This window comes from Rhipicephalus sanguineus, chromosome 2 (assembly GCF_013339695.2).
Source record: "Rhipicephalus sanguineus isolate Rsan-2018 chromosome 2, BIME_Rsan_1.4, whole genome shotgun sequence".
NCBI lineage: Eukaryota > Metazoa > Arthropoda > Arachnida > Ixodida > Ixodidae > Rhipicephalus > Rhipicephalus sanguineus.
Window position 1 is genome coordinate 161,725,523 of NC_051177.1, and position 72,089 is coordinate 161,797,611.

The window sequence follows — 72,089 nt, forward strand, 5'->3', positions numbered from 1 at the left end:
CACATCTGGTGAAGGAGCTGCAGACGAAAGTAAGACCTAGGCCGCTACCGTACGTCACAAATCGAAGAAACGTTGGGCTGCCATCATTCAGGAGAGAAACGCCATGATTCGAGGCGAAACTTGCCAATCTTCATCCTCTTGCGTTTGTCCTTGTGCGTCCCCACGCCAGATGATGCGCATTAAAATCTCCTATAATTACTCGTGCTGACTTATTGCATTGGACACAGTGATTTCTTAGGCAGGGGCGTAGGCAGAAATTTTTTTGGGAGGGGGGGGGGGGAGGGCATTTCCTTGATCCGACATTGGGTGCGGGCAGATAGTGGGATCGTGTGTCACTTTGTGCTCTGCATCTCATCGCAAAAAAAAAATTCGAGGGGGGGGGAGGGGGCACGGGCCTGTGTGCCGCCACTCCTGGCTACGCTACTGATGCTAGGATAATTTGAAGAGAACATTGTTTTTGTTCACGTGGGAGCCCTCCAAATTTTGCGGAGTGTGGTCTGAGGATTGTTTGTCAGAAAATTTATTCTCATATTAAAGTTTCTCGTTTCAATACCGCATTTGGCTTACAAATTAAAAAATAACGTCTGAGTAACGTGTTAGAGGCTCAACATTATTACTTCAATTTTTCTCCCATATACATCTCCTGAAATTTCCCAAAAATCTACTGTTTCCATTTTTTTTCTTGTAATTATACGCTATGTATGGCTATCTGGGTAATGAATACTCACTCTAGGGGAGGTATATTTCCCGTTAAAAATATTTTGAGACAATTAAAGTTTCTAAATTTTACGAGAAAAATCACAAATTTCAGAAATTTATCAATTTGGCCCACATTCAGACAAAATTGCACCACCTGGGGCTTCAGTTAAATTCAGCTTGATACCTCAATAGAGAGCAAAAAAAGAAGTTCTACTTGTATGGCAAACTTTATGGTAAGATTTTTTTGTCTTATGGAAAGAAAGTAATTTTTGAACCTCCTCATTGATGCTATCTTCCCATTTGATCGCCCCGCCACGGTAGTCTAGTGGTTATGGCGTTCGACTGCTGACCCGAAGGTCGCGGAATCCAATCTCTGCCGCGGCGGCTGCATTTTCGATGGAGGCCAAAATGTTCGAGGCCCGTGTACTTAGATTTAGGTACACGTTAAAGAACCCCCGGCGGTCGAAATTTCCGGAGCCCTCTACTACGGTGTCTCTCGTAATCATATGGTGGTTCTGGGACTTTAAGCCCCAGATATTATTATTCCCATTTGGTCATGCGGGAGCTTGCTCATTGCGGGACCTTGCTCATTGAAGTTACTCTTTCAGGTTTATATGTAAGGGCTCATACAATGAATTCTAGGGCTGTTTATGAAAAGTCGCAGTTTCGCCGCAAAGGCGAAGCAATGAATGCGATAACAACAAATTGGACTGAAACGCGAAGAACGGAAAGCAGCTCGAAACTTCCAGCTCGTCGCTCAAGCGCAAAGCACGCACGAAAGGAAAACAAACAGGACGAGCGCGAACTATCATGCGTCACAGCTCGGCACTTGAAGCGCACTGCTCAAACATAACGCAGGACGCACGAAACGAATGAATAGGTGCACACAGGACGAGCGCGAACTAACTGTCACAATTGATGCTTATTCCTGTTTTGAACAGCGCGCTGCTTTAGCAAACGCGGCCGCTGCAGCGAGCGAAGTGACCTTCGTACGCTCTGTGACTTCAGCGCGGACATCGCGGGGAAAGCACAAGACTTACAACCCCCCGCTCCATCCTCCCCGCCCGCCCCCTTCTTTCTTCGAGAAAAGCACACGATGGCGACCACGCCCTGAATGGCCAAGAGCAACGGCGTTACCCGGCAGCTACTACAGCGCGAGCAGACAGCGGAAGCACAAGGTTCTTCCTGCGCAAATATCGCGCTCCTCGCGCCATCTCGATGGTAATGGAGAAACACTTGTAAGCGCCTACCGTCTCTGAGTACTGAGGTAAAGGGTGTGTATATAACGCTCGCCGTTATCTACATCAAGGATTTGCTTTGGTGGCCTAGTGGTTAGCGCCTCGCACTGTGGGTCGCTGGTTCGATTCCGCGCTTCGAAAGCTATTTTTTTCCGAATTACTTTTCTTTGCGACTTTTACATATGTACATACTTATACATATACGCAGCATGACGGCGGTGGCGGCGACGGCAAAAACCAGCTGAGACTGTCCATATAATTGCTATCGCAATAAAAGAAAAAAAAACATGGCTGATTCCTCTGTCATAGGAATCGGTATAACACGAAAGTGAAACGTGTCTTCACAGATGTAGTTGAGCGTTTGTTGTGTATTCTTCGCCCTAAGTGCGAAGGAATGAATGCTACAGCATCAAATTGTAACGTTACGCGAAGAACGGCAAGCCGCTCGAAACTTGCAATGCACTGCTCAAGCAGAAAGGACGCGCGGAACGAACATACACAGGATGAGCGCGAGCTGTGACAGCTGTAACTTATTTCTCTGTGAGCAGCGCGCTCCTTTCGCAAAAGCGGCCGCTGCAGTGAGCGAGGTGACCTTCGTGCTCTCAACGGAAACTTGCAGGCAGAGCGGAAGACGTACAAACCACCGAGATCACGACACAAGCGCCCGCACGAGCAACCACGCCCTGTCGAGGCGCGCGCTGATCCGCGCGGGCGACGACATTTAAAGCGCGCTCTTCGAGCCCTTCGCGCCATCTCGCGAGTGATAACGAAAACACGCTGTACCACCGATCTCCGAGTGCGGCCACCGGCAAATGATGTACATAAATAGCTTGCCGTTAGCATAGCAGAGAACATGCCGTCCGTGGCGGAGTCGTTTCACGCTGCGCGCTGGCGATCGAGTGGTCGTAAGTTCGACTCGTGGTGACGAAACTTTTCCTTATAGTTTTTTCTTTGCGATATGTTAGACTTTCTAATTTACAACGTCATATCCGTGACGGAAATGCGTCAGTGGAGCCGTGGTGGACCCCGGCACAAAACACTTTAGTGTTAAATATTACCGTGATGGACAGACGATCACTTCTATTTACCTCAAAAGACCGACCATTTCATTGACATCTGAACTAGTTATGCCATTAGAAGTGATTTTCCCAATGTTCTAGGAAAGCTGCTATTGCCTCTTTCAATATTCTTTCAGAAGTGAAAATTCAATTAATGTATCCCCATGCCTGCATTAAGCGAAAACAATTATCGCGCGTAACACTTCTTTTTAGAACAGAAGCCGGTAATCCGTGCTCACCTTATTCAGCGCCATGTTTGCCTTTCTCCTATGCCAATTTTCGTCGGTTTTCCATATGGTTTCCCAACAGAACGCAAATGGGTTTGGAGAACTTCCTTTTATACTTATTCTCCTCTCTTCTTTCTTTAAACTTATTAAAAAGTGAAAGGTTGCGCTGATGCTCGCGAGAAACCGTTAGTGCGCGTGAATTCTGTAGCTTCCCGCACTTCTTTCATCCTTTTAAGGGTCGAAAAGAGGAGCTCTCGGAGATTCAAACGACTGAACCTCTCGCATCAGCGTAACCGCGGAGCTCGTTATTCTCAAAGTTCGTGTTTGAGAAAGCTTGATGAACACCAAAGGTCAAACCGGATCTCAAAGAGGATTTCGAACGCTTGCATTCCTTCAAGGGAGCTCTTGCTTGCGCGCTGAAAGGTCACGCATTTGCAACGGTTCCATTTTGTTTTCAAATCGGAGACAGCAGGAACGCAGTCCTCTTGAATGAAGATGTTTCATGTCCTAACTGGCACAGGAGAAGTCAGGTTGAACTTTGCTTTCGAATCACAACGAGTGCGCACGACTTAACTTTTTCTTTTTTTGCAGGAATTCGTGATGCAAAATTATGTATTTCTGTATTTTATGATACCGAAAACTATCTACAGACTCCTGTATCAAGAATAAAATGTCAATAAGCTTGCATTATGCACATTATTTGGTGCTCATCTTCAAAGTGAAATGGCAACGTTTGCTATAGAGACAGCGGACAGATTAGCTGCGCACTGAAGGGTGGAATACGATGCCGTAATCGGCCCCGGTTCCCATCGTTTCTTCATTCGCTTGCAATGGTTCGCTTTTGGGTGGACACCTCAACCGTGGCTTGAGAAAAGAAACTTGTATACGTGTCACTTTAGCAGTTGTAAACTGCTCTGTAATGCCTACTGCAGGTGTAGTTGCGAGGTGCCCACCACGCCATAATTCATCGTTGTGCTAAGTAACCGTTATGCGTCAATAGGTGTCCCTACGCAGCTGCACACGTTGTTGCATATATATGGCTGATGATGAAGATGATTATTAATTATGACTGAGAGTTTGCAATGGGAGGGCCTTCAAACCACATTCTTGTTGCGATTCATGTGATTTGGCGTCTTGTGCGATTCTAATTTTCTCTCACGCAGAAGAGCAGGCTCACGCAGTTTATTTTGCCATCAAAAAACAAAACATGATAGCCGAGGAGACCGCGGTAAAAACTACCTTTCGACAGCTTGGCGGTATCGACAGCTTTGGCGGTATCGCAACCGCATGAAAAGAAGGCATAAAGAACGTTTCACGCTGTGAAAAGCAGTAATACAATATGTGCTGAACGATACAAGCATATGCAACAATACGTAGCAAAGAAAGGACATTATAGTACAACTCCATGATTTATGTAGCGAATAAAAAATGAATGTAAACAAAGTGAGAATCAGGTACAGCGTAATTAGAGTACATGGTCATCATGTTACAAATATATAACGTAACAACATTGGCTTAACATTTTAACAAAACAAGAAACAAGGCATTATGTAGGAATATTAAGCATCTTGGTGAAGGAAATTTGAAAAACAATTGTTTTTCTAGTGTTTTCTAGAACGATGTTCTAGAAAACACCACAAAAAAGCTTTTGAAAATTTTTCTACAACGACGTTCTAGAAAGCGCAGTCCTAACGGGTGTTTTCACCCTACATGACGCTTGTATATGGTTTTGCCCCGATGATGTTTCAAGCAGTTGCGTGGCTCTGTGGTACAAAACATGACGGCGACGCATGTTTTTATGATAAGCATCAATCGTGATCAGCATCCATCGTGACCCACACCGCCAAAGCCAACCTCCGAGATTCTGCGACACGGGCTGTTTTAGGCTATCGCGTAAATATTTTGATGATTTTGAAAAGAAAAAAATGTTTCAGATCCCACGTACCGTGGGAACCGATGTTACGCGAAGCATGCGCGTTATAGTGACTGTGGCGTAATTTTCCACATTGAGCGAAACGTTACGGAATGATGCTAGAGAAATGTGAAAGTGGTAAACACACGCTCATATGTTGAAGAGTCACATATCTGTTATATAACCAGTCGTTTATAGTTGCGTAACGATGGTAACAGCAACATGGCTGCTACCAACAACAGACGCGGTAAGCTGATATGTAGTGCTTATATTCTTCAATACCGGATAGCGCGAATCCGAACAGGACAAAGAAGGAACACAGATGCGCAGGACAGGCGATGCTGGCAACTAAACTTCATTCAAGAAAGTTCCTCTAGATATATACACAGCCCAGTGGCACGTGCAGGCGCACTGCACGTACGTTACAGTCACAGTTACAGTTGTTATGCTTATAGTTGTCCGTTATGACGGAGAGCGCCCGCACGTTTCACGAACCCGTGTGTATGTGTTGGAAGGGGTTCTTGACAGTTCTTGAACAAGGTCATTATCACCGTGATCAGTGAGCACCAGCAGCTGGACCGGACTTGTTAACCGGGTGAGTTCGTGATCGCGGTTATGAGGAGTCTAAGTGTAGTGAAGTGCGAGGTATGGTGCAGCTGCTGGAAATCCTGGATGCCTCTTACGATAAAATGATCTATGATGCATCCTGTCGTGGACATAGCAACGTGGTCTTTTTATGCCCTCTCCACATCCAATCCCTTTCACACAGTATGAGGACCAAGCGTTGATGGTTCTTGATAAATCAATGTTGAAGTCACCGGTAATGATGAGATGCCTGGTCCTCTCAGCAGATTTATTGTAGGAAGCATTAACGCCGGTTTTCGCGTAATCCACGTCGTGCAAGTTGCGGACCACGTGGACGAGTGGACGGTAGTTGAGCGTCTTCCAGGGGTGTTCTGTCTTCACTTTCCTCACTTTCCTTGCGTCTGCCGCGGTGGTGTAGTGGTTGCGGTGCTCTACTGCTGACTCGAAGGTCGCGGGTTCGAACCCGGCCGCGGCGGTCGCATTTTGATGGAGCCAAAAGCTAGATGCCCGTGTTCTGTGCGATCTCGGTACACGTTAAAGAATACCCGATGGTCAAAATTTCCGGAGCCCTTCGCTAAGGCGTTTCTCATATCGTATCGTGGTTTTCGGGCATAAAACCCCAATAATTGTATTATTATCACTCTCCTTGCGTGTCGATGTGTGTGTTCATGGTTACTGTGTCGGTTGAGACTATGTATCACCTGTGGCGCGTTGATGTGAACGCATCGACAATGCCTATTTGCGGAATATAGTCTATGTTCATTTTAAATAGCTCGTACGTCTCGACACTACGCTTGCACTGAAGTCGTAAAAGCGGCAATGTTGTAGTACCAGCAGAGCGGAAAGATAAATGTGTGGTGTTACGTGGAAGATATCAGTTCATTGCGCGCAATTATGCCGTTATTCTGGTACCGAGGGCAATGACCTTCGTGTCTCGACTTTATCACATTGAAGTAGAAAAACCGCAACAGTGAATACGCTGCAGTGGCGTCGTCTCCTAGCCTACATATCGTGGTACGAGTAGTTTAAGAGGTGGCGTTGGTGACGTCCCGTGCGAGTCAGCATTAGGCAATGGTTAATGAGGCTTACGCATATATTTTGTGAGAGCAGGCAACGGTATTATGCAATTTTCCGTCGTTGTCGCACAGAATTCTCGCTGTAAGTGTTGTATAATTGTTCTGTATTTTTTTCTATATTCAATGAGCAGGAATTTGCATACATCTAAATAGCACCGTCAGTACAAAGGAAACCCTTGAACAAAATTTACCTAACTTTTTTCAAACATCACTGACGTATGCGTGACACGGTTGTATTGCATGCATTACAATGTGGAATGCAATAAAGAACGTGTTTCGAAGAGAACGACTAGCTCGCACAGTTTATTACCCTCCTGTCACCAGCATACCAGCAGTACAGATATTTAAAAAAGCGTCTACTTTGCTTACCTCTCCGCAATAAACGTCACACTGTAATAAAAGAAAATGTTTGTTTGAGTGATGTGCATTTCTTGGAACTGACAGCATTTTCGAAGGCAGCGCTGGCAGCACTGTTTATGCTTGTTTTGTGTTCCCTATATGTTACGACTGCGTAGGGCGCATGCGTAGATTGCTGTTTACGGAGCTCTCCTAGCCCGACCGAGTAAAAATGGTTTGGAGAAGACGGCTTTGTCGTATCCCATCCAGAAACGTGTCCCACTCCTAGGGACAACAAAAAAAATTCATTGAAAGTGACGTGCGAACATTTCTTTCGAACAGGTTGCCAGAGCGAAAACTCGACAACCAAGCGGGTAAGAGAGGGGGCAGACGAAGTCGATGTTGACGGGAAGAAAGCAAGAACGAGAACGAGGTTTAGACAAACCCGTGGGTAACAATAAACTGAGTTTGGAACAGAGAGAACTTTCACTGGAGAGATTGGAGGAAAAAAATTCCGCAAACATTCGCAAAAAAAGCAAATATGATTTCAGGTCAACGAACGAGCGTTTCCAAGGAATACGACGCGCGTGGTTTTTGTTTGATGAAGGCAAAGCTTCACCTTTTGCAGGCGTCGATCCGGATTCCCTTTCAATGAAAGGAAATCGAAATTGATGGAAGTCTTTTTTTTTTCTATTTTAGGCGGGCAGCGCTGCTTATTTTATTTCCTCTTGTCGTCCTCAGCTCAGGCTTTGGTGTGCTTGTTGCACTCCCATTTCTTAATTTGGAGAGTGAAAAAATACGAACACGTTGCCTCAGCTTGAAAGCTCACAGTATTGCATCCGGAGCCAATGCATGTCAATCCAAGCTAACGGCCAGAATTTACAGCAGTGATGTTCCTTGTCTTCCTTGCACAATCTGCGGAGTCCCTGTTTTGTCACTAACTTTCTTTCACTTCTCCAACAGTGCGAACGTAGAGACAGATCAAGAACCAAATGCCTATGGACATTTACGTCTAGGTGTAGAAAAGAAAATTCGCTGCAACGTACGCCTTTAAAAGGCGGAGGGCATGACGTACAAGTATAACTCTGAACTTAGAGGCTCGTTCCGTATAACAACATTACGGAATAGACTCCTATAAATAAAAAAAACGCCAGGCCTGCGCGGAAAGCGCAGCACAGTCACAGTCACAGTAAGCCGTAGCACTGGGCAGTCTAGACAGTGCGTAAACATTGTCGGGGTTATCAAATCGTATTCTGTCGTGCTTGTAGCGGCGCTCGCATTCTGTGCCGTCTCTGCGCATCTCAATTTCAGGGCCCCGATCCGCTCCACCCGCACGGCCGTCCGCGCTGAACCGCAAGAGTGCGAATGTGTGGATTACCAACATGGGTCAAACGTAGACGTAGATCGCGTCATCACTGACAAGCGAGCATACGTCGCTATTATTACCCTGTTATGGCCGGTAAAATGGCACATTTGTTTATGTATAATTACACTAGCGACAGTTTGGACACAGACACACATTCAGAAAGGGTCCAGTAACTGAGTATTTATTAACAGGTTATCGGGAATACAGATTGCTTACGGCTGGTAGATACAGTACTGAAAAACATCTTCGGAGCAGTAGGAACAGCATGGGGTGCGGACTCGACCCACAATGTTCGTGACATATGATCTCGCGTCTTAACCCTACGCCTTTTGAACTGCGTCCTCTGGGTCATTTCCGTGCTTCTTGGAGCAGAGCTGGAGTGTCATTGGTGAGTGGCATCTATATATGGAAAGTGCGTACCGTGCAGTGCTCTTTTTCCGAATACTAAGCCGAAGAGTGGTACGCATATATCGCTCTTGCGAGGTCGTATTATTAGAACAGTATTGATCAAAAGCTACAGCGGACACAGGTTGCGCGAGGCTCTTCACAGCCGGCCCCTGATCATCGCGGGAGCATTCACAGGGACACAATAACAACAGGGACACAACTGGCATATCGCGTTGAGTCATCCGCATTTAGTGATGTGGCGGCATCGTCCTGTCTCTTCTTTCATATACCGCAGGGGTGTCAGTACTTCTTTAAGGCAAATTGCGCTGAAGCTTGCAGAGTCGGCAGTAGATGAAGGCATAAGGCAGCGTACGGTGGGAGTAAAGGTCAAGAGATACTTGAGGTTCCTTAAGTGCAAAGAACGCGAAAGCAGCGGGGAGCGTAGGTAAAGACAAGGAACAGACTGGTGATGCCGGCCATGCCGCAGCCTGTCTGGCCATATCGGCCATATCGGCGTCCATGATATTTTGACGTCGAGGTAATATGGTTCTCATCATCATCATCATCATCATCATCCTCACTACGCCCATTGCCGCTCAAAGGTATCTCCCATGTTTCGTCAATCAACCCGGTCCTGGACAGGCTGTGGCCGCGGTATATCCACGATCTTCTTAATCTCACTCTCTTGGAAAAAAAGGTAGTAACTGGTTAGTAAATGCCTGCATTTAGTAGTTTCGAGCGTATTTTACTACCTTCGCGAAATCTGTTTACTAGCCAGCAGTTAGTAAAGGTCGTAAAGTGCTGCCTTCACTAACCAGAAAGTTCAGTTGGTGTTTTTAAATAAGTAACTACTGACCACCCACGTAGTCAGACCTTTCGTAGAGGCGCAGTATATTTTGCCGTAATCGTGATGGTCTTTCGCAAAATTTAAACGAACGTTGACTTTATTGATTACTATGGAATTAAAGTTTCGTGCTACGTGATGCAAGCATATAAGCCAATTTAAGGGCACACGATAATGTGTAGAAAACATCAATTATTCTTCTAAATTCTATGGTTTCTAACCAGTACACGGTGTGCTCTCCCAAAGTAGGAGCACAAATAGTCTTCAAGCCGCTGCTAGACTAGATATCGGCTACGTAAAAGTCTTGCTATTCTGTGTATACGCTTGCGTGTACACATGAACTCATCCGTGATGAGTTCATGCTTCTATGTAGGTTGCTGTGATGTGTACTTACCATGTTAATTACATGAAGTAATTAGCGGCCATAAGTTAATGTACGAGGACAATGCCACTTCGCTGTTTTTAATATTTTAGGTACTTTTGTAATAGAATCATCTTGATATGGCAATGCACACGCACATAAAAACAAAATAGGCGTAAATCTCTAATTGGCTAAATGTAGTAGAGTTAATACGGTTAGTAAGTTGCTAGCGGGGTTATTAACAACTTAATAATGGACTAGCCATTGGAGCTAGTGCTATTAACTCACTAACTAGGTAGCAAGTTCCATAAACCTGCATTTTACTACCTTCACTTACTAAGAGACTAGTGTATTTTGTGACAAGTAAACGGTTAGTATTTATTAAGAGTGTATCTTCCTACCTAATTTTCTCCTGCAACTTTAGCGCCTGTCTTCTTTTGGAATCGACCTCTGATAATTTTTATCGTTCAAATAAACGTGCGCATCGAGTTCAGCATGCCGTCACGATCAACGATGTCAAATGCGGCAGCGCTACGAGCCCCGGGTGCCCCACAAATTCCATGAAACAATCTCCTCTGCTCTACGTGCCTTTCGGCATTCCTTCTCCCCTCAACGTTCGCCGTGACGTCAATATGTCGTCTGCTCGTCATCTGCAAGACCTGTTTGTCCGCTTACAGGCACGCACGCTTGCTGCTCTTCCTGCTCGCACAGTGAGAAGGAACACTCAGCCAGGAGGAGAGACGAGCCGATGAACGGAGCACAGCGAAGGAATGAGCGAAATGAGCGAGGCCGTCTTTCGTACCTTGAAATGCGTGTAACTGCGCTATTACGGCACCGTTTCGAAAAATTATCACGTCTACGTGTTCGTTGTAGACTCGTGCACAACTGCAACACCACTGCTAAATGTCAACTTCTGTGTGGTTTAGGGGCCCTTTAATGACAAGCGGTGATGTTGCCTTCGCCCTACGTACCCTGCCCATTTCTTCTTGATTTCGACTAAGATGTCGTTGACACCCGTTTGTTGCCTGACCACTCTGCTCTCATGTTGTCCTTTGAGGTTGCACGCCGAGCAGCTAAATATCGCCATTTGTCGCTAACAAGTGGAATATCGTCTCATTTTCTTCGCTTACGTCGTAGCCGGAAATCGCAACAATTGCGTGCTAACTATAAGTGTCGTAGAGCCATCTTTCCGGCTCAAGGTGGCTACACGTTGTACGATATCCGCCTTGACGAGCATGTGTTCAGGGTCGGAATTTGGATAGGATAACACTTTGTCTTTCATTGCAGCAAGCGTCATATTACCGTGCAGGCCTTAGACAACACATACTGAATAACGGCGCATGCGCTACGCAGCTCTAGTTAATGATTGTTCACGTAATGTCTTCCCTGGGGGCCAATTAGGGTCAGGGGCTCGTACGTTGCCTTCTCAAATAGGCAACACGCATTTTTGTACGTCGCTTCATTTGTTTCTCTAGGTTCATGATTCCTTGCATTTAGATAAATATAATTTAACGCTTCTCTATTGCTATCTGTCTGTCCCTAGAGATTCAGATTTTCACTTACTGTGTTGACTCTTGTAGGCAGTTTTTAAATTTATTCGATAATAATGTTCATTCTAATAAGCCTGCCTTAGAAGATATGCTGTGCACGCGGTAAACAGAAGAGAACAGCGAAATGACATTTTATTCTTTTCCATACACTAATGATGTAACAAAACAGATACCCAAAAAACAGAGCGACAGACCTCATTCAAACATATCCACTGCGATTAACATTAGTTTTTAGATTAAGAATATTTATTGGACAATTCCCGTCCACCTAGTGCTTGAGCTGAGGTACTCGGACAGGCAGACAAAAGTTCCACGAAAAAGAAAAGCAATACATGAATGGCATGCAGTACTTTTTGCATGTATTACCGCGACAATGTATCATTTTATTAATTATGTAAATGTAGCCATTTTAGGTGTTTGCTGCAAAGTTTGCAGAGTGTTATCATATGGGACTGATTTTCAAGATGGTATAGTTTCCAAATTCAACGTTTCGGAGAAAATATGTCGGTGGTACCGATATTATTTTCGGCGCCAAGATTCTTAAAATGATGGTGTAATTCAAACGTAAAGAAGCAACCATGCGTTTAAACGTGTACACTTTTTTTCGATTTCGATTTGTACTTTATTGAATCCGGCTACGACTCCTAAATTTCAGCTCTAACGTAAATTAGGATTTAGCTGCTAAGATATGGGTATTATCTTGAATACCCATATTGGGTCCAGCTATTCCATCGGGGTATAGTTCAAGAACGAGAAGTGCATTATCTTCCCCAGGCGGCTTTTCTAGATAAAGACGACTTATCTTCCACGTTATATATATGTATACAAAGTTCAACTGCTATAAAAAGTCAGTTTCACCACAAGGGCGAAGCAATGAATGCGATAGCAACGAATTGTAGCGTTATACGAAGTGAGGATGGCAGCTGACTGTTTTGTATTCGGTCTCACGTAACTACAAAACGCTGGTGTAAGAGAATACGGCTGCTCCAGGGAGAGATGCTCTCCGTAAAGTCACTTCGCGTTGAATGTGCAGCACGTAGAACGGTATACGAGCCGCCCGCTGTGATGGCTTTGGAGATAGCGCGCGCCCCTGCGATCACGACCGCGCCCTTACATTCAAAGTTCAAAGTTGTTCTTCGCCCCCCCCCCCCTCCGGGCGAATGCACCCTCCGAGCGACGGAGGGTGCATACGCCTTTTTATGCTCGTTAAAACGGGCAGGGTGTTTCCTGTCTATTTAGACGGCCGGCCTCCCGAGCAGGGTACTGTAATCACATGCACCCTCCGAGCGACGGAAATGGGCCGGGTGGTTTGAACTCTGCTTCGGCCGCCTTCGTCATCCCCGCTTGCGCGCTTTTACCCGCAGTAGAACATACGATGCGCGGGGGGCACCTTATCAATTTGGACTTCATACGGGAGGGACATGACGGCGACGGCGACGGCAAAAACCCGTCGAAACTGCCCATATAATTGCTATCGCAATAAAATAACCAAGCAAAAGATATCGTGTAGAAGGCACATGTGGCAACATCGTATCGTCGAAGGCTTTGTTCCTTCTAAGTCTGAATATAGGGTGCTTAGATATCTGATCGCACATAAAGAGAGACCATATAAATGTAGTTGTAATGTATTAACAATAGGCTGGTAAATAGGAAGTTTTTATTTATTGAAAACCGAGTATGCAAATTGCTACGTTTGTAAGTGGAGATGTTTCAGAGAAAGAGTGCAATGTCAATGACTACACGGTAATGTTCATTATAGCTCTTGATATTATTGAAGAAAAAAGTCACAATCGCGCCACAAGGGCGAAGCAATGAATACGATAGCAACAAGTCGTAATGTTTTACGAAGTAAGCCTAGCAGCTAACTCTTGTATGCCATCTCGTGTAACTCTAAAAAAACAGTGGTGTAAGGGAATGCGGCCGCTCCACGGAGAGAAGTGCTTTTTATGCATTGTGTCGTCTCAACCTGAAGCGGCATGTAGAAGGGTATACAATCCGCTTGCTGATGTGTGCGGAGAAAGCGCGCTGCAGCTCTCGCAACCGCACCCTTGTGATCATAGTTCTCCGTTGCTGCTTACGCGACACAGCCGCCGCCCCCCCCCCCCCCGCGTCCATTCACACTCCTTCACCCGACGAAAGGCGGGCGGGGCGTTTCCTCTGTGCTTGAGGAACAATCGATGGCTGGCGTCGCACGCGGGGCGATGTCAGCTCATGCGCCCTCCGTGTGACGGAGACCGCCGGCCGCTTTCATCTCCGCTTCAGCTGCGTTCGTCATCAGCCCTGGCGCGCTTTTGGTCGCGAGTAGAACATGCGATGCGCGGAGCGATGTTATCAATTTGGTCTTGATACGGAAGACGAGGGTGTCACAAATTATCTGTTAGCCTATCTGCGGAAACAATTAGCCTATCTGTGGAAATTTCTGCACAGATGCATTCTTGTTAACTAAGCCCTTTCGGTTAGCCTGCACTGTTTAAAAATTTATTTTCCGAGCGTCTGCGCAACTAGAGTAAGGCCACTTTCTGAGTGTAATTTCATATGTGGAAGCTCGACGACAACAACAAAAATTTCAACAGCGCCATAGTTAGTAATGTCGATCTTGTAGTGGTCAACAGCCCCGCGTTTCTCAAGGATATTATTCCACTGCACTTGATTTTAGGGGCGAAGCTCCTTAAGGCGGCACCCGTTCGTCCCTCGTAGTCGTAGTCGTAGTAGTCGTAGTGCGTAACCAGTCTTACGCTTTGACCTCCGGGGTGGTGCCGGTGGGAGATTTTTCCTGTGCGCTGTTGAACAATAAAAAATTCGCAGCGTGCGCGTTAACTAAAAGCCGAATTCTTCTGTCTCTCATTCCCCATTAGCAGCCATTGGCATGTTCCAGTAGGAAACGTTAGTAGAAGTAGAAGTGTAAGTGTTAGCTGAAAGCCGACTTCTTCTGTCTCTCATTCCCATTAGCAGCCATTGTTTACCTCCAAGGTAGTGCCTGGTGAGATTTCTCCTGTGCGTGATTAAACAATAAAAATTTTGTTCAAAACGCCGTTGATTGATGAAATAAACCAACGAAAGACGCCAGATGTTTCGTAAAAGCAAAACGAAAGAACGCCAGATGTTTCTAAAGCAAAACGAAAACACGCCAGCTGCTTAACGAAAGACGCCAGATGTTTTCTAAACAATGAAAATTCACAGCGTACATGTAAAATTAAAGTGAGCTGCAAGTCGTCATAACTCATCGAACCTTTAGTGTAAACGCGCCCGATCTCACGTCGGAGATGATGTACTGGGCAGAATTCACGGAAGATTCACGGTTTACCGATGAACCTCCGCAGGTTCGCCCACTCATCATCATTCACTCCATGGATATGCTGTTTCATTTAGGTCCCTCCTAGAAGGAAACTTACATTTTATCTTGCGCTGTAATCAAAGTGTAATACGGTTAAGATATCTTACCGAACCATTCGTACTGTAAGGCGTTTTCTTGTAATGTAAGCCGCCTAGTTTACTATAACCGAGACTATCACTACATCACTGTACCCACTCATTACATGGCAAGTTCCGTGGCTCCGAAACTCCAAATGCGTAATACAGCAAACTGCTGAAACAAAAATTAACCGAATAATTGGACTGCTTTGATATGAGTAGCAAATGATTCGGAAGATCTATTCTTGGATGCATATCTGAACGCAATCGCGCGTTCCCTACTGAAACGTTCCGTATGCCATTCCAATAATTCCATATGTTTTCATACGGAGTCCATATGTTTTCCGTATATTTTCCATATGTTTTCCATATATTTCCATAAAATTCTTACGGAAACATACGGAATTATTTGAATGGCATACGGAACATTTCAGTAGGGTTGCCACTAATTGAGCGAAAAGGAATTGTCTGCAGCCGAAAAAAAGGACAAATATGAAACAAGGATAGAGGAATAAGCTCCACCTCCACCACTCATATATATGCACGGAACGGCCACTACCAGGTATGCGCAGTGAGAACCTCATAATGACTCAGTTTGTTCACCCTGTTTACAAACTCTTATAACGCAAAGGGGTCTTAGCGACAGCGCCTAACGCTGCATGCTTTTAGGCATATTGGGATATTTGTAATACCATACTGTCTCCAGTCAGTGTTATCCTTAAAACGCTGGTGGTATCTGGTATATAAAATGCAGCATAACGATAATAGTATTTCAATTTCTTCGACAAGGATAACTTTTGTGCTTTTTCTCTAAAAGCATTCGACGTAACTCTAGGTTTTTTTGCAAAAGAGTGTATCAATTCAATTGTTGGAACTTATTGCAGGACGCGTTATCCCATGTTGCTCTGGTTTAGAAGAGGAGGTTATTAATGGGCTAAATAATAATGCTACATTCATAATCTAACTAATTACGTACAAAGATGAACATATATTCATTCCTACGCACATGCAAAAATAAGAACCACTTGATACTCGACATAGGCCCAGGACGTGCGTGTTCGCTAATTCCTTTTCCGCGAATTGTGTAGCAGGATCGAACAAGCTGTCTGAGGAGCCAAAATGGCGATTTATTTGTATCTTTGCTCTAACCAATACACCCCCCCACCCCCCACTGCTGCAACACCCAAGGGCAAAATGAGTTGATTCTCCAGCAAAAATAAAGAATAGCTATTCTTAATTGTACTGATCTGTACGTCGCTTCTGTTCAGTATGGACTGGTTATGGTGATTCGCGAGCTTCTGAAAAAATTTTTGCCGAAGCCATGAGTTGTTACGCACGTGCCATGACGCATGATGTACAGCCGTCAACACATTTAACTCGAACGGTATGCCGCGTGGCCTCCACAGGCTTCGACTGACACCAACGCCGCCAAGCGTTGGACACGGTGTATTTGCTGCAGCTAACGATAGGTGGAGCGCCGGTCGATTTCACTAGTAAATTTTTCTTTCCTTCTGCTAACCGACCGGTGGAATCCACTGACTTGGCAGGTCCATTGCCGTCACGTGTCGCGCGCAGATACGTTCTCACGCGCCCCCGTGAAATTCGTTGGCGTATGCTTATATCGGCAGTGAACCACTGCTTGCGACCGCTCACGCTGTTTTCGAGTTTCCTGCCGCTCGAAAGCAATGATATATTGGAAAAGCAGAGCAAACGCACGTTCATGGCGTTTGTAAAAGTTCCACAGTGAATAAATCTGTAATGCGGTGTGTAGTTCACGCACGCAATGGTTCAATCCCGATATAAGCATACGACAACGAATTTCATGGGGGGGGGGGGGTGAAAACGAAGCCGCGAGCGAAACGAATACGGTCCTGCCAAGTGAACGTATTCTGCTGGCCGGTCACGTGGAAGTTAAACAGAAATTTACAACTGAAATCGACCCGCTCTCCTTATATCGTTAGCTGCAGCAAACATACCGTGTCCATCGCTTGGCGGCGCCGGCGTCAGTCGAAATGGGTCAAGGTCACGTGGCGGAGCGTTCGAGTTAAACGTCGTGCTGACGGCTGTGCATTTCAAAACGTCAAACGGATGATAGTGAAAAGAGACAAAGTTATTCAAACGTTTTTATGTTTTTCTGTTGTAACTGCCCACTAGCTATGGATAACAGATTGGATACAGAGCTCGTAGTTATAAGGTCGAACTCACCTTTCTGACATCTCTCACCCAAGTGGACACAAAAATAATGTCAAAATATTGAAGACATATGTCAAAATCATTTAAATGTTATCGAAATAGTGATGTTAACACCTGCGATATTTCATACACGTGGATATATTTGATGCGACAGCGACGTATAGGAGTCTCAAAATATTCTGTAGAGCTAGCAACGTTTACTCGCCCTGCAGGTACGCAAGTCGTAACCAATATTTACTAACACCGACACGCTGATAGTAATGACGACGTTTTGTACTATCACCCATATATTTCTACTGTCACTCATATTTTTCTACAGTAGTAAAATGCTAGGGACACGTAGGTAAGTTCATAGGGGGGTAGTAAATGCTTCAATTACTATTTTTTATTGCCTTTTCCTGTACTGTACGTATATTTGTATTTCTTTATACATGAACATTGTATGTATCACAGTCATTACCCGACACCTGAAGTAGCAAGCTAGGCTACCATCTCCGGGAACTTCATTCAAGATTTTTGTATGTTCTCGGAGTTTTCAAATGGAAGACGATACGCAGTTACGGACGAGTATGAACCACAGCTTACAAATATAGAAAAAAGGACGTTCCAGCGATAACTGCCGAAAGAAGGAAAATTGTCACTAGGGCGCTGAGCGGTTAAAAGATATTCATATCCCACGATTAAACGAATGAGTCAAGAGACAAGCGCAACGCAAGTGCCTTAAAATTTTAGCGAATCCTAAGGCATTGCGATGCTGTGACAATTGCATTGGTTGCCACGATAACCCAAGAAAACGGACTGAATTCCCAAAACTTTTTTGTATAAAGAGCAGTTGATCATTTTTCAGTCAGCTTCGTTAATTATATGTGCAGGATCAGGACTGGCTCAAATTTTGTCGCACGAACAGTTCTTGCGCAAGACGCTTTTGTGAAAACAGGCCCACACAAAAAATGTAGATTATGGCGCTCGACTGCTGACCCGAAGGTCGCGGGATCGAATCCCGGCCCCGGCGGCTGCATTTTCGATGGAGGCGAAAATGTTTGAGGCCCGTGTACTTAGATTTAGGTGCAGGTTAAGGAACCCCAGGTGGTCGAAATTTCCGGAGCCCTCCACTACGGCGTCTCTCATAATCATATGGTGGTTTTGGGACGTTAAACCCCAGATATTATTGTTATTATTATTACGAAGAAAGGTAGACGAGTAGGTGGCACATGTGTGATGCTGTTTTTTTTTGGATGTCACTACTTACATTATTGCTTTTGTTGCATACTTTGCGAAACTTGTTAATAGATTACAGTCGCTCTGAGCACGGGGTGAATTCCAGGGAACATTTCCAGCGGAATCTCCAAGACTATACAGTGAACTTTCAGTTTAATTCCTTCGTGTATGTGGCATGCGCTCGGCAATCCAGCGGAGCCATGTTCGCTTGTGTCTTAATTAAAAACCTCCTCTGTTGGAAAAAGCACGTGTCTACCGAACTCAGGAAGATGAAGACATGGACTGTCAGCGAGTAGAATCTCTGCAACACGATAAAATAAAGAAATAAATAAAAACGTTAAAGGCTAAACACATATATGGTACATACTCTTCCCGTTCCTGAGTTGTTCCAAGCGTGGCACATAATTTCCGCTCGAAGGCTGCCACTATCTCGAAAAAACATCGTGGGGCTCTGGACCCGCTGTTGCAATGCTTTTCCGTGCCTGTGGTTTCCCGCTGCGCCTCAGGGGGGCGCTTCATCAATTTAATTTCTTTCGCATTGTTTTTTCTTGCTTCCTTTAATCGATGAATAGTTGTCACGGAGTGATGTGTTAATCCCTCACTGGCTTCGAAAAAAAAAATTGCCGTCAAGAACGTAAACTTGTCTTTAATAAAATTTAAAAGTAGGCTACAAAGCTTCTATTAAAGGAGCCACTGCACGAAAAAAAAAGTGGCCGTGCATTGTTCTGCTCGGCAAGATCTCGCGAGTTTCGTTACCTCTGCAGCACCAACAGTCTGATGCGGCCAGATATAAAAAAAATATTAATAATAAAGTCACCATATGCTCCTTTGCACGCACACCAGCAGGCAGGGTTGCCAATGGTGGCTACTTTTCGCCAAATTGGCGAATTTGAGAGGCCCGTGGCGACCTAAAATTATGAGTGGCGACATGGCGAATTTTTGGCGATTTTCGGCTTAGGTCTCCACCGAGTTTTGAATCCTAAGCTCGGTGTCTTCCCAACGAATGAGCAGCAACATTCTCAGTATTTTTCTTGGTTTTAGACCGACGAGTAGAATGCACATTGCGTCATTCGGGATGTCCGTCCTGTAACTCGTGTGTACCTCCTCAATTCATCTAGAGAGATAATAAAACGTTTATTTGATCTTCTGTGAAAAAAAGATCAGTAAGTGGGATCCTTAGTTCGGGATGCCATCTAGATGCAGGAGGTACTGGAACGTCCCCCAGCGACATTCTAGCAAAATGTAAGTCAGCGGACTGCCTTGCAAACCGCGAGGGGGCAGTGATTGACTATAGGTTTATGGCTTCAGGTGCTTTAAGCTTATCTGAAGTTTCGCATCTGAAGGGGCAAGACGACGGGTTGGCCGCGTGTTCCGACCATTTGTTCCGCCAAAGCTCCAACTGCTGTGAATAGCTTGGCGACTTATACACTGTTGCAGTACCCCCAGTTCAGCTCGCAAATACTGTTTTGGAATAGCGAAGAGAGCGGATACGCGGCTATTTCTGCAATAAAAATTATTTATTGAGGCATTTTTCACTGTTCTCTGTGAGCGTGTGAAATAAAAACAATTGCTATATAACATTTTACATTGTTATACAGCAATAACGCATCGGATTGACGCGTGTAGATATAAGTAACTATAAGAAAGGGTCAGTGATGTCCGGTATCATATTAGTTCACACTAAAAAGGTGCAAGACTCACTAATGATCGGTTCCTGTAAGAATTCTGTCGTGTTACCTTCAATAAACCTTTTAATCCTTTTAATTCACGTAAGAGTACGTAAAGGTGTCTACAAATAATGCTTTCACGATTTTCGCCCAAGGTTTATACCACACTTTTAGCTTTGAAACGAGAGGACAGGGATGGAAGGATATCATGAGCGTTTCGTTCATTCACCCTTGCGCCACCATGCACATCTTGCGGCGAGTCGGAGAAGCAGCACCATGCACTCCCATGGTGAAACGGGCGATACGACTGGCATCGAGAAACGTCAATATAATTTAAGGGCCTTGCATGGTACTGTATTCTACGGGGCTATACGTGAGTGGAAATGTTTATTACTGGGTATGCCGCACATATCTAGCATGGCTACTTTTTTGGCGAAATTTGTAAAAAATGGCGACTTTTGGCGACTTTTTGCTCGTCATTTGGCGACATTTACTCGAAAGTCAGTGGCAACCCTGCCAGCAGGCCCCGAATTGTCTGTGTGACCGAAGCTCCTTGCAAAAAATTGCTTTTTTGTTGCATTTTCATGGTGAAAGGTCTAGTGCAATATAAATTGACGTCATAAAATTTGAGAAGCGTGAAAAGCTGGACCAGTTGGTTCGTGTTTAGGTGCAAGAAAACCCAGCGCAAACCCAAAAGGTGTTTAAGTTCCAGCTACGATGTCTGAGTGTGCCTTCTTCTTCGTCCTTGTTTTGCTTTTTGGCTGGTGCGTCTTGCATATAAACGTCATATTATGGTGGGCGGAATAAACAAAAGCGTTTCATAAGACAGAAAGTGAAACAAGAAAAGCATTTATAGGCCACCTAAAACACATATCACGCTAACTATTTTCCTTTGCTCACATTTGTTGATTTAGGATACACGCATCGGAGTCCTTGTTAAGGCATACAGAGCGCCTGAGCAATGACCATTTTCTGCTGATAACTGTTTTCCGAATGTTTCATCTCAGAAGTAACTAGAATCAAACAAAAAATATTTACAGGCATATTTGGGCGTGGGGGGTTTGTTCAATGAATTATCATATAATTATGAGGCGCGTGGTAGACTCCGGAAAAATGGCCACCTGGTGTTTTCAAACATGCACTTAATTAAGTAAACTGGTGTTCTTGCATTTCACGAACATTCAAATGCCATAGCCGTAGCCGGGAATCGAACCCGCGTCTTCGAGGCTCAGCAGCACTATACCTAGTCGCTAAACTGCCACGGCTGGTTAGAGCGAATGCTTTGTAGCTCTATTTTGTGAGGGAGCTAGAAGTATGTGTGAGGAGTCAGCTAGTGTGACAACGACCGGCAGAAGGCACTTGCGTGATGTTTGTCCTTATATTTATACAAATGTGATTTTTGCTTTTGCAAATTGATTACTTCCTGTAAAATGTTGTAGTGAAAATAAATTACTTGAAATAATGCGATAACCACAAGCACAGCACGCATGGCTTCCTATGTTTATGTAGTTTAGGTGCTTGGAAATCCGGTAAGAAAAAATAAGCATAATAATTATCGTCTTACAAGGGTAGTTGCTTGGGCCAGTTTGGTATCTATTCATTGTTACGTTATTGCGCTCCACTTTGACGACGAAGACTCTGTTCGTCTTCGTCGTCAAAGCGCTGCGCAATAAAGTAACAATAATTAACGTAGCAACATTATTAGAAGCCACAGCCATAAATGTTAGAAAAATTGAGGCAGGCAGGCAGGCAGGCAAAGAACTTTATTATTATCCGGAGGCGGCGCTCGACCCCCTTTAGGGGGTGACACCGGTGGGCCACTCCCACGACGGGACGGGGAGGTTAAACTCCACAGCCATGTCGCGGGCCCTCTGGATGGCCCTAAGCTGGTCTCCTTTGTCTTGGCTAGTGAGCAGATGGTTCCAGTCCGCCTCCGTAGAGGGAGACTCGCTGCTCCCGCGCAACGCAGGGCATTGCCACAGCATGTGTGGTAAGGTGCATTTGGGGTGGCCACAGCGCGGGCACCCCGGTTCTATGCCATCCATGTACTTGGAACATTTTAAAGGCGATGCATACGCCTCCGTCTGTAACAAACGTAGAGTGATTGATTGAGCCCTGTTTAAGTGTGGGTGCGGGAGTGGGTACCTCCGCCTCTCCAACTGGTAATGTATGCAGATTTCATTAAATGTTAACAACGGATCTCTGAAGTACCAAGTAACGTCCTCAGCCTCCCATTGGTTCTCCCCGACGTGGAATGTGAGAACTCGCGCCCGGGAGTGAGCCAATTCGTTGGCATTGAGGATGGTTCCGTGTACGTGTCGGCCAACGTGTGCCGGGAACCAGATGATGTGCTTTTTGTCTGACCAATTGGCAGCAGAGAGAACGCGCGCTTCTTCCCGATTGAGGAAGGGATCAACTTTTTCTGCTGCGTTAGTTTTCCATATGGAGCAAAAGCACGGTATATTGATGTCGCAGAACCCTTTACTGCATAGGTATGCCATTCAAAGAGACCTGCTGCGTGGACCATAGATGCACTTCTTTAGGCTTGGCCGCGCGTTATGCTTAAGTCCCGAACGTTGTAGGTGGCGTAGACGAGGTCTTTCTACCCCAAGCAATGTGCATAGGAGATGCCATCATTCGGCTTCCCGCACTGGCACCGGACAGAATGGGCCACTCGAAGCGTTGTCGATGTGGTCTTACTTCTGCCAGATCGATGGCGTGAAATTTGCGCTTACGCAACTATTGACGACTAAGGCCACCCGCGATGTCGTAACCGCGCTGAGGTTTTAAGTTCTCGCGTGGTATACCGAAGGTTTCCTGGCACAGCGAACGATTCCTTACATCCTCGATCGCTGAGAAATCACAGCGCCAAGCGAAATTTCTAGGAAACTAGGCCTGTTTCAGGACCCGCCGTTTCTGTCACTGACTTCGATTCTGAACAGCTTTGAGTGGCGTTCGTGGCACTCAAAACTCCGTTGTTCTGTCCAAACGTCGACGGTGGTCGCCTTTCGAGAAGCGACATACAATGCTAACCTTTCTGTCATTCGCTCATTTTAATCATTTCTCTATGAGAAACCTTGACTGCCGGTCTTGATACAGTGAAATAGCCCGCGACGGTGTCTTTTTTTAAAACTAAGTATCTCTATGTTTCTCCAAAGGTTCTCGTCTGGTACGTTAACGTGGGAAATAATCTGAGACGTCTGAGTGAGCTTTCACGAGGTAGCAACGATACGATAATCAGCAGAAAGTTGCCCGTACTTGCATTTTTTTGTATTTTGACATTTTTTTAGCTTACGTAAGTGCCCTCATTAATTAGACGCTTAGCATGCTCACATTTCTCTCCGACACATTTAATACACATGTACAGCTCAGCCGAGTGCTTCTTAGGCCTATCTCTTCCTCACCCTCCGCCTTTGTTCACCACTAAGAATAATAAAGAGATTGTGTTTAGTGTTTATGGCGAGGAAAACAAGCCTTTATGTACAAACGACAAAGGTGGGCTGCACCCGCATCGACAGTGCGGTCGTGCCTCTAAACACACGGGGGGATCCGTGTTTTGAAAATCCAGGGTTGCCAAGAAGAAATGCCCGATTCGGGCCAAGCGTAGAGCAATGCGAGACATGTAGCGTTGAGAGCCCGTTAAGCGGAAACACTGCATTGACTGGAGCTTGACGACAAAGCATCACGTAGCGTGCGCCTCTCTTTGCGCTCCAAGCAAAGCTCGTCGAAGTCGTTTAAGCAGTGAATACGAGAGATTCTTGCCTCGCTAAGAAAACAAGCACAGAGACAAGGAAACAAGTACGTGGATTATCACGGGAAGCGTAGGAGGAAGGAACTTATGTAAATGGCGGTGGAAGTTCCTCGCGTCTCAAGTTTCCGCATAAACCACCCAAGGCATGAAACTGACTTTTTTGTGGAAGAGAGGGAAAAAATACTATTTATATAGTTGCATGATTACATGCGGAGAAATCGCATTAGAGCATTTAACATGGCGGCTTTCGAGCGATGCTGAAACAAGAGCGCTGAGATGGGAAAATCATGGCGGCGACAATGCGAAGACCAAAATAATGCAAGCGAAATTAGAGCAAGCATACCGTCCGTTTAAACAATAAACAAGAACAATTGACGGTCGAGGTGAATAAGCGACGAAAATTCCGTTGGGGTGGCGAGAGATAACTGTTGTTTTCACTGTCCAACCATTTATTTCTACGTCAGAGAGCATGGCAGACCCCGACAGGGCGTCTCTCACGCCGAGAAAAATGACGGTAAAATATGGGCTTGTGTTGCTTTCCTCTTCAATACCATTTGTGATGAAAAACGTTTCGAGATTCGCCTGTCGCATCTAAGCGGTCTATTTCTGAACCGTATTTTGTGTGCCCGTAATCTTGGACGCTTGTTGCTTTCATTGGAGAGGGGTGCAGTTAAAACAATAGCAGCATGCATTAGAAAGAAAGCTGGGCAACGCTTCACGCTGTGTTGATGAGTCGGATATGAATGACTTCGAGCGTTATATTGACCGTAGTAAGAAAAGTCTCTGTAGTCCATGCTTTGATAAAGAGTCACGACCTATTGTGTATTGTACCCGCCACTGTGGTCTAGTGGTTAGAGTGCTCGGCCGCCGACCCTAAGTTCGCGGGATTTATTCTCGGCCGCGGCGGCCACATTTTCGATGGACGCAAAAATGGTTTAAGTCCGTTTACCAAGGTTTAGGTGCTTTTTAACTCCAGGTGGTCGAAATTTCCGGAGCCCACAACTACGGCGTCCCTCATACTGATATCAGGGTTTGCCGCCCTAAACCCCAACAATTATTATTATTGTGTTTCGTTTGTCTAGCTACGTGCACATTCATGAAAAGCGTTGTGATCATTCACATACATATACTCAATATGTCTATATTTTCTGTATCTTAGATATCGTGACAATTTTCACTGCGGCTCTTCATTCAAATATATACCCTTTTTGATGTATTATGGTTTATCGGCTCGCATTTGACTAGTCTGGGTACACGTCTTCCTGGCGACAACACGCTCTAAGCGGCAAAAGAGACATTCTCGTTTTTTGAGCGCTCATTCCCGAGTACTGTGCAGTGTGAACGCGAAAGGCAGGCAAAGGTAACATTGCTCGACTGCCTGTGGTTTCACTCAAACCTCTCTGCGCTGAGATTCAACGTAGAAACTACCTAGCATAACTTAGCTAAAGCCTAGCAACGACCTAAAAGCAACCTACAGACAACCTGCATCACCTATCTAAGGCCTAGAAACAACCGAGAAGCAACCACATTAGGCTTCAGAAACGTCGAGTTTCGCTGTTCTGAACCTTGCGCGGATTAGTGTAAACTTCGCCTCATAGTTGTTTTTGACATACCTTACTAGCCTCATGGGAAGCATTCGGTAAGTGTAGCATCCATGATAAAAGCCAATACAAGAACCGAGACACGAGAGAAACGATAATTTGCAAAAATGGGCTTGTAGTAGCAACGTTATAAACAGATACAAAAATAAGTACTGTTGCAACTCAGCAAAAAGGTGATTGTAGGAGCTTCGCGAGCTGTCTAGGCAATCAACATGGAGCGGTGTGTTGAGCGCTCGAAGAATATTTGTTGTTACTCCTGGAAATCGCAAGGCGCAGACGAATCGACACAAATTATGTGTGTTTACCAGCAATATAGTGGAGCACTCCTGATTATGTAAGAATGAGGACGAGTTGCTCATCTCATTGTATTTTATACTAATATCTAAGCATACGTGAGCAGCAGATGATGATGTCATGCAGGGCATACAAGGTGTAAATTGTTTATTTTGCAATTTTTAATTGAACTACAGTAATTGCGAGGCAACTGAACATAATTAAACCACACAAGAATAGGGTGCGCTGCCGGTGGAACTGAACTCACAACATGCGAATCACTTGCCCGATGCTTTCTCAATTGATCTACGGCAGCGGCCATCCCACGAAAAATATATTTGGAGCTGGGCGGTTGCCTAGAGACAACTACTGACACACACATATCCCAAACCGGCGATCACTCCCCTCTACTGACAGGCGTTTATCTGTCCTATGAGTGTAAAGCATGCGGAGCCAGAGCAACGCTGCAGCTAATACCGTGGGAGAGCACCGGTAGTGAACAGGAGGAGTACCCTACGAACGGGATAGACATGGCAGTCACGAACCGCGGGACGCAATGGGAGACGGCCCTGCTCATCCACGACTTCGCCGATGAACTGTGGCACGTCGAGACGCCGAGGCCCATGTTCAACGACTCGAGGCCGTCACCTAGGTCGGGGTGCTTGTGGCCCCACCGCACCCAATATGGTCGGACATCTTCGATAAAGTTTTCACTCACTCACCATTTACTTGTAATCTTGCATGTGTTAGCAAGAGCCAGTGGTAGCAGTGGCGGTGAATGTCGGGCATTGCTTTTGCCGTTCACGTGACTTGGCAGCTCACCATGAGCACCCCTGTAGGCTCTTTCTTGTCAAGACCCTCGCTATGAAGTGAACGAATGAAGGGTCGAGGAGACGCTCGACCCTTTGCAGCGCGATGTCGTCTGCGAGTATACGAACGTCAGTTGCAATATGAACTCACGCACAACACACAAAACCCACCACGATAGCTTAACCGCACGTGTATGGCGCTGACACACTTTAGGGTACAGGTTCAACTGCTGGCCTTCCTGGCCACATTAGGATGATACAAATATGCGAAAATATAAAGAACATTGCTGAAGCGAGATTTAGGTTATCGTTGAGACTCCCTAGGTGGTCAAAATTAACTTTGGCGTTTGGTCCCGATTGCGGTTTTGGCAAGTGAAACTCTAGATTTTGAAAAGAAGGAAGCACGCATGATGCTTTTGTAGTGTTCCATATTAGTCTCCGACGAGCTGCCTTTTGTAAGAGTCCTTGCATTTGTATCCTTCGGTACACCACCCTGTTGTATTTAAAAGAATTAGACGCGTCCAGCGACACACGAATCGAAGGCTTCCGACAGCTTTCGGCGCTGCGTGGTAGGGCAATCGCTACGTCTTTGTTAACACCATCGGACGCGTCAGTATTAAGAAGCACAAATTTGAAATGGGAGCGTTCAAGATAATCCCACGTAAAATCTCACGAAGAATCGTCGAAGGTGGAAACGCGATCGCATTACAGACATTTTGAATGAGACCAGCGTCAAACCATAAAGCGAAAGCGTTTCCTAGTTGCAAACGCGTTCGTATTCAGTCCTCGTTGTTGTATACTCACCTTGATGTTAATCGAGCTGTTTTAGAGGTTTCCTATGGGCGTACAGTTTTTTGCTTCTCCCCACGCTTTGCTGCTTCTCATGTTCGCGGCAAAATGAACGCTTGCAATGTCACACCTCTCCTAGTAAATTCACGCGGAGGAGTGTCCGACAGAATGAACCCAACCATAACGCTTACGGTCGTCATTCCTGTATGGGGAAAAAAAAACAACAACCACATCGAGCGCGCAGTCGTCGTGCTTTTTGACTGTTCGCCGTGAAACCCAGGCAACACGTAGCCGTCAGCGAAGTCTGGACGTGACACCGCTGCCATCGCGGATCGGCGTGTCAGGGAAGCTCCCCGCCCATCTACCCTTCATCGATTGCTTCCTGGCCAGACGGTGCCTGTACGCCGTTGGGGCCACTCGTTGAAATATTAATATTTTTTTCCCTATTTCTGGTAGTCAGAGTCAGGAAAAGTTAAAAAAAACCGTATTCGAGAAAAACGAACGAAAAAAAAACTTATGCCTATAACGGCTATGTCATACCCGGACGTGTTCGCTCATCCAGCTAACGGCCCAAAGCTAGGGCTTCTCCTGCGAAGCACGCTCGATGCAGACTATCGACATAAATTGAGAAGTTATATAATAAAAAATACCAGGACAACGCACCGTCACGTTGTGGCGTTTGGCTAGATACGCGAGTCGCAGGCGTTATTCACACATCTAACGCTTATAGTTTCGCAGCTGGGAATTGTCCGTTGAGTGATTATCGCGGTGGATGCGATATTTCAGCTTAATTTAATCACACGTCGAAAAGCGTGCCGCTTCCGCCTTTTTTGCTTGATGCGGGCATACATTTATTTTGCCTGAAAATGACGATGGATGGTGGAAGCGCGGCTATAACATTTCCCGCATGCACCAAACGCTCATTCCAGTGATATATATTTTAGCGCACAGAGTTAAACATTGTTGTTTCGTATTGATGGCGCCGACCGTCGCAGGATCATGCAATTTTATCGACAACCATTTAGATGATGAAAATTGTAATTCGATATATAGCGGCACATCGAAAGCCTGCGTTACACTTTCTGAAAGCATCTCCTTAGTCTCATCACGCCTGCCTACGTCAGTGTCTACGCATACGGCCAGCTTCTGTGCAACATACAAGCAGGCGGCATCCTGGTGTGTTATTTGAAATGGATCGATGACACGGGTTCAATTGCCGGCCATGGTGGCCGCATTTCGATGAGGGGCCAAATGCAAATGAACTCCGCATACTGAACGTCTGAGCCACCCATAGAATGTTGAGATTTGAAACAGATTATACGCGGAGAGCGTCTTATCTACTTCTATAAAAGTAGAAAAGTAGAAAGCTATCAAAGTAGAAAAGCGCGGAAAGCAAAACCAAAGAGCGCTATGTCTCCTGTTCGCTCGTTGTTCGTGTTTTTTATGCTTTACGTGTATGTTATAAGAAAACGTCCCTATATATGCATGGTAAAAGAAACGCAAGGCCATCCAAGTTAATCTAGGCATCCCACTATGACATTGCCTCATAATCGTATCCTGGTTTCACCGCGTAAAACTAAAGAATCTAGTTTCTGCCGTTTCTTCCCAGTTTTGTATGCCTTGCTCTATGTCCTTGCTACAATGACCGCATAAAAAATCACAAAATCTATTGGCTCTAAGGAATAAAATGACCTGCAACGTGGCATGCGACCGCTTATCGTTGGTTTCAGGCCACCTGTATGGAAGAGGACGCATGACTTATGCGCCACAGTATATAATGCATCAAGATCGCTGATATACCGTCATGTTGTCACAATGTCGACGCGCATGCAGGACTCGCGTGTGGAGGAATAGGAGTTCGTAGAAACCTGCAGTGAGTTCCGCTGCTCGAACGACAAATCAACAAACACGAGTCGTCGCAATCGACTCAATCAGGCGTAGTCGCATGTACAGTTCGCGCGTGGAGGTCTAAGGGGTCTTCACAGACACACACTGTGTTAAACTGCTAAGTCACAAAAAATGTACAGTCAACCACAAAAGATTACGGACGAGCCTCTTCGCGACATTTCGGCTACGTCAGCGGCGATCGACAGCAGCGCTACGCCCAGCACGCGTCCATCCCTTCATCAAAGGCCTGGTTATTTTCCCACTGAAGACGCATATTTCCCACCTTTCACTTTTTAACGCGACGCGCTCTTCGTCAGCCGTGGCTGCGTGTTTCTGTCTCGAGAGCAGTCTATCAGCATAAATGCTATCAGTCGCAAGCTTTCTCAAACGCAATGGCAGACCGTTCGAAGCATGCCGTCGCAGCTTTGATTCTGCTATCGAGTAGAAGTGTGACGCTCCTACTGCAGATAAGCGCTTTGCGTGAAAACAACAAACTAACAATGAGCTGCGTGTCATTAGAAAATTGACATGCCAGTGAATAACAAGAAGAGCTTTTCCGACCCAGCTCTTGCTGTCGACGGTAGATGGCGCGCCGCTAGGTGGCGCGGACAGGCAGTATGACACGCACGCGCGTTGTCCGTAAACTTTTCTGGTTGACTATATGTTCTGCTAGGCGCCCCTAAATTCGCGATAAAGGAAGTCGAAGAAAACGTGCGGTACTGCTAAAATAGTTTTCCTAAAGCTTAAGTAATCCGCATAAATTGGTCTTGCCAGATTTCTTTTATATTTGCGGAGTACTCAGAAATGGAACACACTGTACCCCACGCTACTTCTATTCACCAGTAAACGCTGCTTACATTATCACAGGACCTTATATCATCTGGCCGCAGAGAGACGAAAGAAGTTAAATGAGCGAATGCAAAGGCATTAATTGAGCATATATTACCAACAAAACAGCATATGCAAAAGAGTCAATAAATTATGCACCAGAAATCAACACTTTACCATCTGTGCACTCTAAATTCCATCTACACCCGAGTCGTTAAAACACGCTTACTTTGGTTTGAAGTATTATTATTCACGAATATATCCTGGCTTGTCAGAGCTGAATAGCTGACAGTGCTGACGGTGAAAAGTGCGGGATCGAGGGAACCACCGAGAATGTCCTGCGTCATTGTCCTCGCTACAGTTCCCCGAGACAGCGTTGGCAGGCTTCGACGAGCGGCCCCTTCCTGAGCACACAATCTCGGAGTGTCGGCTGATACGGCCTTCACACCAGAACGCAAGAAAGGCGGGACAAAAGTTCATCGGGTCAAGCGGCCTCAGTGAACAACTCTGAGACCCCCGCGTTCCTTTATTCATGTGGTTGTATGTGTACATGTTTTTATAATCTCTTTCTCTGTCATTCGGAGTTTCTTGTTTACTTTTTCATGTCTGGGAGAAGCATAAAGGAAAATGAGATAAAGAGCGAGGCGGAACACACAGGGCGTTTCTCGATTTATTTCGGTGCCTCTTGCACGGCAACCAACGATGATTGACAGCGCTCGTATGGCTGGGTGTGTGCCTTTTTCTGTCCTGGTCATTGCGCTGCTTCTCCTATGATCAACCAACTGGACGACAAGTTCACCCTTCAATGTCAACCGGTTTGCTCAATTCCTTGATCTGTTTCTGATCTTTCCCCTTTCCTTATTCATTCCTAATCTTTGGGTAGTATTACATTGCACCCCTGTACTTCCTGAAACACCTTAATTCAATTCAAGTTCTCTATTTGCTTGACAAGCCAAGATGCAGACGAGTACTAAAGGCCTATGAGCCTGAAAACCGTCCCCGCCCCCACGTACACTTCAGACAAAGGCTAACATTCTTCTTTAGGGTATATTGATCTTGTCCGTTATGCTTACGTAGTACTGTTAAACAGACGGAAAACACTCTTTTAAACTTCATATATCTTATGTGGGCATCAAAAATATATACATATTTGTATAACTTTTCTAACATACCTGCTCATAAAGCACCGAAATATGGATGCGCAACGATCTGGGGTCTCTAACATAAAAGGATATATATAAAATGACGACACTATTGTTCACAAATAATTAAGCCGACAGACAATTAAGCGAAGGAATGCACAGGGGTCATTATTTGTGGTTCTTTCTGTAGCGTAATATTTCTCTTTAAAATTGAAATCAATCACAGTGGGATAAAAATCACTTTTTCCGTCGGTGATGATCTTTCGTTCGGTATAATTCCTCTCAATTTAAATGAGAGCCATTACAGAATAGTTAAGAAACCACTAATAATGCCCCTTGTGCTTTCATTGGTTGAATTATCTGGCGTTTTGATTAGTTATGTATAACACATAAAAACGAGCCCACCGGGCAATTCCCCTTCTTTTTTACACACACGTTGTTGTATCACATAAAACAAACCCTAAACAAAAATGAGAAAAACCAAATACATCATCAGTATACATTTCGTAGTTACCTCTAAAGTTAGTGGAAGGAAAAATGTAATTTATTTGTAATGGTTAGGGATATAATTTGCTTTTCAAAAGCGAGTGAGGAACGTTCACAATTAACATGACCTTATGTTTTTGTTAATAAACAGATACTTTGATGTGCAATTGTTTGCTTCGCGTAGTTCGTTCTCTTTTATGGCACGTGGAGCTGAGAGTGCCGGAAGGATTACCTTACAGAACGATTCTCATTGCTATGGCAATAAAGCTTGGGCTCGTATATACCAGATGTTTCAAGAAATATGTCGAAACTTCCCTAAAATCAGAAAAATCCGCCATTTATTCGCTGCCTTTAAAATGGCCTGTTCTGTAGCGACGGGCATCTTAAGATGGTTCGAGATCTATTGGGATAATAATTGAGAAAATTAAACTATTCCCTTTTTAATTAGTGGATCAGGCGGTTATGTCAAAAGTTCATCATATGAGGAACGCATTGCAAGTTTGAGATTTCGAAAAATGTGGCCTCTAGCAGATATTGTGGCGTAATGAAATTCAACCAAAATAAACGGTGAAATCGACAATTGAAGCACCGATGAGTGCAACAAGTAGACGACGAGAATGACGTCACTATTCAAGACAACGATTGCAGATGTTAGTTATTTCGCGCTCGTGAACGTATGTGCGCCATGCGTGCTATGATTGCAAGCGCAGCCCGCACACCCACACAACGAAGTCGGTTGATGTTTGATATAACGATGCTCACTCATTCTGGACGTCCCACAAGAATATGGCAGCTGCGCTTTTCCACGTTCCGGTTGCGATTTCGCCGCTGAATTTGGGTGAATTTCATTACTTCGTAATTATAACTATATAGAGGTCGCTTTTTGGAAATCTCGAAGCTGCAATGGTTTCTTCGAATGAAGTACTTCAATTCTGCCATTTGACATAACTGCCTGATCCACTAAATAAAAGGGTAATTAACTTTTCTTTCTTTATTATTGTCCCAAATGATGTCTTTAGCAGTCTCAAGATGCCTGTGTCTACAGAAGAAGTAATTGTGAAGGCATGAAACATATATTGCATGTCCCTGCTTTTTGAGGATTTTGAACACATTTCTTGAAACATCTTGTATATTGAATCACTTTGGAATATCATACCTGATCTGCAAAATTAACTGAAAATGTCGGGGATGAGCACGATGAGGATGGGCAGAGCACGATGAGGATGGGGCGGGATGTCGCTATCGCGTTCAACTCTTAAAGGCGAAGCTTAAGCGTCCCCATGTTTTTTTAATGCTTCATTATGAGATGCAGGAATTTACTATTTGCGCTTTCTTGGTCGTAGTTTCTTGGTCGAGCCATGCGTGCAGGATGCCTTCGTGATCCGCTGCAATACGGCTGTCCTCAAATGCCACGTACCTTCGTACATTCCCAACACACGGTGGTCGACACCTGGATCCGCCATGACGGGTTTACCATTAATGCATCGGGCAACAAAGGTGCGTTTCATTTGGCTATTCGCATTTAGCGAAGTTTAAGTTAACGCACGCTTCACGCAATAATCCATGAAACTGAGTGATGCGTATCCAGTCCACCAGTAATACGTACACGATAGACACTGCGCCCATTCTGCATCAGTGGCAACTTTTATTGCAAGTTTGACAATAATTGCTCCTGAAGACTTGTGTTCGGAATCATTCTGTTCTAATGGCTATGCATTCTAGAATGTGTCGCTTCGATAACTTCATTTGAAGTTGATTGAGGAGAAGTTGTAGATTGTTCAATTCTGCACTTGACTTGCCGCACAAGTAATAACTTCTAATTCGACTAATCCTGCTTAGTAAGTAGATATTACTAAGTATATTACAGAGACAGTGTACTTTTTCAGCATAGCATTTCATTTGTTTGTTCGCCTGACACTTTTCTATATTCTTACCGATACATTTTGTGTTAATGGCGGGAATATAAGAAAGCGCACCGACATTATTTAGATGGTGTTCACGTCATACGGCTTCCATATCACCTATATATGTATACGCAAGCCGAATGTGTATGAAGTCTCTGATGCCATGGGAATCTGCATGATGCGAGAAACGTACGCGTTCCAGGTTACTCGCTTTTGTTTAACGTTAACTGCTTTTTATGCTGACTTTTCCACCTTAATAATTCATGTTAATAAGGAGCCTGTAAGGAGTAGTTGTACGCTACCTCCTGTACTTAGTGACATTATGAACTACATTTTGCTCATATTCCCCCTTAGCTATTCAGATACATTCGTAGCGTAAGGCCCATGTTTTTTTTTTTAGAAGCACTCGAAATGATGCAAGTGCAACTCACGATACAGACGGCGCACGCTTTCTGCAAGAATCACATGCGCAAACAATGTTTCAAGAAATTTATCGCTGTTTATGCCTTAACAATTCTGCCGACGACGACAAGCGTAAATTGGACTATAAAAAATATCCGAACAGGAAACGTACACAATATTTGTTTTCGCTGGTCGTCATATGCTGAACAGTAATTCTGAACTTGCGTTTTCGATTTGCGGTAAACTAGTCCCTTGCAAATTGTTTGGGACGTGCGTTGAAGTGAAGCTTCGTGGAACATATACTACGTTAAGCCTCTCACTGAACAACGCCTATTGACATTGCGCTCTTGAAATTGGATCCGCTCATTGAAAGCGTCCGCCGCACCTGCCACGTCTTGTCATTGCTTCGCGTTCTGTGTCTGCGCTTTGCAGCTCCACCGGAAAGCATGCTCTAATGATCTAGAAAACGCGAATGGATCCATGCGTGCATCAAAGTGAAATCTCCAAACACATTTAGCAATTGAGATCGGAGGCACAGGTGTTTTTTCGTGGGAACAAGAATTTACGCAGTTGAGAGCTGCCAAAGTTGTGGCTCTCGGCAGCAGCGGGCGAAAGGGCATCCGACTGGGTTGAAAATTTGGCCCCGCTTTTTGAAAATGTGATGAGGCATTCACGGCACGCCTCGTTAGCCGTGGTTGTTTACAGCTCCAAAGTGGTGACAGAAGCCTCCATTTAGGCCCGTCAGCTGAGGGATGATCCGAGGTCACGTTGAGCCAACACCTGTCAGGATTGAGCGTACTTAATCACTGCGGCTATTCGGACAGACCGTCAAACATGTAGTAGGACCATACGTCTGAGTTAATGATCGCCCTCTGCAGTATTAAAATCCTGCCATCTGATAGAAAAACGGAAATGTAGTAAGAAAGCTGTAAGCTTTGAAACGCAGGTTAGCAATGCCGTTTTCTTATACGAGCGCTCTGATTCAAATCTTCAGGTGAGCAGCGCGCAGATTCAAGAGTAAAGCTTCTCTCGCTCTGCAAGCACTACGCTCACTTTCCAGTTTGTACCCTGCTTTCACTTCTGCACAAATCAACTCAAAGTTTGCAGACGAATATAGCTTCCTGATTGTTGAGGTCAGAGATTATTTCGCACGAATGATATGCAGCTGACAAAAGAACTTTTCATAGATAAAGATAGTTTCTCCGCTTAATTATGTAGCCTTTCTGTTGTGTTCTGTTATAACCTGATTGCTGGGGAGAGATTCAAGTATTTAGCAGAGCAGATACTCTGTTTCTCTATGTTCTGCACAAGATAAAGTTATATGGTTACCAAAATACAGTATGTTGGAAATTTCAGGTTGCATAAACCTGTACTTCGTCCCAGGCTAAATAATTGTCAGTGGCGCAATTATTTGTCTTCGCTATTTACTGAAGCTTCCAATTCGCCGAATTTGCTAGCACCAGCCTCATGCAAGTTAAAAGTACAAATTGTACTGCACTGTCACCGACCGAAGCAGATCTGGCGTACGTACTCTCTTCGTTTTTTTAATCATTACTCGCTTTATTTTTTTACCCAGAGCTGAACGTACACATCTGCCTTTGTATCAACTGCAGTGGTTTCCCGGTCAATTCTAGTATCGACCTTCGTAATATAGCCCGCCTAGTTCGACCACGCCTCGTTTCATCCCGTCATCGTGCCCGCTCTCCGCAAACTCCTGTGTTTACGAACAATTTGCGATGTGGTCGTCGCATAAACATTCCAATCGATATGGCTCTTCGCCATTCATGTGAGGGCCCTATAAACCTAGATCGAGTCAAGGCTGCGTTTCCGATGCTAATGAATCTATCTATGTCAAGCGGCCTGATCGCGATATTTTATTTTTTCTTATAATATTTTTTTTCTTTTCCGTACCTCAACCTCATCAGTGACCTCGTTCAACGTGAAAGTGGTCTTAGAAAAATGACAGGCCATTATAGTAGAAGCAGAATGACAGTAGCCATGGGAAAATATGGCAGAAGCGAGTTATCCCGTGTGTCCAACCTTTCACAGTAGCAGCCGTCAATACTGTATACAGCCAGGCATGAGTGTTCTGGCCAAATGGTACGTGTGCATTGCTACATCTCTTGATATAGCGGCGTTCACCACTGATGCTATGAGGCAGCTTCGTGATTACCTTCGTGACGTCGGAGGGAATGAAAGGAACCTTGTAAGTACGGAAGGTCATTTAAAAAAATGCAGTGAGTCACCTTACTTCAGTTTTGCATAGCCGTTTAAGAAACTAAAGCCATTTAAACCATGGGTCTGATAAAGATTGCTCGACCGTACGTTTCTCTGCGCTAGAAAATTTTTGTTGCCCTTCCGCCACCTTTGTTTCAAACTATTAGTTTTGTATGAAGTTACTAATGTGGCCATGCGATACGTTTACAAGGAACCATGGAATAACCTCATTATCGGTGTCTACTACCTCAAGAATGGCTTGCCGCAAAAGCTTTTTAAAGTCACGCAGCTCCGGGCATAGTTTGCCGGGCAGAGTTACACGGACTTGTCGCACGCTTTAAGCTCCTTTTATAGTATTGCGACCATGCGAGCGTGCTTAAAGCTGCCGGGGGAAGAGGAGGAGGGGGGTAGGGATGGCAAAGGGGCAAGAAAGTTCATCAGCGCATTTGATACCTTTTCGCGTTTTCTCGTCTCGTTTTCTTAGGATATCTTCGCACAGTTCCAATATGTTGTGCGATGCGTTAATGTGTATTTTAGACCACTATTCCCTTACCCCACCCCATAGTATAGGTACCAAGCCAGATGTTATAATTCTGGTTGGTCACCCTGCCTATCCCTGAATATTTAATCTCTCTCTCTCTCTCTCTCTCTGTGGCGGCACACTGTGGCTGCCGTGGTAACTATGCAGCAGCAGAAGCGCTGTGAGCCCTCGTTGCGCACCGGCTTTGTCCTACAGCAGCTTGAACGACTGATGGTAGCAAAATGCAGACAGCGTATTTTGAAGCAAGTTCAACTAGCTGAACACCAAGCCACGTCTGGCAAGGCATCTTCTGCTCGCGAAACGTGGAAAAGAGAGAAAGTGTGGAATGGGAAGCGCACCGTGCTTTAGGATACAACGATGTATTGGTAAGTGCTATTGTAGTCGGCTCAGTACGGGGTAGGTGACCGACTCAGGCACGTGCAGTGTTTTAGAAATCGGGGGTGTAGTACAATAGTACGCGCAGTGAGGCCTAATATGAACGCAGGAGAAAACGAAAGAATAAGGAGACGACCGTTGGTCGAAAAGGGAACTACTCAGATAGTTACGTTTTGTGTGCCTCTTAAGATATATAAAAGATACCTATATTTTCATTTTATGAGCTTTAAAAAACAATCTGTGTTACAGAAAACAAGTGTTACAGAAAACGCTTTCACGATCGTCGGATCACCCAATCCCAGTGTCCTTCCCTCCGGCTACGTAGTTTGCCGTGAGCAGAGCGAGAGATTTAAGGCTGTTTGTGAAAGGAAATTGAAAATTCCCTGCTGCATGCACTGCTACAATACAAGGCTGCCATGTTCATACGAGCACTCGCTACTCTTCCACAGAGTAGTGTGCGTTGTGTGCGTTGCAGAGCCTCTTTAATCCGCACTCAAATCTACATAAGGGCCGAGGAAAGGAAAGAGCCGAGTTCATTCCAGTGCGTTGAACTTATGCAAACACTAACACAGCGATCTATCCTTCTGTTCTCGCAAATACAACTTAAAAAAGCAGATTCGATGTTATGAAGTAATGGATTCTGGAATCGAAAACAGCTCCACTAACGTGAAACCTGTGGAGGGGCGAAGCGTGCAGTGTGCGCCGGTTCTTCGCACAGAAATATCACTGCTAATCGGCAATGAGAGACAGAAGAAAGACTAGACACAGAGACCCGCAGTCCGCTTTTGCTTAACGTGTACACTGGTAATCTGTATCGTTCAATCACGCACAAGAGAAATCTCCCACCGGCACTTCATTGCAGGTCAAGATCCAGTGCCTATATATATACGGGGTAGCCGGTGAACAGTTGTGCAGCGCGCGAAGTCGGTTTTTTCACTAAAGAACTCGCTAGCAGACGCTGCCTGCGTCGGCGTTGTCTCCCGCAGCGGGCGAGGGCGCGTCCTCGCTCCTGACGAGCTGGTAGTTTTGCGTTCATCGCAGAAACAGCGTTTCCGTAGTCCATGCGCGTCGTTCGCTCTCCATCGCCACACGGTGAGTGCTGAGGTGGTGGTGCCCTCTCTTGCGCTCAAGCGAATGGACCGTCACGAAAGCAGACGACGATGCACGCCGTGACAGCAGACGACGACGACGATGCACATCGACACGCCATGACGTTAAGGTGCTTCGTCCCTAAAAACAATAATCTAGCGAGAAGTGGATTTCTACTCGAAATAAATGGTGGCTTCGGCAGCCCCAGTTCGATACCCGTCTACTACAGCGTAGAAAGTTTATTTTGTGGTCGAGAAACGGCAAGGGTGAATTGGTTGCAAGAGGAGGGAAGCGCGTTGGTAAATGGAGGAAAACAACTTGTATCACGAAAGCATGGAAAGCTGAAACACATTATCTGTGGTAATGCTCCTAAATAGGGTAACAGTGCAGGCCTTTGCGTGTGTATATGTGAGTCATATTACTATCTTGATCCACGGTAAATAATGTGGCAAAAGATCTATTTGTCGGCGTGTAGCGCTTTTGAATGGGCCGCAGGAGATAGGAAAGAGAGTCGTAGTCACCAGAGAACACATGTAAGACGAAAACGGGGACGTCAACATTGCATCGACTGACAGCGCGTCCAATCGACTCGAATCGCAAGAACATCGCGTCAGCTAGCGCAGGAGTAATTTGAATATAGCATATTAAAATCATAGATCACACAATCCCGGTTGTAGCGGTGACAGTGTCCAGGGTTTCTGATGTGCCCTAAAGATTGTTACTGTATGTCGTAAACGAAAATGCTGTCCTCTTTTCTTGTCTCTTAAGGTTACACCTATCATTTTGCTTTCTATGGCTGGCTGCGTCGTCTTCAATTTAGGCTGAACCCTTGTCGTAAGACTCGAGTTTCCTACCCAGCAAGTGCGTTCTGGTACGTTGTAGATTTTATATACTTTACTCTTGAGGATTGCTGGTAATCTGACATGATGATCTGTAAATACTGGCCATATGCGCTCTATCCTATCCTTATTCTTCCAGTTACTTCAGTCTCATGGTTCGGCTCTGCAATCACTACTTGTCCTAAGTTGTAGTATTCCTTTACAACTTCCAGTGACTGTTGAACATTGCATTAGTTTTCTGCATGTAAATTTTCAAACGTGCCGCTCCCCTTTTTCTGTCCAATTCAGTAATCATGATTTTCAATTCGTCCCTGAGCGATTTATCAAGACGATATCATCAGGGAATCGCAGGTTACCAGTTACTTTCCTTCTAAATCGTATCCCTAACTGTTCGCAATCCAGGCTCTCAGAACCTCCCGTAAGCACGCGGTGAATAGCACTGAAGAGATCGTATCATCTTGGCTTACACCCTTCTTTATTAGAATTTTAGCCCTCTCTTTATGGAGTACTATGGTGGCTGTTGAGATGCTGTAGATCTCGTCCAGTATTTTATATACGAATTGTCTGTGCAGTGTTTTAGTTGTTATGGCCGTAGAATGAGCATCACTCTAGTCGTTTATGCGTCTGTACGCAAACGCGGGTGGCGTCATTACGATCCTTGAAGGGCGTGTGACCTGCTTTGATCGCTCCATCATAGGCGGCTTCTTCAAGTTCATCTTCGCCACAATAAGACCAGCTTTGCAGTGAAGACATCATGTGAACGAAACTTATCGCTGATGGTTTACCCAGCTGATTGCAGCGGCGATCGTTGCTAAAATAAAGACGAAATGCGACCTGGATATGCTCATCCCAGTCATCATCATTCTGGCGCTTGCTTCTCAGGAGAGCCACATCTACAATTGTCAAGTCGTAGTGCGTGCAAGCTGTACTTGTGCACGTTGCTCACAAAAATGACTACGCCATCATAAGCCGGGCGAAATGCCTCGTAGGAAAGCTAGCTTTACAGTTATGAATAAAAACCGGAAAGCTTCGAGTTACGAGTGAGTCAGGACTTAGCTTGTATATTATTCCAATAGCAGTTATGGAATGTTACGATGCACCCAGACTCCGTGATAAGTCAGCTGTTGCACTTGGTGTCACAGATTTCACCTTACTAGGAGGACCGATGCGCAGTACTGACGGTAGAAACGGGTAGCTGGACAAAGCGAATCGTTCGCTGGGAACAAAGCACTACACTTGAAGACGTGAATTTCTTCAGCAAAACCTAAAAAGAAAGTGGCAGTTAAAGGCCAGAAAAATCAATGAACGTTCCCTTTTGCGCGAACATTTTTGAAGACTACACGAAATTTATGCTATTTCAGGAGTTAAAAAGTTTATATTTCCAGGAGGCTATGCATTGTAGTAAAACTGTAATTTTTGTTTACGTAAGTGCGCGTAAGTAGAGTTCAGAAAAGGAATGGTTGTCGAAAATTCTGACGCCAAATAAACACAATTTAGTTTTCCGTGATATATCGGCACATTAGCGCTCATTTCCATAGGTAGCTGAGTGATGATACTGCGAAATGTACTGCGCGCCATCACCTAGAAAACATACCATCAGGTGGCATCAGGCAGACAATGCGAGCTCAACCACATTCAATATCCACTTGAGGCTGACTTTCTTATTGCTGATAAATAGAATCTTTCGAGCTTACACCGAAGCTTTTTAAATATGTAGTTGTAACTCACTAAGTGATTGCATATTAGCATCGCAGGTTTTCTGAAGAACGAGCTCTTACTCACGCCACGCGCTTAGCAAATTCTGTGTCTTGAGACGGGGTAAAAATAAACAATTTATCTGATACCATGAAGCCAAAACCAATAAATAACTTTGCAGGTTTTATATAGTTAGAAACACAACCCTTAGAAGCACTTATGGAGGACTTATGGCGCTTTTGGAGCGCTAATGGAACACTTATGCACTTATGGAGCACTTATGGCGCTTTTGGAGGAAGCAGCACGTCGACGCATAAGGCGTATGCGCCTTGAGTTTGTACATGCCATCACTGAGATGTGATCGATGGGTTATCCGCCCATATTGGATTCAGTCACGCGGAAAATTCCCGCTTGCCTTATAGATTAGCGAGGCAGAATTATCCTTCCCACCCAATTAGCTCGTTTGAACGGACGTGAACATTCATGTATTGCTTAACACACTGCCATGTTGGCTCCAACTTCTCGTCATTCGCTGCTCTGCGTCCAATAAGGAGGGCATGCGTGTATACACTGTGTCGTACACGTTGAGTTCTGCTACTCAGACAATTCTTGCTCGCATTATGAAATTATCATTACACTTGGAGCCTATAGTGCATGCGCGTGCCGAGACGTGGATGCTATTATCGGATTCACCGTGTGGATGTGGCACGATCTTGAATTGTCACGGTGAACAACGCTTGATATAGAATACACGATGGTGCTATTGTAATGAGGCAGCCTAACCTTCGACACATGATTCGATTCCACGATCGGCATTTGTTGTAACCGCTATCGCTGATGCTGACTGGTTTTCTGGGCACAGGTACACCAAAAATTACACCATTTCCCGCTAAAATGGACCATGAGGCGATGCGAACCGGGGCACTTGCACGATCGCGTTCCGTTGGCGTTCGTTGGGCATGCTACCGACCTCGCGTCGTGGAACGCGAAGAGAAACGCTACGCGCGTCTTGTCTTCCCTCTAGCCTGGCCGTGAATTCTCACAGGGCGAGCGGGGAACGCGGTCGACAGGCACGCGAGAGGGCGGCAGCGTAGGAGTGAGAGAGAGGGGGAGGGGACGCGTAGGCGCTGGCGCTCATCGCGGCGTTGCACAGGAGAGAATTTCGGCATGTCTAGGCCGCGTATCAGAGGAAGTGTGGAAAGCGGGAGGGGAGAAGGAAATTGGAGATGGGTATGGGAGAGGGGAAGAATGGAGGGAGAAGGCAAGTGGAGAGGGTGAGTGGAGAGGGGGAAAGGGGAGAGGATGAAGAGGATGGAAGGAATGGTGAGGAGGAGTAGAGAGGCGGTGTGTGGAGAGGGTATGCGCATGCGCAGTAGGGTGGTCATGCCGCACACCACCACCACCGGATTGAACTCCGCCATAAGATGCTTCGCATCTAATAGAGGAGTTTTAACTGCGGAGCAGTTTAAAGGGGCCCTGCAACACTTTTTGAGCAGGGTCAAAAAGCGCTGCCAATCGGTAGTCGAGGCTCCGGAGAACACGCGAGCCAAATATTATAGCGAAGCGAGCGGCCTGGACTTTACATTAAATTCTCAAAGTCACCTAAAAATCGCTCCCTCTTCTCTCGACAAATGATGTATTAGTCCGCAATATATGACGCGATTGTCGGCAGTTCCACTATTGGCTGATGTTATAATCACGATAACACCCTCAATATTACCTTAGTTGTTAATTTTGAGTACAATAAGTAGATAATATGTATGTTTATATTGTGTTATGCCGTTAAAACACCGAACAAACATTAATATTAGCACTTCCGGTCTCACCGACAGCTCGTCTGCTCGTAGTTGCGTGGTTGCGTTTTCTTCACCAGGCGCAGTGCCGAAATCGTGAATATTTCTGTGCTTTTGACCATCGCCGGTTGCCGTTGAGAGTGGCAGCCGTTCTAGTGTTGCCTCGTCAGCTGGAAACTGCATCGTCGCCACGTCCTCACGACCGACCGAGGCAGCGGTGCAGCATTTCTCCGATAACAATGCTGGCGCCGGCTAGCTTAAGATACCTGTGTTCTCTGTATGGCGAGAGTCCCGTTCGCTGTTTCTTCAGTATGTCATCGAGCCGTACCTCGGCGTATCCTCCCCGTAGTCTCAGGTTCCCGAGAAACCGCGACACAGCAACCAAGCAGACTCGCATTTCCACGGTAGCTGCAGACAGCCGGGGGATGGATCCGCGCCGGCCCTATGCCCCACGATCCTATCTTCTAGTCTTTAGTTCTTTGTTGTCAGCCCGCACTCGCTGTGCGCCCGCATTCAAAGAGCAAACAGCATCGAAGTACCGCCACTGGGAGAAGGGTGCGCGCAGCTTTGCCGTGTTGAATACGATTCAAGCGCCAGCATTGCGACGAGGCGGTGTATCGGAGTGTGGGTCGAAACCCATCTCAGCTGTCATTCGTTCCAAACGCGCACGCAGGTTTGCGTCCATGGTTGGCAGAGCGATGAAAACACTACGGTAGTTCGAGGTGCGCACCCAACATTACCAAACCGTCTCGCAGTTTTCAAGCACGCGCGATACACGGTGCGATGTCCGCTCGACGAGGACCACGCAAGCCGACCGGAAGTGGCGCCACAGTAGTGATTCAGAACTATCGATGGTACTATCGATACTATCGATAGCTGAGTCACTATCGAACTATCGATGGTAAAAGATACTATCGATAGCAGTATCGATAGTAAGTACAATCGATAGTTTAAAATCAACAGCGCGAACTCATTGCAGAATAAACTTGGTTCCCCGTGCGTGTGGTACATAGTGGAGCCGGAGGATCTGGCTGAAGGGCAAGGAAGTTGACATGCTTCAGTTCTTCATCAGAGTGCTTCGCTGACACAAGGTCATAAACTCAAACTATTCAGCTGTAGCGGAAAGGAAGCCGTTACATGCGGTGGGACTCCGCGGCTTGCGATTTATATTGCATTTTATGATTTCAAAATTAAACAATTATCAAGAACTAAGTTGCTTTTAAATATTAATTTATTGACGGACGTATGCCGCCAAATTCACTGCGCGAAAAATTTCTCTCGCCAAAAATTTGCTCATAAATTAAGCGAAGCTGATAGTAGGCTGTCGCGAAAATTTTGGCAGTTTGGCCAGCCAGCAACAGCATCGTTATTCGCACCACTATCGATAGTATTGTCACGTGGTTGTGATGGTGAAGGATGCTGCAGCAAGACGGGGAAATACGAAGCTCTTTATTTGGTCGAACTTGTGCCCAGAAAATCAAAACTCAGAATACAAGCGATACACGCTGCGCACTGATAGCGGCGAGAACAGTCGCCCGCCGTCGAGTAATCTTATAATCAGTGGAACGCTTCGTCTTTTATACACCAGTCATCAAACCTTCCAGCGTCATCGCTAGTGCTCGCGTAGGCTATCCAATAAACTTGACTATTCGCGTCCGGCGCTTAATTGTTGCAATGATCTCAAACAAGCGCGAAGCCTCTCAAACATTGCGGCGCAGTCTGCGTCAAAAGCTGCTAACAGTCTGTGGGTGGCACCCGAATACATCAAAACAAAGCAATAAACGCGCGTGGCAGTAATATCGCTCGTAATATTACCGATGGTACTACCGATTCGACTATCGATAGTTTATCGATAGTAGTACTATCGATAGTTTGTTTACACTATCGATAGTTCCAAAGAAACTGTCGGTACTATCGATAGTCAAATTACCGATAGTTCTGCATCACTACGCCACAGACCACGTGGTTGCGCCGAGGCGCCAGAGAGAAAAAAATGAAGAAAAGAAGTGCCGCCGGCGCTGACGTCGCCTGCTCGCACCCCGCCCTCCCTCCCTTCACGCCGCGCGCAGCTTTGTTCGTTTTTTTTCTTCTTTTTCCCCCTCTCCCCCCAGTGATGTGTTTAACTCCGCCAGGCCTCCTCCTTCAATCTAACTCTATCTTCTCCTATACTTTTCTCCCCTTTCCCCCCAGGTGTCGCGGTTGTGGTGTCCTCGCCTGAGAGACAGTTACTGCGTCACTTACCCCCACTATTCACCTAATTTTCCCAAATAAAGAATCTCTCTCTTGCGGCGTTGAGTTGAGGGAGAAAGCTGCGGAACGTGATCTCTATAATTTGGTAACACCACTTAGACTTGACGGATTCGAAAAAGTTTTGCGGCGTATGACTCGTGACGAGTCACGTCAATACTGAGGCTATTTCAATATAACTAAGAAAGGTGTTGCAGGGCCCCTTTAAGCTTGGAGGAGCCCCGTTAGTCGCGAAAGGAAAATATCATCATCATGAACCGGCACGCGCTCCCTTCGCCCTCTTCACCTTTTGCTTCGCTCACAGAACACGTGCTCCGATATTGTCCTTCGTAGGATGGAATAACTATGATGGGTGAGAGAACGAGTACAGAGACAGATACAGAAAGAGATAGAAATTCTTGGCGAAATAATTTCTTCGCGAGGTGGGATTCGAACTGTTACTGATGCACACACGCAAAAAAGGAAACATAAAGGAATATTTTTCGACATTGATTTACAAAAAAACTATTTCAATATTTGGCATTCTCACACTATAATATGTTGGCATTAGAAGTCACATGATAATATAAATGTTTACAATGAGTTAAAAATTGTTACAGATGATAGCTACCCTCAGGAAAACAACCTTTTTAGTAAATCTTATATAGAGATGAATCCAGTCAGTTACCCTTAATGACCACCGGTTATCCTGCCGACGTGCTACGTGGCCGGCCCATATCCATTTCTTCTTCTTAATTTCAACTATGATATCCTTAACCCCCGTTTGTTCCCTGACCCACTCTGCTCTCTTCCTGTCTCTTAAGGTTACACCTATCATTTTCCTTTCCATCGCTCGCTGCGTCGTCCTCAATTTAAGTTGAACCCTGTAACTGACTGTAACTGACTGGATTCCAAGGGATGGCAAACGCGTGAGGGGGAGACAAAAAATTAGGTGGGTAGATGAGATTAAGAAGTTTGCAGGTATAACGTGGCAGCAGAAAGCACAGGACCGGGTTGATTGGCGGAACATGGGAGAGGCCTTTGCCCTGCAGTGGGCGTAGACAGGCTGATGATGATGATGATGATGATGATGATATAGAGATGAAATAGTCTTCATGGCCACAAAATGCGAATTTTATAAATAAAAATATAATAGTGTACAAATATGAATGACACTCAAACTTTATCATGTAGTAATATGCATAGTAATTGTAATGATAAACATTGCGGTAAACGAATTGGAAAAACGTAAACAACTAACCAAGCCTATCGAAGACACGAAAAGCATTCTTGGCATCACTCATGCACACACACTTACAAACACACACACACACACATTCACGCACACATACGAGCACACACGCCAGGCCCGCCGTAGCCAGGGGGGGGAGGGGCTGGGGGTCCGGGCCCCCTCGAAATTTTGATGACACATGGTGTTTTATGGAACATAAATCATAAAAATGGGCGTTTTTCTCAAATACTCAAGGCTTTCAGCAAGTGCCCCCCCCCCCTGAAAAAAATTCCTGGCTACGGGCCTGACACACGCACACACAAACACACGTATAGAACAACCGCCCCCCCACACACACACATAAGGGAACTTAAAGGGGTACTCACACGAAATTTTGCAGTTTTCGTTTTCTCGCGTCGAATCAAAGGCCAAGCACTAAAGAGTCTAGAAAATGTGCTGCTAAGCGTGAGTGCACTCTGAAAAAAAGTAACAAAAGTATGTTTTTAAAATCTAGTTTTGGTTCCCACTGTACCCTGACGTCACAACATTGTAGGAGCTTCACGTCACGCGATCGCGCAAGATATCGTGACGTTTCCACGACCGCTCCGCAACGTAATACCTCTGTCACACGGCCACCACCGAACTCCATTTCACTCCGTTCGGCATTTAACTACCTGATGGAGCATTACGAGAATGGAGTTGTGGCCGTGCTACACGGCTCGGGGCAAGCTTTCGACGGTTGCCGCATGGGGCAGAAACAGCGTTGCTGCGCTCGTCGAAACGTCCAATTTTTTGCCTGTGCAGTCGCCTTTAAAGCAACAAAAACGTGTTTTTGTGTGTTGATGAAGGGCTCGAAATCACCATTGCTGTCACAGTGCTTGTGCGTGCGCCTCACACGTGCAGAAACAAATATCGCGCGACGCTTTACGCAAAAAAAAGCATAATTTTTAAAATTATAATTGAGCTCATTAGGACGATTTTGCTAGTGCGGTTTTCAGCGTAACAGTAGCTGGCTGGGAACGAGAGTACTCCATCGAGCCGAAATGGTCATTACGGAACCCCCTCCAGCAAAAGCTCCATTTAACTTCCTCAGCGAAATGGTGACCGTGTGACATGAACCCCATCTCCCTCGAGGAAAAGACGAGGGAGTTAAACGGAGTTCACGGGTGCACGTGTGACAGGGGTATAACTCCTTTGGTGGAGCACAAGCAGCCATTTTGAATATTTTGGTGACGCACAAGCAACCATTTTGAATGTTTTGGCACCTGACGTCATCAAAGCTGACCGGACTGCTGCGTGAAGTCACCGGAATTATAACTGTAGCCTGACGTCAAGCTAGTGTCGATGTCGGCAGGTGCGCCATGGGAAAATTTACTTTATTATCAAAATGAAATACCTTGTCGGCAATTGCTGACCTTCACACTTGCCCAGAGCTGTTTCTGTGCGCAGGATATTTGTATGGAAAATGAACTCACCTTCAAAAAATGGTTCCAGTACCCCTTTAAGTTTTTTCATCAGTAGCAGAAACGAAGAAAAGAAGCAAGTCAGGATAGAAGAGCGTTGTCATATGCGGTTGCGTAAACTATTTCCTTCAACAGGAAGAGTGACTCAAAATGGGCACAGAGAGGCCAGGGCATGATTCTTTCGTGCGTGATCGTTTTCTGTTCGATCTTGTGCGAGCTGATGTTAAACCGCTGCAGCCTTACCTAAATAACGTTGAACGGCGCGTCAAATTAGAGTTCCACATAAGTTCACAAAGGTCCAGTGAACGTCAGTGTGCTGAGTGTTGACATTGCGCGTGGCAATCTGCCAACTTAATTCTATGATATCTCCCGCGTTGGCGTGACGTAGGCAGCTGACACCAACAGACGACCTGGCTGTGCTTATATCAGGCGCCATCTTCTGCTACGTCACTATATCAAACAAACTTACCATTATTTCAATCTGGACGGTGCTTCCTGGGCGCGTGTTTTTTTCCGAAATTCTCTGACTGTCCTGTTATCCTACTTACCCAATCACTTATATTAGCGCTCGTCGTTGAAATCTACGAATGTCTTTACATAACCAGTCCGACCACGTAGCTTGTTTTACAAATATGGGGAATAAATGTTTGATTGTGAATGAAATACGTGAAAACAACAGAAAAGGCTAGCTTGGTGCACTGAATAACCGCATAAGCCCAAACTTTAATAATGAAAGAAATAATGGCGGTTTGTGCTGAGAAAATGCGATTCATAAACGAATAAAATTACTGTGCGCGCCTATAACCTAACACCAGATTGGTTATTCATACATGACAAGAAGTATTGCGATTTGATTGCGAGTTTCACAAAAAAATAATGAAATCATGGATTCTATGTAAATGCATAAATTCCTTACGTTTATGTGCCAGTCTTGAAAGGTAAGAAAATGAATAATGGAGTTCGGATGGAAGAAAAATTGAAGAAACGTCAGAAGAGGGGTTCGGCAATTCACTAGACATTTATTTCTTTTTATTTTTGGCAGAGCAGCAGTCAAGTGCCGTGCCCGGCTATGCCGTCTATAGGCCTCACCGATATGCTCCAGATTCCTGACCTATTTATTAAGGTTAGGCGCAAGGGCACGCCCCTCGCGCTCATACTTCTTCATTGGAGACATCGTCGTTCCGTTAGTGGCAGTCCAAGTAGACCGCTCCTCCTTTATGCAGTGTTGATATTATTTTATACTACTAGTTGACGCAGTGCGAGTGACGTCTACATTAAACTAAACGTTATTACACGCTCAACGAGCAAACGGAAGAAGAAGAATGGATGAAGGACTCGTTTCTTTGTTTGACTCAACCTAAATTAAGTCAGCAGACAATGAAGCATAGGAAGGCTTACGGGACATAACGTGTAGTTGTTAAATGTAGTGGAGTAATTGTGACATAAATGGAAATCTATAGAAAGAAATAAATGAAAATGAGACGGCATTGTACCCATCGGCATGACAAATGCAACTTTCGAGAGAAGACAATTCCACTGTCGAAGACAGTAGAATTGTCTTCTCTCGTGTATTGTGTATTATCGATGGCTCTCTTGTTGAAGAGCCATAGATGAATACAAAATGATACCAACTGCAGACATGGGCGTGTTTGTATTCGTATAAGTCTCAAGAAGAACGCTATCACTGAATTCTTAATGATGAACCGTACAAATTGAAACGTTCAATGGCACGTGCCTGCTAGGAGAGGTTGGCAACGCAGTAACAGTCACCACGCTCCGAAGCTAAAGATCAAAAGCAGTTTGTCTGCAAGACTGAAGGCGTTTTCAATATTAAAATAATTGTTTGAGGCAAGATGTTCTATATATCCGTATGTGGCGGGGCATGTGGCTTCAATCCACTACATATCTTCGTCCCGCTACTGCAGAAACAATTATGCTGTCCACTCGCAAACTATTACACACAGCTTTGCGCTTTGATATTACCTTCAAATAAAGACCCAGGTCACTCAGCCAATCAGGCTTGGCTGCTTAACAATCTGCGTTTGTTTTGGCACTCATATACCCGGGCAGTGGTACCTCCAGGCCGAACAACCTGCGTTGCGGTTTATATCTCCATTAAGCAGCTTTGCTGACGGGAGCAGTAAGTCGGCGCCAAACAAAAGCACGAGGCATTTCTTCGTGCAACAGCACCGTGGCGAGGCGACCCTCCCGCACAAGCGTAACCCTTATCGACCGGCGCTCAATTACGTCCGCGATCCAAACAATGAGCTCCTGGTGTGCGCGAGCAGGCCGTTCGGTTCAAGCAGGCGCCCGGGCATTCGCTGGCCGGAAATGGCTACTTGTACGGGATATGTGGTGTCTGGACATATCGCTTCAGCGTCTCATTTATTGGTTGTAGGAAGCCTGATGCAAAGTGGAGCATGTTTGCTGTGACCAAGCGGCTGGGTAAGAAAGCAAAATTGGTGTAATTATACTTGTCTGATGCAAATAGCAGTTGTTTCGCTCGCACTAGCTACTAACTTCATGCCACCCCGCCCCTCTCCGCGCTTGCTCGCAAATGACGTTAGTTCCGTGAAAACGTGCGAGCCTAAGCACAAATAAAAACCATACTATATGAACAAAGCCTTGCAGCAGTGTCATTTGAAGACTAAACCTCCACTCTTGGGCGGAAGCATCCATGCTCTACGCACTACGCTGCTTGTAGGGGCATGTCAAATCAGTCGTAACATAGGTAAGCATGCACATTGACATTCTTGGCGGGGTTTTGTAACAATGACCGAATGTCGTCGAGTCGCCAATATGTTAGTCGCATTGTTAATTGTAACTGAAAGCGCTTAATTACTGCTCTAGTTCTTACACAAAGCTTCTGAATTACAGGTTTTGGTGGTGGTGGCGGCCGTGGCGGCATAGTTCGCGATAAACCTGGCGCCGGCCAAAGTACAGAAATGCGGGTGTGGACAAGTGAGGTCCTCGAAGGTGCCCCTGTCACATGCGTGTTTCTCTGCGCCGTTGCCCAATAGATGACGTTCTATAGATCGCGGGGTTGTCGGCCATCAGCTGTTTCTCATATCTGATCTTTTATTGAGGTCATCTGTCACTTCACGTTGCCACGTTTCGTCGTAACCGTTCATTGTTGCATTACGTTGTTTCATGCAAGACCACAGTTGTTGCCTGTAGGAACTGATCTGTTGCGCTGCTAAGCACGTGAGTGAAGGTGCAATTTCTGGCATACAGGAAAGGAGGCAGCATTGCGCAATGCAATAGAAAGAAAGAACGAAAGATAACCATGTCGGTTGTAAAAGTTTCCTTCTGATACCCGTGTGTTTTTGCGCCGGGCTATTTTTCCATTAAACATGCACTCATGTCACGTCATGCCAATTTAAGTGCATATCCAGTGAATAAAGCGCCCGCGAGCGCCCCAAGACTTGTCATGTAGCTCGCAAAGCCACGCCAGTGCTTGTGACTAGTTTGAGAGAGAGAGAGAGAGAGAGGTTTATTTACAGAAAGGCAGAGAGGTCGGCCTGAGCGATATTATGCTCTAGCCTGCTACTCTACACCGGGGGTGGGGAAAGTGGGGAAAAAAGAATGATGGATGACGATGGTAAGTAAGAGAGGTGAGTATGTACAGTCCCGTCTAGGTGGGCAGTGCTATAGCCGCGCATCCAGTCCAGTGGCTTGTAGGAAAGCTGCAACCACGCTTATGACCACAGTTGTGCTGTTGGCGTCAGGCTATGGGCTCAACACAACCTCATCAGTTAATGGCCTATTATGCACTCCTTCAGTCGAGGAAATCAGTTTCTGTCGTTCGCGTGCGTATGCTGGGCAGGTACAAAATATGTGCTCAAGTGTTTCTGGCACTTGACAGTGGTCACAGTTGGGACCTGGTGTCACTGCAGCCGATGATATGTGCATAACGTCTTGTGAAGGCCACACCAAGACGAATTCGGTGAATCATACTTGTGTTGTGTCGTTTTAATTTACAAGGCATACAGAACCTCATTTCGGGGTCCCATTTGTGTAATCGCCGGTGTCGGCGCTCCGGTTTCGTCCAGTGCTCAAGTGTGAGGTCACGCATTACGTACCGAAGCAGGGCGTTCGTGTCTGGACGTGAAAACGCAGTGCGCACTTCAGGGCCACTGGTCAACGCTCCTTTAGCTTCGGCGTCTGCGTCTTCGTTTCCCATTATGCCATGGACAATATTCTGCGATGCGAAACCCGCTTTGCAAACCATTAATTGTGTCATGAGACAAGGTCCATACTATATTTTAGCCATAGAAATTATGGAGCTTCTTCAGGTTGCTTCAACAAATGGCCACCTCATCACCTTCCAATGGATTCCTGCCCACTAGTTTGGATTATAAAACCCTATATAGAGACATGTAGCGCTTGGAGTCGTGTGAAACGCATGTAACATTGCGTGGCAGAAACGTATACAATCGCAGCGGACGTCACAATGTCACATCATGTTAATTGCACGAGTGGGTGGTTTATAAGCCCAATTATAGGAAAGCGATCAGACATCATTCAGCATCATTATCATCAGCAGCTACAGCATCATCAGCGTCACCAGTCATAGCATCAACTAAGTGTGCAGCTGCGTAGGTGCGCAGATTGCGATACGGACGTTCAGTAGGTACTTGACTAATTTGTAAATTGACAAATTATGGCGTCAAGGACGGTTCCCAAGTGTACGTGCGTCATGTATTGTAGGATAATTTTGAAGTACCCAAGAATACGCACACAGACGTTCCTTACCTAGCGGCGCGGTTGAGGTGTTCACTAAGAAGCTAAGCGTAGTAATCGAATAAGAAGGCGATGTGAACGGAGCATTCTCATTTGTTCTGTTGCTTTGTTCAGCTCAAATCAACGTGACAGGGTATATTCTTTCTGGACGCCAGTGACTAAATGTCTTTGCCAGTAAATGTCTTTGCTTGCCACGTCGGAAATGGCAGAAAGTTCAGCCTGTGACCATTGCGGCCGCAGCGAAGAAACTGAACACATATGGCGTCAGTGCCCTCACTACATATCCAAAAGATACTCCCTCTCAGCAATGTTCGCGCGCCTCGTTAATCATCTGGTTTCGAGCAATCCATCTTTGAGTGCCGCAGTACTCGAGCTCCACCCCAGAAAGCGGCCAAGGCGCTTCCCAAGTTTCCGCCAGCGAACCACTTTGTTCTACGGTTATGAAACTCATGTTTATCTGTGTGTATCTACTTATCACCATCCTCCCTCTCTCTCTCTCTCTGACTCTTTTCTTTCTTACTTTTATGTCTCCCCTTCCCCATCTCTCAGCGCAGGGTAGCGAACCGGGTATTTATCTTCCGGTTAACGTCACTGTCCCCCCGCAATACATTGATCTCCCTCTCTCTGCATTTTTATTTTCTTCCCGTGTAAAGCACTGTAACAAGGTTTTTCAGGAACGTGCTTCCCTCCCCTCTGTGTGGAGTGATATTCGATGGTGCACCAGAGAATATGAACCATGACGACTCTTCTCGTTTATTGAAAGGAGGAGGAGAAATATACTATATTCAGTAGAGCGAGCCGACGGCAGAGTCGTCCAAGGTAGGTTGGGACCCTTAGTCTAGGGTGCCGTAGACCTGAGCTGACAGCGTAGCTTTGTTCTCCAGACGTCGCTGATCTTGTCAGCTGAGCCTCGCACTGCTCGACGTTTGGTCCAGTGATATGCAGTATTGACGGTTTGTGCCTAAACTCCCACACCATATGGTAGGATGTATTTGCTGCAGAGCAAAATTTGGAGTCGTTTCGACAGCTTGCGGAATACATAGCGTGCAAAAGGGTACCGTGAGGAAATGCGCCGGTCTGAACTTTCCGGAAGGACACGGTCTCTTCTCTTGTGAGGTTTGGGTGCGTGGTTGTAAATCCTTCTACCCAGTCAGTAATGAGCAAAAATGTCGGTAGATTTTCTCAGGTGCTTTCGCGCTAGTAATTCAAGTTCATTTCATTTCGACATGGCATCATATCCGAGGACACCCACCCCAGTATACATACTGTCACGTGGTCGTGACGTCGATGAAGACAGCAGCCGGCGTGTTCAAGATGAAACTGCTTATTTGGCCGAACTTGTGGCCGGGAAATGAAAAGTCAAACTACAGCAATACACGCTGTACAGTGATAGCGGTGAACAGGACGTCGACCGTCGAAAAACTGACAAGTGGCGAAGTGCGTCGGCATTTATACATGTGACGTCGAATATTTTGACGTCGCGCAAGCTCTGGAATATTCTAGGCTGTTCGCGGTCTGCGCGCAATCTTAACAAAACGATCCACAACAATCCCAAAGCTTCTCGAACAATGAGGCGCGGCTTGCGCTGAGCGTTGCTGGCAGTGTTTGTGGGCGAAAACCGAATACAGCAAAAGTGATAACAAGAAACGCACGTGACAATGCACTAATCCTTGATAGATTGACAACGCCGTGGACACTTCGGCGGTATTTCAGCCGCATAAAGGGAGCAAAAAAAGTAAAAGATTCATATGGATTTTCACTGGAATTTAATGAAAGAGACGCACATATTATACGGAAATAAAACATGTAATAAGGAAGTTATAGTTGAGGCACATGACGTTCTTTGAAGAAAGTAATAAAGATGCGAAAACCACAAGTCGGCAGCATGCCGTACGTTTCACTTCAATTTCCTTTTTTCGCTTCTTTCGTAACTTCTTAAACGTTATTTTATTCTTTAATGTTCATTACTGTAGACTTGTTTTTGTCATTCGACTGTCAGTATTTATTGAGCGTCCGTATCAAGCATGGTCAAAATATGACATTGGTGCCTAAAAAGTAAGGTCAGTTACGTCCGTGCATTTATACCTTTGACAGTCATGTCGCAGCTAGCAAGCCACGCTTCCAATGAGGAATGCACACTGAAGCGCTCATGACTGCATAAGGATGCGCGATACGAAGATGCCGAAGGCAGAAAAGAAATGTTAGCAAGACAAATAACAATTACAAAGCAGAAATCATGCGAACCTGTTGTCCGCCTCATGCATTTCGTAGTCGTGCATGCAGTCATGTGGCCATTACACATCACAGGACCGTTGCACATAATACGTACTAAGAAGTACTCAGAACACGGGAGCTGTGGCGTAATTTCACTCCAGCGCCCTCCATTAACAGCGAAGAGAGGCTCGAAGGTGGATTATATGATGTGCCTATAGGCAGTTGACACCGCACGCTCTTTTTGTGCAAACCGCATGCCGGACAGCCATTTGCTGTTTCTACAGCAAAACACTTGCTAGCGTGACCGATTCGATATGGGAGAGTTGCTTGGGAGATACAGTGTATGACTCTCACGGCAAGTGATAGCTACATCCCTTCTTTCCACGACCGTCGTCACCAACCGTTGTCAAGCACAATTCTCAATTGATACGGAGAAGCTTAACGTGCGTGTGTCTTGCTGCGTCTAAAAGTAGACTCCAATTGCCCATTTCGCGAATGTCAAATCTCAGCTTGGCACACATCGTGTCATGTGCATGACATACGTGCACACAATGGTGTAGAGGTAAGGGGGGATTCCAAACTGAACACGAAAAGTACCTTCATGCACGCGTGTCCCGTAACATCATGCACGGTATGTCTTTTCATGTAATTCGCATTTCGTTCATGTCAGCTTTGTCAAGTTCGTTCGCATGCAAGTGCTGCTGGTGAAAACTGCGCTCAATATTCTCGCATTGCGTGCAACCCATGTAATGCACGTTCTCTATTAAGCATGGCGTGATTACTCCACACTAACTATCCAAACAATGATTCGCTGGCGTACATTATATATGTTCACGTCGCATTCCGCGAAACATTGTCCCAACTACGAAAAGCTTACTTTACACAGCCGAAAAAGCTTGCGAGTTATTATTCTCTAAGCGCCATCAAGGATCGGAGCACATTACCTGCACACGTCTTAATATTCCGGGGCATGAAATCTTTACAGGCATGCAGTCGAGTCCGTTTTAGATAATAAATTATGGCTGAGTACTTTGTAATGAGTGGGCCTTTAGGCCACCCACTCCTTGCTCAATCACCATGGTGTGGCACCTCCTGCGATGCTACGCTTGCGCCAGGCAATATTACATATGCTAATGCGACTCTTAGCACTACATGACGCCTGCACTGCGTTAAGGGTCCTCCAAGTAGTTTCTTTGCATTGGTTGTACTGTGCACTTATATTTGCATTGCTCATTCGCGTGTTCATTTATCTATGTTTAAATGTGTCTACTACCACTGTGCTCGGATAAGAAATTCAAGGGTCATTGCCCTATTGGGAAAATGGGGGCAAGCAAACTTGGTGTGTGCGTGCCTGACATACCACTTCTCTTTCTTTCTTTCTTTTAAATGCGAAGCATTTCTTAGCGAACCTTTCGCACTTTGAGCCTTTCTATCTATCTATCTATCTAGCCGCCTACGTCTGGGTGCTCTCATGATCGCCTCCTTAACTTGGTGTTGACCAAAATTGGCATGGGAGGGTAAGAGGATTTGACGAATATGACTGTCGGGTCATCACATGAATAACGTGAAAATCCTATCGCGTACGTCGTCAAACCCTTTCCTGCAGACACGTGAGGCACATACCCGTTTACCACGGGCCGCAGTGTAGGGATATGCGCCACAGGTGATTGACAGTTTATATCTACCCAGGAACGGCGAGAGCAGACATTGGTAACCTAAATGCGGGAGAGTTAAGAAAAACCGACATCGGCAGCATTGACCCGATGAATGCAAAGAATGAATATTAGGCTCCCAGCAGAAATCGAACCCAAGCATTCTGCGTGGTAATCAGGTATTCTACCACAGATCCACGCCAGGTCTCTAAACAGGTTTGGAAAAACAGCCTATGCAGGCGTAATATCGATGCAACGTCAATTATGGTTGTGGTGCTCGCTATCTAATTTTACAAGAAAGCAATAAACACTACATGATATTCCTACGATGTGTACTCTTACGATACAGGCGTCATATCAGATTAACGTCTGTGATTCCAATGTTGGCTCCGCTTTTATAGCAGTCTAATAAACATTACATTTGTGTTCCTATGATTCAGCAAGCAATACTGAAGCATTGCTTGACCCCGGAGGAATACATTAACGAAAGTTACGTATGATATTCACATCACCGCACCGTAAAGTGCACTTAGTCCGCCAGCACGACGCAGTGTCCCCTTCATTTCTTACGAGGCTGGGCGATGGCCTCATGCTGACCGAGGATGATGCCAGATTGATTGACAGCCGCTTTGTAGACTAGGCTACGTAGGCCACATACGCCCAGGTAGTCTACGAATACGACAAGCGTCATCCACTGATGTTGATCTACGTAGCACTATCCAGGCCTACCAGCCTCGACGGCCTATACCTCACCGACGGGAAGGGTGACTTCAGGTTCCGAGATGTCGTCGGCTCTATCGACAGACAATTTGTCGACGAAATGACCGAGGCATCCACGAATTCCAACCGCTGTACTGTACATCATACTTCACTACACATGGACCCCTCGTCACTGCGATCACGACCGGATCCGATAAGAAGTTATGACCAGCTGTCGCGGTGATGATGACCTTGTCAGGAACTGCCAAGAACTTCTTCCACACATGCACACGGGTTCGTGAAACGGGCGTGCGTTCTCTATCATAAGGGACAAGTATAACCACTACATATCAGCTTATGGCAATTGCGAATATCAATGAGGAAGCTGCCATGTGACCAAATGGGGAGATAGCCATCAATGGGGAACATCAAAAATTATTTTCTTCCTTAAAACAAAAATTGTAATGATAAAACTTGCCATATAAGAAGGACACTTAAGTTTCTTTCAATTGTGGTATAAAGCCGGTTTTTAGTTGGAGCACCACGTGGTGTAAATCTCGTCTCAATGTGGACCAAAACGACGATTTTCTGAAATTCGTGATTTTTCCCGTAATGTTTAGAAACTTGAGGGGTCTGAAAATATTTTTATCGCAAAATATACCTTCTGTAGAGTAAGTATTCATTACTCGTATATTCATACAAGGCGCAATATTGCAATGGAAAAAATGCAAACATAGAACATTTTGGCGAAATTCCTGGAGTCGTATATGGCAGAAAAATTGTACTAATATTATCGAGCTTTAAGCAGCTTACACAAACACCTTTGCTTAATATGTAAACCAAATTTGGTATTAAAACAAGGAACAATACTCTCAGAATAAATTTTCTTACAAACAACACCCAGGTGACATTCTGGTAAATTTGGAAGGCACCCACAAGACCAAAAAATTTTTTCTCTCCTAAATATTCTAGCAATTCACTGTTTTCAACGTAATATATCGGCACGATTTTTTTCAGTACATTTGAGATAGTTGCCGAAATGGCTGGGACGTTTGGCGTGGAATGACCCTATGCTGATGGGGTAAACACATTAATTATCGCCATCCTTAAACGTTACTTGTGTAGTACACGAAGCGCCTTCAGGGAAAATTAAGTTAGCTTATTTCTATGGAAGCAGGAAGCACCACACAACAAAGAAAACAGAGCGTGTGCTTCCCTGTGTGGCAAAGTAAACATATGGCGTTTTATTACTTTTATTAAGAATGTCAGGACACACTATTAAATAGTTTTCATTCGGAGTGACTTCTCGTGTGCCCTGAAGCAACTCTTGCAAGTTAATTATAAACGTTGTCTCAGATTCTTTCCACTGACATCACCTGTTTAAACATGAGGTGGGTTTATTTTAGCAGAATCCTTAATGATCCCGTTTCAGTTCGTCGGCTATACTGCTTAAGGAAGGATTCTCCGCACAGCAGGGACACTAATGCTTTTGGGTGTGTACCCGACACGGAAACACTCTGGCAAATCAGTTCCGCAGAGTGCTGAAGTATTAGTCTTAGTGACGGGTTTGGCTTTTTCGTGTCATAATACTTCCACCGCCTTTCGGGACACGGAGAACTGGTTTGCAATATTTAATGTCCATAGGCTTCGAGATGTAAATTAGTTTGCCTTCGCGCTGTCAATCGCTAGCATTATGAATAACTTGATTTGTAGAGTGACTGCCGACAAACACCATTTTCCTAATCTTTCTTTATTTCAAGACAATTACGGCTCATGATAAAGGCCGCATGGTGAAAGGCCGGTGTGTTGTACAAAAAGTCGCATAACAACCAGCGCTTCTTGTGGCTCCAGGAAAGCGATGTGAGCGTTCACTTTGCGAAGTTTGCGTGAGAAGAAAAATACAAAAGTAAAGGCAGTTCAACGCAGTGAAAGCTGTCGAAACAGCGAAGCGCTCTCACGCCAACTCCCGCTGCCACTCGCGACTAGCAGCTTGTTCCTCGGGCGTATACGAGAAGCGTTTCCCATTTTCGGAAAGGGTGCGGCGCACGTAAGCCCCCGCTCTTCTACCCATAGCCGGCTGCCTCGTCTCCACCGCCTCTCTAGCTCGCCTTTGAATTACTGTATATGCTACCTTTAGGTTGCAGAGTTGCGCAGCCATCTTCCCAATGCCGCTGGCAACCATGCATTACGGAGACGCTGACGCTCGGGCCAATTTTTGTATTTGTCGACGCCGCCGCTGCAGCGAACTGAATTAACACTAGGTATCGACAGCCGATGTTTACGCCGGCCTTCGACACGCCAGACATGTTTATAGGCGACACAGTAGGCATGTCGCCTGCAAAAACCGAGTGCGACTTTACCGCATAGCTGTGGTTGCTAGCCGGACCTATGCGCAACTCGGCTACCTAAAGTTGGCGTATACAGTGACTCTAGCACGCCTCTCTGGCCAACGCCACCCATAGAAAAACCGCGTCGTCCGCGACCGATGCAATTACGATGGGTGCATGTGGAAACTGGAAAGTGACATGACGGGCACTCCTCTGTCGCCAGGCCCAGCCATAGAACAGATCTGCTGTAAAAAGTGGCGTTCGTGAGACTCGACCTAAAGTAACATGAGTAAGTAACCGTGCCCCTAGTGCCTCGCGGCGTGTTCACTTCTTTCTGTGGCGTTCGCCTGACTGTACAACAAGAAAATATTAACAAAGCTAGGCGACGTTCGCGAGGTATAAAGTGCACGCAAAATAGCCGAACGTAATGACATTCACCGTCGAGTCGTCTTAAGCGAATGCATGAGGGACCCTGTGAATTTTATTTGCGTGTCGTGTGCAGAGAGCACTATATACACTATAAGGGTGCTCACTTACTTGAACGTCTCACGCAAGTTAAGAGCCGTGTCAACATTCGTTCAGAGTGACTTGAGTCACAATATAGGCTATGAATTTCATGTTTTTGCTTGGTTCGTTGTTTATGGTTCCTTCGCTAACGAAGTGCAGACAGAGATTTGTTCTCTCTATTACTTACTAACTTACCTATCCTTTTTATCGCTGGCTTAATCAATATATTTTCACGTCGTCTTTGTTTTGTCTTTGTTTTGGCATGACGTCAGCGAAACAGTTAGTCACGTCTATCACATACACACGTTCATTATGGTGTAGGATAGGGGACGTCTCAAAATGTACACAATAAGAGTTGTACTGTTTTTTGCAGTGTCAATTCAAGCACACATTCGTTGGCGCGCACAGTTGTCTGCTGGTAGTGGGAATGAACATAAGAACGTATTTACGGTGGTGTTAGCACGTCTCGGTTGTAAGCGCGGTGTCACATGTCCATTGCTTTTCTCCTATCTTGCATATATTTTCAGATTTGGACGTGGCTAGGTTCTCTCAAACGGTTTGATATTGCGTTGCTGGAAAGCACAGGCTCAGTGTATCATAGTAGCTAGAGCGCTTACCACGCTCGGCAGGTGCTGTATCTGGGAACATCGGTGTAGTGACTGAGTGACATCGCTTACGACTGGTACCGAGGAGGTCGAAGCTAGGATCTTGTCCAATTTTATTGCGTTAGTAATTTGTTTTGCTAGGTGTTTTGTAAATGGCGTTGGATTGCACAAACTCACAAAAACACTACAGGAAGAGATAAAAAAAAGTCAGCTGAAACTCACCAGACATCGCTCTCAGAAGGCAAACGTAGCCTGCTTAAAGGATGGTATTGCACCTATCCAACTTTTTCTATGGCTGCCTAAGCCCAATAAGCTGCCTTCTTGCGTAGGTAAAATGTCGTTTTTTTTGTTTTTTAACTTTCCTTGCTTTGTTTATGTGCGTTTTTTGTTTTGTAATAAATGCATTTAAGGAGAGGTTGGAGCCTATACATGGCTCCGGCTATTCCTCTTCCCTTACTTATTATTTTCCGCCATGAACTTATAAATAAAACTAGAGTATTGTAGAACTCACTCGCGGCAATGTCCTTTTCAAAAGGAATGTTCTCACGTCATGCATAATGTCCACGTGTCGACAACAATGTTCACACACAAGGCACACAAGAAACGTTCGCACATTGCCGAAGAGTTCATCTCACAGTCCTTTGTACAATGTGATCACACAACATTCACTCGGCCCTTGCCTGCACTTTAAACACAGCTGTCTCCAATCACAAGAGACAACGCGAATCATGTGACCCGAAGTACATCAATGTGAAAAATAATTACGTTTTACTTTCTTTTTATCAGCAAGAAGTACTAAAATCCGGTTAAAAGAACTGTTGAGATATTAGAAAAAGCTGACAGGTTGTAGTTGTTGTTAACGCGCCTGTATTCACGTTTTCGCCCTTGGAGTGCTGCGGTGAAAGATTGGGGCAGGGATGGGATAGACAAAACAAAGGGGGGGGAGCAGTAAAATGGGGAGGCATAGCCATTAATGAGCGTCATGCTATCTGCTGGTCCGACTGTCATGGCCGAGATAAACATGGTGCCAATGGCTCTAGCCTCGTGGTCAGTGAGGTATTCGAGCAGTGGCCGCCATAGCTCGTTGGCGCCCGCGGCGTAGCTGCATCCAGGTAGTAGTCAGCCCTTGAAAGAATTCGGTCGCTATTTACGTGGGAATGGAGCAATGGTCCGCTGTATGCGGGCATTCCAGATGTGGAGTATAGCGGAACTCCATATATGGAGTATAGCGGGCAGTACCAGCTGATGAGGTGCTCGATATCTGCCCGCGCGTTGGAGGGGCTGCAGACGCCAACGATTGAAGTTTTCAGGTGACGAGAGTCATCATTTCAGCGAAAAACGCTGCAAGAGGACGGGAGTGACAAGAGCTTATGTGAGTTATGCCAGAGGAATCGCCCCTCAGCAATAAGCGCTCCTTATTAATTTACTGGTAAGAATACGTCAGACATTATACACTGCCATCCTATGCCAAAGGGTATTGCCCGCCTTAGCGATCACAGTACTGTACTATTTTTTTGCTTTGCAGTAAAACAATGGCTGATATAAAGATACCATCAAGAATGTATATTTATCACCTGGCTGAAATATCACTTATTAACAAACGTAAACTATTAGGCAGTTAAATTAGCAATTGCTACGTTCTAATGTCGAAGCTTCCTGATTCACAAAACTGCGAAAAGTTTTTGTTGCGTGCGAAGCAACCTCCTAAGCTGCAGCTGTTTATACGATGTTGGAATGTTCACTAATCAGAATCTCAAAGAACGAATGCAGGCATGAATTGCTCTGCATTAAAACACACGTCGCTTCCTGGTGCATATGCGCGGGAACAAAGAGAGTCGGGAAGGATGAAGATCTTGTCTTCAACCTCTTTCAAACTGTTTTGACATGGCTGCGCACCTGTTCAGTAACCCAAATTTTAGTTAACTTGCATCCATACAATGCTTGCACGTTAACGGCAGGCAGTTCCAGTTGGAAACCCTGCACGGGGGCACGCGGAGTGGGCATAAAAATGAGGGGAAAACGATAGAGCCATAGAGAGAGAGAGCCACAAACTCGAGAACCATTGACCTGAAGAAACGTAACTACGCTCCCCTTCAAAGTCATTTGGCGCTGGTCAGAATGTAGAGACTTAAACCCTGACTCTCACGGCCAACATCGTGGGCGTTGAAGTCTGTCCATGACTTCCGATATGAGGCCACAAGCGCTGCCTAGTGTGAAGCCTGCGAGACGGCGCCACACCCGCTCCTCCGCGCGGGCTGCTTCCAGCGCTACTGGCCCGCTCAATACCGCCAAGGAATTAAGCGTCGGCGCCATTGCCCCCGGAAGAGTTCGCAAGCGGAAGCCTCTGTGTGCCCAAGGGAGCTCTGCAGCCGAGGCGCCGCGCGAACATCACGCCTAGAAGCCAGTAACAAACTCGAAGCGGAAAGCGCCCAGTATGCAGATGCGCATCTCCCGAGCAGGGCAAGTCTTAAAATGCGGAAAGAGAGGCCCAGCCGAAACGAAGACTCTCCTGAAGGCGGCACATAATTTCCATCTAGCCATTAGCGCTGTACATGGCACGCGCGAATAAAAATTTCAGACCAGAACGTGGCATTCTTTCGTACTTGGAAGGTACTTTGGTACTTGGAAAGACATTGTTTCGCACTTGGAAGCGCGAAAATGAAAATTTATTTAAGTATATTTAACGCACATGTAATAACCTCATACTATCGAATGAAACACATATGATTAATTGGTATACGTATACAGTTATTGCGTGTGCACATGTCCATAACATCAAATTTTGTAGCGCGAGCGTCGAGCGACACTGTTGCTTCTTGCACAACACCATATAGATTGTGGCTGCAGTTAAGGTGGATGAGGCATAAGATACAAGGGCATAAGTTTACTTTGAAACGGTTTATAGTCGACTAAGTTTCAGGAATACTTACAAAAAATAAACGGCGGGGATGCTATTTTCTTAGTACCGTCCCTGTATCTAGAGAGTCAGGACAACTTAATGTGGCCGCTTAACGCACACAGTCGGCTAAAGCAAGGCGAGCCTTACGTATTATCAGGGGAAGCATCTCGAATTTACATAAGGGAACCCCGCAGTCTGCTCTAGCAAGGTAAACTTTCTTTCTACGAGGCGACGAATTCTTGATTTACACAGGGGCAAGTGACTGGTAGTTTGTGACATCAATAACATGACATGCACGTCAGTTACGTCACGAATGACGATGCGTACATGCAAATATGAGCAACAGAAAAAACAAAGGAAGGAAGAAAAAGGAAATAAAAATAAACAAATGAAAATGCAAGGTAACAAAAATTATAGATGCAACTTCAAAAATAAGAAATAACAAAATAATAAAAGGGAACAAGAAATTACCTGTGACAGATTCAATCATTCCGTGCTCACGCCACGCAAGACGCCTAAGACAAACCTTAGGGTCACCTCGAATTTTTTCGCATAGGCGTATACTGCACGAACAAATCAACGGAGCTCGCACTCAACGTGATGCAGACATTCTTCGAAAGTTCCTGAGATGAATATCTGTAGTACAAAAGATTCGGCAGACCCCACGCCTTTTGGGAATCTGTTTCATGCGAAGCAATCAGCGAGTAGTCGTTTATGCCGCAGTTTTTTTGACGTGTTTTTGTAAGAGTAGTTATGTGCACATCGTGGCTTTACCACGTACGTCGGCTACACTGGCGTAAGGTTAACTTACGGTCTGGCGTAACGACCGCACTCACTTTAAAGCACACACGTGAGTATTATCGAAACGAAGTGCGCTTGGCGATGCGATGATGTGGATATCATACATAACTTTTGTTAGTATATTTCTCCGTGGTCGAACAACGCTTCACTATAGATTGCTGAATTATATGAATGCAATTGTAATGTTTATTAGACTTCTATAAAAGCGGAGCCACCAGTGGAACCACAATTGACGTTAACCCGGCATGAGGCCTGTATCATAGGAGTACATATGTAACGTTTATAGCTTTGCTATAAAATAAATAACCAGCACTGCAGCCACAAGTGACGTTGCAGCGACAATACACCTGCACAGCGTATTTTCCAAAGCAGCTCCTAAACGTGACGTGGCACTGTGGAAGAATACCCGTATGCCACGCAGAATGCTTGGGTCAGATTCCTGCTAGGATCCTGATTTTTATTCTTTATAGTTGTCAAGTCAACGCTGCCGATGTCGGCTTTTCTTTACGCTCTCGCATAATTAATTATCAGTGTTGGTTCTCGCTGTTCCTTGGAAGATATAAACTGTCAATCACCTGTAGCGCATACCTGCTTACCGTGGCCCATGGTGCACGGGTGTGTGCCACACATGTCTGGAGGAAAGGAGTTGACGACGCTCGCGACATGACATTCATGTTATTCATGTCTTGACCAGCCAGTCGAAATCGTCAAATCTTCTTACCCTCCCATGCCAGTTGTGGTCTACGCCAACAAGCTAGGGAGGCGATCACGAGAGCACACAGACGTAGGCGGATAGATAGATAGATAGATAGATAGATAGATAGATAGATAGATAGATAGATAGATAGATAGATAGATAGATAGATAGATAGATAGATAGATAGATAGATAGATAGATAGATAGATAGATAGATAGATAGATAGATAGATAGATAGATAGATAGATAGATAGATAGATAGATAGATAGATAGATAGATAGATAGAAACGCTCAAAGTGCCTTGGGTTCGCTAAGAAATGCTTCGAATTTAAATGCCGCCAATTTTGTTTGCTCATGGCTTCGTAAAAACTACCGTTCCGCTTTAAGATCCCCGAGTTCGTTCTGAATGCGTAAGACCCTTGCTTATTTGCTTCAAATTTTTGTTGTAACTTGATTAAGAGTCACCGGATCCCACTGTAGGAGTATCTAAGAATCAATACCGCGTATATAGCCTTATCGTTGTGCACCCTTGAAGGGCTATGACATCGTTGCCTCTCGCATAGTCGTCTTGACGTCGCTTCGAGTTAGGTAAATAAAGGAGGGCTCTTGTTTCGCAAGCCAGTCCGCGAATTTCTGTCGTCAAGAAACGCGTTCGCTCAATCTCAGAGCGAGTGTCTTAGGCAAGAAAATGCGCCGAATGTTGCTATACATGTGAATGACCACCAGAGCCGCATCGTCGTTCGATGTTCTTCTTATCAACTAGGGACGTGCGAGGAGTTCATTACGACACCGAAACCTCTTCTGGGCTCGGCATCCACATATTTTATTCCAGTGAAAGTGTTCCTGAACAGACTCTCTAGAGGCTCTCTGTACGACATTGACTGACTCCCGCATCGTTCTCACGTCGCCGGCTTGCAAGGATACGACCGAGAAGGGAGCAAGTGTTCGTTTTTTCTTCTTCGTTCTGTTCCAACATTCGCTGATTAATCAATAAAAACAAGAAGAGTCCGAGATGAAGCACTCCGTTTGGCAGCACTCCATTCCAAAGCAATCTGAATCTGCGGCGAGACGCGCCTGCAGAGGGTTTGCTCAAACAGACAGTGCAGTTTCGATTATAGCGTGTACGTGTTATACTTTCTAGACGTGCCCCGATTTTTACTTTTGTCGCAACGTGCTTCTTTCCCTGAACGAGGGTGAGAAAGCTGCCTGTGATATTCAAGTTTCACCCGGTTCATTCTTGAGCGGCAGCGTCTCCTCATTGTGGAGGAGAGCGGACGTCTGCGAACTGCTCAGAACTCGATGTTTACTTTTTTAATCGAACTACATGAAGCGAACTCAAAAAGAAGGAAACAATTCGCTATTGACTCTACTTATCCGGGCATTGCCCCTGGCATCCATACCGTTTTAAGTATGGCTTTTTTCTATGCGTTGTTTGTAGACAGTGAGCACAGTGATAACATCGAAATTTGGGTGGGTAGGTGAAATTTATGACTGCGACGAGCAGAGCTAGCACCAATCGAGGACTAAGGCATACCAACGGTTTTTGCTCGTGTTATTGGGATCCTTACTACGTGGTCCTCGTATTTGCACTTGCTCTGTGTTTTGCGAAGTGCACAGACCTTGACTGGCACTTCCTTACGACGCGTGCAGCTGCATTAATAACGTACATTTAAGGCCATCCACAAAATGCTTTTTGTATACGTCATCGATGCAGTCAGACGTTGTCGCAATGTTATGCATTGCCAACGCTAAAGGAGTTCAACTTTAATGAAAATTGCTTAGGTGAGTATTTGGGCTTGAAGAAAAAAGGCGAACAGTCGCGCCAACATTGGCGGCGCCAGAGCCGCTAGTAACTCAAAATGGTTTAAAGCCGAAAACTGGGCTAGTTGGAACTTCGACCACCACAACTCCCAGCGCGAGAAGTTTAAGTTTTTATTATCGCGCTAAAAAATGTTTTGGTCAAATTGGTTTCCCGAGTGATCTTATAGTTCGCACGAATCCATCAATAATTGGCTGGAACATCATGAGTTGAAATTGTCCCTCTTCCTTTCCCCCTGCAGTTTCTGGGATGGTGCTACACAGGGAACCAATATTGATTTTCATTCCCAGGATTTTCGCGCCATCTCTCGGTGGCGGCCTAGCACACCACCGCAACTGAGTGGTAAGCACACACACACAAAAATCGTGTCTCACGAACGCAACATGATATTGAAAACGGCTCTTTTCAGAAACAAAGGAAACACTACAACATTTTAGGCGTAGTTCAAATAAGATGCCACAAACTTACCTACCCAGGCCTATTGAAGATTTTTACCACACAGCTTGCCAGAGCAGCCTGAATTTAGACCCATTTTGACCTGTTTCAACTTGGGTTGCAAAGCTCACCGAAGAGGTTTCAAAAACACTCCCGGTTTCAGATTGGCTGAGAAGCGCTAGCAAAACTGGAATTCGGCCTACTTGGAACAAATTCCTTCTTCACTTACTCGCGCACACGCACTGGGGCCAAGAAGAGACTTATGAAGACAAGCGCGAATGTCTTTTATTAAGTATCTTCTTGGTCCCTCAGGGTTTGCGCAATTAAGCCAAGAATGACAAGCGTTCTTTCAAATAACATGGCACTTTACTGCGTAGATGAAGCCACGTAACGTCCTCGGCCGTTTTTTTTTTTTCGGCCTTATTCTTGTTGTTTCCAAAGCCCAGATCTGCTACTGCATTGTATTCGGGTGTGTCGAAACAGCTTGCGGTGCTGAGGAAGTATTTGAATACAATGCTCGGGAGCGTGTGCGGAAGAGCGAGACGAAGAGGGTGCTTCAATGACTCTATGAGTCGGCCTCGCCACTGGTTTGGTCAGCGCGCGCAATTTTAGCCTCTGTAGTCGCATCTGGTGACACCTTCTCAACTACGTCAATGTCGCCAATTACTGGCTATATTCTGCAAAGGAGGCTTCCCAGATGAATGAAAATTTATCTTGATCCGTCCAGGTTTCACACTCAGCAGCAGCGCCTTTCCTTTGGCCGTCGCTGTAAACGTATGAGCTATCCGGTAGGTGAACAGATCGAGTTGTCAGGGTGAAGTAGTCGTGAAAGGAAGTAAAAGGACCGCTGTACACGATAGAAGAAATCTCGGAAGCTGTCAACGGGGACAAATGTTAATAAAAGAGAAGTACTGTCATCCACTTCATTCTACATGAATGTACGAAATAAAACTGCAGAGTTGCGTCAATGAATGTGTTCGCACTTACGCTACACTTGGCAGAATATACCTAATGAGGGAAACAAACCAGGTAAAACACGAAAGGAACAAAGAAAAGAAATAACGTTATTTTTCGACAAGCCAAGGCCTACGAAGCTGGCATCAGTGAATCTAATATGGCAAAAATACACGTGACATTTGCGTTCCGTTATAATGATAAACCATCAAAAGCAGTGTACCGGCAATTTCATTGCTGGCGAAGTAAGAGAACTCGACGACGTGGGTTCCCTAGGTTGCGTTACTTAGTGTTAGCTTACGCCCGCGAAACATGGTGTAGGTGACCTAGGACGACTTGCTCATGAAAAAATAAGAGGGCTGTTCAAAATATAAGCGCAGTCATGCCGTAGAAACTATTGTCATTAGTACTGTAGCGAGAAGACGAACACTACAGTGGGGCATCCTCCCTAGCGCTGTCTACTGCATCGTCTACTGCGTCTGCCTCCCCTGCGCATTGCTCGGAAAACGCCGCTCGCGCTCGGAGTGCGTGAACTGATCTAAGGGTCTGCCCTTGCGCTAGCATATAATAAATGCCTTTAGAGGACAAGTTTTGTTGGATGTTTTGCTTGCGCAGAAACCTTCTCGACTTGTCTACATAGTTGTGTTAATTTCTGAGCCCGTTTAGTGACGTTGCATCAGCTTCTTTAGTTCATCTGCACAAAAGTTCGCCGCCTGCGCCATGAGCTAGCCGGCAAAGAGGACCCTAATTTCTTTTTCCTTTTGACGTTTGCGACTTTTCAGTGAATATAGATGTGTGTCGCCACTGCAATGGAGGTATATTCTATTTAGTGGTAGTTCTATCTTTGTAGTAGTTACACAAACATAGCAAAAGAAGCGCGCGGGGCAATATGTACGTCTCGTGGCGTGTTACAACATGGCTGACCAAGTTATCTCCGTGTTCTTGATATCAGTCAATGAACGGTTGTCCACTTACGATTCTTGTTTCTCTGTGTTTGGCCGGTAAACATTTTCTGTAACCACTTTGAAGACTCTGCAATATCTAAATTTTTTGTTAAAACCTAGTAAATGATGTTGCGTCCAGCGGGAGGAAATATGTAATTCAGAACGCTAATCGTTAGTTGTCTTTCTAATTGCCGTGCTTGGTTCTCTTGTTGAATTATTTAATAGGTCTTGGGTTTAACGCTCCGCTGTGCATCATGCGCATTTTTGCTGCCATTTTTAAGCCTTGACGTCATTCTACCACATTTCTTTAATCGACTGCTGTAAATCCATAGACTAGAAAACGCTTGATGAATTTCGGCAGCTGATAATTCCTTCGCAAACGAAAATAGAATCACAACACGTACTTTTCATCTTGCGGAAGTGAAGGATTCCGCGGCATTGTAGCCTTTATTCGACGACAAGCCAACGACTACTGGATCCCAACAAGATTGTGACACTAACCCTCTTACTGCCTTGTGACATCATATTTAGTGGCTGCAGAATAAATCAGTACCGGTCCTGCATACGTACAACTTTCTCCTGATCCTCCAAGTGTCGAATATAATCAAACGGCACTCACTTTCTGAATATGCCTAGTATCTCGCGCTGCTGGGAAACCCCTCTGCTCAAGGGCGTCTCCCTTACTTTTACTGGAATGTGCGCAAAACGCACAAATTATTTTGTGAGATATTTGCGTGGGTTTAAATTAATTGTGCCGTTTAAAAAAAGGAGCTATGTGTTACTGTCATTAAGGAGAATTCGTATACATAGCCCATGTTTTTTTTATCGTGAATTGTTGATGAAAACATCAACAGTGGTTTATGAAATTGATCGCATAATCGACATACAAAGTGTTATGTTATTATATCGTCGAAAAGACCTATTACTTAGGGATCATGAATATAAAAAAAATTACCAAATAATACGAAGCAATAAACATCGAAACATAAGGTCTATAATCATGCAACTATGCAACCAAAAGCAGAAAGTGTAGTCACGTAGACTGCATTTGTCGTGAAATTCTTAATATGTATGCGAAAATTTGGCAACTGCGTTATTCTCAAAATGTCGTTGTAATTCAAGGAATTGGATGATACATCGTTATTTATAACGATGTACCATCCATAGCCTAGTTCATAAAATTTATTACATCATTTATTTCGAAGTTATGTAACTGTAAACTTCGCGAATTTTTTATGGTGAAGTTTGGCGTCGTTGCTCAAAAAGAAGAAGAGATTATAAACAACCATTTACAGTTACTCTTCAGTTACGGAATTTAAGTGTAACGACGGTAAATGAGGAACATTTTTGCGCACCTCTGTCCGGGCAAGTACGGAGCGAATTTCACAGGGAACTGCTGGGTGTAGTTTTTCCGTATTAGACGGGAGTGTACTCATCGGGGTATATACCTGAAGCATTGTAATACGTTTCTTCGCGAATATACCGCCCAATTTTAGGTTGGCCCATAGCTTTACCCGGCCGGATTTCTTTAAATTTTCTCTCTTTTTTGTACGAACCTTTACAGCTTAGAATTCACTCCCTATAGACGTTGTGTGCTGCTGAAAAAAAGATTATGCGAATATGTGTTGTCATGATTTGCCACAAAGTAATTACGCGCTAATGGCGCTGCCAGCTAAAATTTTGCAGGATTAAGCTGCGTGCACGGGGAAGTAACGTTACGTAAATTATGAAATATCACCGCGGTAATGCGTGTGTGATCGCGGCGCCTAATTTGCGTTTCATTAACTATTGGCAATGACGCTTCTTGCGTGCGCTACCGCCAAAGTAAAGCACGGTCATATATCTCCAGCATGTTGCCGTATACGCTACTGTTTCGGTCCAAGCGCCGCTTTTGAAGGGCCGGCTTAAATAAGCCACTGACCCGAACCGGGCTGGGATTAGCGGTCCTCTGAACCCCACCACACGCACTGATGCACACGGGCTCGGCATCTATGTTTTGCTGTGGTCTATAAGCAGTGTAGTTGCCTCTCGCTTACAGTATGTTATTTCGCAAAAACACCCCAAAGGTCCTCGATTTCTCGGCTATTTCAATGCTACTAGTAAGCTCTATGGAATGTTAACACAGGCCAGGAATCTTGCGATGGAGAAAAGGCGCTTGTTAGTGCGCAGTCACGACTATCGCGATTATGTGTAGGCATGCATTGGGAGTAAGAAATACACATGAGGGGCTGATGTCACGAATATCCTCATTGATAAGAGCTCTTTACATGATTCAATGTCTTCGTTGATGATATGTTCATTGACTAAACTGGTTGAAATTGTCTCTTAAGTAAACCGTTTTGTGAATATTCACTCAGAATATTACCATAAAACGCTGAAGCGCAGGCCCTTCAGTCTCAGGAAAACCTTATACATCAATGACCAACATATGAATTACAAGAGCGGCCACCACTGGCGCTTGAAAATTTCTAAAACCGAGGATCAATTGTGTTACTGCCCGTCCTTGGAAGATTATAGTCTTCAATTATGTGCAACTCTAGATCACCACAACGGAAAAGTCTTCACCGGTGACAGCATTCTGGCACCATGTGACAGCGCGCAACTGCTGCTAAAGCAAAAGAAAGCGTTAATATCTTCCTAAGAGACTGACTGACAACACTCACTGTGTCGGTGGCACCAACAGAGAGCATTTCTCTTATGTTTTTCTAACACTTCCCCACTGTACGGTAATCAAGCAGGCTCAGCCCTGGTTAATGTCCCTGCCTTTCTTTTATCCTTCTTCCCCTCTCTAAAACAGAGTGGTATTCTTTGAAATCATTCGTATGAACATTTGCTATAGTCCGCCGCCAGTGGCGTTACCAGAAATACTTTTGGGGTTGTAACACGCTGTCGGTACAAAAAACTAAAATGAGAGAGTGCCATTTTCTGCTTTAACAAAGTCGAACAGTTACTCGTTTCGTTCACTCAAATGTTCACATAAAAACGTCAATGCCGACAGGTCTGCAAGGATTTGATTTGTAAACAACATTTACCTTTTTCAAAAGGAAACAAGCAAAAGAAACATTCGTAAAAAAATAACTCTAATGTACTAGAGCATTCCTGAATAACACCGTTTGAAATTCAACAGGGGAGTATCGGGCGTGGAAAAAGATCGCAGTTAAAATATCGACGCCGCAATAGACAAATATATTGCGAGTTCTTCTACAAGCTTAACATTACGTACAAGCTGAACATTACGCGCACGTCCACATCGTAATGCACAAAGAGCACAGATGTGTCGCTTAGATTCCGGCTACACATTCAGCCGAAGCCGCTGGCGGTC